The 55,856-nt window shown below is 46.9% G+C and overlaps 2 protein-coding genes and 1 long non-coding RNA gene across 3 annotated transcripts; 2 read left to right on the plus strand and 1 right to left on the minus strand.

Moving 5' to 3' along the window:
- Positions 1 to 5,475: 5,475 nt before the first annotated feature.
- Positions 5,476 to 17,648, plus strand: LOC139830448 (squamosa promoter-binding-like protein 6). Its single transcript, XM_071818492.1, has 10 exons — positions 5,476 to 5,671; positions 13,578 to 13,880; positions 13,968 to 14,155; positions 14,951 to 15,025; positions 15,097 to 15,204; positions 15,470 to 15,587; positions 15,692 to 15,833; positions 15,949 to 16,072; positions 16,170 to 16,757; positions 17,026 to 17,648. Exons 1-10 carry the CDS (start codon positions 5,482 to 5,484, stop codon positions 17,470 to 17,472), a joined length of 2,283 nt encoding a protein of 760 aa, XP_071674593.1. The 5' UTR covers positions 5,476 to 5,481; the 3' UTR covers positions 17,473 to 17,648.
- Positions 17,649 to 19,500: 1,852 nt separating this feature from the next.
- LOC127291938 (indole-3-acetic acid-amido synthetase GH3.8-like) lies at positions 19,501 to 21,429 on the minus strand. Its single transcript, XM_051321259.2, has one exon. It carries the CDS (start codon positions 21,427 to 21,429, stop codon positions 19,501 to 19,503), a length of 1,929 nt encoding a protein of 642 aa, XP_051177219.1.
- Positions 21,430 to 22,573: 1,144 nt separating this feature from the next.
- LOC127346626 (uncharacterized) lies at positions 22,574 to 23,443 on the plus strand. The gene is made up of 2 exons (XR_011744299.1): positions 22,574 to 23,021; positions 23,145 to 23,443. It is a non-coding gene; the product is annotated as an uncharacterized lncRNA (long non-coding RNA).
- Positions 23,444 to 55,856: the final 32,413 nt, after the last annotated feature.

Raw genomic sequence — 55,856 nt, forward strand, 5'->3', positions numbered from 1 at the left:
ATTTTTGGTTTATTCATATCATATATATTAGGGCATGTACAATATAACAATGGTGGAGAAGGCGTGCCTTCTCTTAGCTATCCACCTCATTTAGAGAAGGAAAACACTCGTGATCCGGCGACCGATCGGACGGAAAAATCGGTTGCTCCGTCACGCGTTTGTTCCCTGCGCAGGCCCACCTATGTGCAGTGCCTTCTCCATTTAATTCTGGGTTCGATCTTTTGCATGAGAACCAATCTGCATGCTGTGACTTTTCATGTTGGATAGCTGCGGCGTTGCTCCCTTGCATGCATACGCTGGTCAGCTGCTGCCCTGCTGCTAGTTAGCTTCTGCACGTATTACAGAACTCCAATTGCTATTTTGTCACGTATAGGCTACACGTTGTAATTATTTGAGTCTTCTGTAAAAACAGTTTAGAATTATTGTTGTAATTTAATCGGTAGCAATTTAATTGTTGCTTTATCACTTTTGCATTGCATTGCATTGTTCGTAAACATATTTTTGTTGTAATTGTTTGTGACTTTTGTAAAAAATAGTGTTTTTTAATTCAATATGTAGAAAATTATATTTGCAAACATATTACGTTCTGAGTTACAAGTTACACCAATTTGTCTTGGTTTGTCTAGCTCGATCGCTAGCTTCGCCAGAGATGTTGTATACGTCTGTTAATTTTGTAACAATTGCGTTTAAAGTTTATAGGAAAAGCAAGTCAATGATGTGCAATCTTTACCTGGCCGTTTGCCACAACTTTGTGGTTTTTGCTGTAATTATATATATTTTCTGGTAAGATAGTTGATGATTTTTATTGTAACTAAATATAGTTTCCAAGGCGGCAAGGGATCAAAAGAAAAAGGAAGTAGCCAGAAATCAGGGTGTCAAAAAAAATCCAAGAATAGAAAGAATTTTGGTTCATAGAGGATGACATGCGGGACCCATGATCCTGCATCGTAAACGGCTCGATCGGAGAGCGTTGAACGAGATGGCGCGATCGAGAAAAAAACAATGCCAGAGAGGCTGCCATCTGGGCCCTACATCCCTCGGCGGTGCGGATTTGCGTTGACTTGGCCGACGAACCCGAGAATTCGAGATGCACCACGTCCCGGGCCACCATACGCAACGTTTTGGCCGGTTTCGTCGGATTAGGTGGCCTCAAAAATGAGAAAAAAAACATTTTGACATGCACAACGGACAGACCCAAAATCGTTGGCCATGGTACACCAGCAACCACGGCGCGACTTCAACTTCGTCGGCCATGGCAACTTTTCTTGTAGTGCTTGGAGGAATGAAGCCCCCTCCCTCCTGTCGCCCTTTCGATGCACGTAGCATGTTTGTCGGAATGTCGGACGAGACGCTAATGTAGCAGATGATCGCATCCGGCACCACGTCGATGGTCCCCGGCTCTAGCTTCTTCACCCAAGAACACACCTAGTCGTCGCCGAGTCTGGCTTGGATTCACAAAGATCTGGAGGCCGACCCGGAAGAGGAAGACGGAGAGGAGGAAGAGGAAGCCGAAGACGAGGAAGAGGAGGAGGAAGCCGAAGAGGAGGTAGAGAAGGGAAAAGTCCGCAACTCCTGCCGAACCTCGAATCAAGTGGATAGACAAGGAAGACGAGTGCCTCGACAAATCATGGAAGGTCGTGAGCATGGACCCGATCACCGGCAAACCAGAACACCGAGAACTACTGGGCAAGGGTGAAGGCGGCATTCGACCAGGAGGAGGAGGAGGAAGTATATGTTGTCGTTGGTTGGAGGCTCGTCACATGGTATAGGGAACTGACTTGGAACAGGTGGCGCAAGGGGAGCCTGGTTCACTCCGATGACCTTGGTACTGTGTCCTTGCCGCAGCCAGGAGGTGGTGCTGCTCTAAATGTGCCATTCAATAACCTGAAAACAGCTTCCCCCACTCTCCGTGCCGATGCCGATGTTGTTTACCTCGTGTCCATGCTGGGCGAGAATGACCAAACAACATGGATTGTCACAATTGACACTAGGACGAAGTCACCTGGAGAGGTTGTGCCGTTTTCTGCACAGCAGAACTAGAAGAGCAGCAACCAGTACTACGCCTCCTGCAACACTAAACAGCTGGTATTCTGGTAATAGATAGTAGCATTCAATAAGTTTTAGATGTAGTACTTGAAATAGCTATGTATAAACAGTTCTCTTAGGCATGGTACTTGATCGAATGCTCCCTGCATTATTGCAATCTAAGGCAGGCCTATTAGCTTGTGCATAATTCAGTCTTCTGATTTTACTTCGTCATGTAATCTAAGGCCGTGACGCAAGATGACATGGCTAGTTCTGACGTCATCTGAGCTCAACAACGTATTTAGTAGGGTCTATGATGCTCGTCTCCGATCATAGTCTACGAGTTCTAAGTTTTTGACTTTGGTTCCTCCTCTTCTATCCCATAAGCTATATCGTAATCTATTCATTTGATGCCTCCTAACAGATCTAGTTCTACATGGTAGACCTCCTGTCCTTCGGGTTCGTCGGTAATTTCTTCATCATTTTTTATCGTACTCTAAGTAAGGATTGAAAAGTAGTGAGTGGTCATGAATCTAATGGATTTCTGCTCTATGTGCAATAGATGGAGCTCGGGGAGGCAAGCGAAATGTGTCTCATGTCACACCTTCACAAAACTTCAGCAAGGCGAAGAAGCAGCAGCAGGCAGAACTAGAAGAGCAGCAACCAGTACCGCGCCTCCTGCAGCACTCATCAGATAATACAACCAGTACGGCGAATCCTGCTCTGGCATGGCGTCGATTCATGACCAAAGGTATCGGCTTGAAGGAGATGGTTGGATGGATTACCTGGTGCTAGTTCCGGCCGGCCGGCCGGTGACCTCCTCTCCGCCCAAGCGACCATATAGCAGCATGCCCTCTCCACTCCTCTCCTCGACAAAGATCAAAGTCTAAGTCACAAGTCACGCGCAAGCCGACACGCGGTGAGTGACGGTAGTCTTGTACTTATAGAGAGACTAGGCTAAGAGAGCTAACACAATCAAAGAAGAGCGAACAGAATGCACAGCCGGATGCCTGCTGGTGCCACGGATTGGTAGCCTGGACTAGACACCGGTGGCGTAGATGGCAATTCGTTGTGTGATGCTATTAATCATTCCTAGTAACTTGGGATGACGCCTCGATTTTGAAGTCACTAATCATGGACTGATTGAATGGTTGGTTTAGTAATTTACGTCCTTCTTGCACTCGTTTGGCTGATTTTCTGGTCACTAATCATGGAGATTATTTTTTTCACAGCGGCTTCAAGTACGTGTTTTCTCCTGATACGATTACATATTAGTAGCCAGAAAGACCAACGCATAGACCGCCTGGCATACACCCGCTTTCTAAACAACCCGGATAGCAGTGGGTCTAACAAATGAAATATCTAACAAATTAAAAGAATTCCCAAAACAAAATTTTACTTATCAGCACAAAAAAATTACCACCTATATATAATCAGTTGTTTATTTGATCCATTCCCCTTCTTGCTGTTTCATATAGACTTAGACGAGAGAGACAAAACTAATACTATGCAATATGGTTTAATCAATTGATTTACATTTGCCAATATGACTGGAAGAATTACATCTCTTCACAATGCAAACCACGAATTTCTTTTCACAATTTAGTACAATAATGTCTCTAGTTATTGCCAAACGACCTCATCCCTCCTTTCTTCTTCTCTTTCAACACACGGGGTACACGTACAGAATGACACAATCATCGTCTAGCTAACTAACTATTGCCACAGTTTCTATAACGTCTTATAATTAGGAAAGGAGGTAGTATCATTCAAACCATAGTTTTAAAATTTAAATAGCCTGCTATAGCTGTTTTGTCATGTTGCCGTTAAATGAAATCGCGTACAATTATCCGCTATAGCCTCATTTAGCTCCTATAGCTGCTTTGGAGAGCTGCGGCTATTTGACATAGAACACTGTTTACAACATTGATATATACATGAGAAGTTACAGTTGTTTCCAAATCATCAATCTGCTTCCAGACAGCATAGTTACACCCGAGGGAGGGAAAGGCAGCTTCATAGCTCCAACACAAATAATATCACAAGCAATGAAAATCATGATGGAACAAGGTGCGAAAAAGTTGCTAGTCCAGGGGGTCCTACGGACGAGGTCCCGGTACGAGTCGGACACACTTGCTGCCTCAGCAAAGGCATCACCGAATACGCCGCGAGGTTGGCGTTTGCCCTGAGGACTAGGCTCTGGCTCACAGATGAAGGTCCTTCTTGGCGACCTGCTTTGGAGCGCACTCAGCTTCCACTTCTCTCCAAGGATCAGACTCCTCTTCTGTGTTGTCTGCACATCAGAACACACACAAGGATAATGAGTACGAGCTAAGACTTATATTATTTCTTAGGATCTGAGTTTGCAAAGTTTCTCACATTTATATCTAAGATTGTAAAGTTTCTCACATTTATACTGTTTTCTAAACAGAGTATAAGCTACAGCCAACCCTACAAATGGAAATATATGGGACCTTTTTTTTTTTTGAGGGAAACGCGTGCTCTTTATTGATCAATAAACATAATGTCATTACACAGAGCCTCTCGGATACAATCTGGAGTAACACCACGCCACACAGCGCTAACTAAAGAAAAACACTCTCTAGCTAACCGATGAGCAGCAACGTTGAGCACGCGAAGCACATGACGAAAACCACATGAAGTAAACCGTCTTGAGATAGCCTTAATATCTTCGGTGCGTATAAAAGATTTAATTATGGTGTTGTCACTAGGTGTAAGTGGTCATATAGTTTCATGCAGTGCTAAGGAAGGTTAGCTTTGACCTGATTCTCTCCTGTGGCTAGTGTTAATAATTTACTATTCACAAAAGGAGGGGCAGTGTAAATATACTTGATTCATGGGAATATACTATGAAGTAACACATATTGGTTATTCATCTATATCAGCATTCATGAATTTGGTTAACAAGTTTGCATGAGTTATTAATTATAATCAATTGGCTAATTACATATGCATTGTTGTACTCATTACATCAGTTTCCTCTTTTCAGTTCAAAAGAATCAATATAGTTTCATTACTCCCCAATGTATGTGGATAAACTTGGAAACCTATGTGCTACTCAGATATTGAAAAATGAAGAATTTTCTAAAAAAAATTATACGCTGTTCCAGCAACCAAGCCGTCCATCGAACTATAGTAAGGACTAAGGTTCATATATTTTTTTCGTAAAATGTAATTATATCATCAGAACCTAAATATACACATATTTCGGACAGCACATGGCCAATAATGGCATTCTATAGTTCATCATTTCCTGTTCTTGTACAACTTATATGTCTGAAAACTCCATGCACTTTTACTGAATTCATCCTGACCTGGGTGTATCGAGAACTGCTTTTGACAGCCTTTGATTTACATAATGTTTTTTCTGGTATAATTATAAATCACACTGCTTGTGTCTTTTAAAATACTGGCAAATTGTCTTGACTACTGTACATGCTGTGCAGATTTCACCTTCTTCAAGAATTTGATGAAGGAAAGCGAAGTTGTCGTCGGCGTCTAGCAGGCCATAATAAACGGAGGAGGAAAACCCGCCCTGAAATTGTTGTTGGCGGGAGTCCTATTGAAGACAAAGTTAGCAGTTATTTGTTGCTGAGTCTTCTTGGAATATGTGCCAATTTGAATGGTAAGTTATGTTTTGAAAGTTTTAAACTTGCTAGTGTAAAATATTTAGTTAACTATTCTCCATACTAAGGTATTGGTACCTGCATAGTTTATGTTCCCTTAAATCACGAAAAAAGTGCTGACTCATAGCTTTGACTGAATTTTGCTTGGCATTGATTTAAAATAGGACTTGTGACAGTGTTCTTAATTGTTCTCTTGTAGATGTAGTTGCAAGTTGCAATATGGAATTTAATGTTATTGTTGATTTATCGGACATTTGGATTGAAATACTAGAATTTCTAGGACCTTGTTATCACCAGATTTTGGCCAAATCAGGAGGTGGGCCGTAAGGGAGATGGGCTTGGAAAATTACACGTGGAAGATCTCTGAAGCGGCCCCGCACGAAGAGTTTGGGCTAGATTGCCCGTGTATCTTTAATTATAGTAGATTGCATCTTAGATTAGAAGATAGAATTTTACCCGTGCACGGTTAGGTGCACGCCTAAATTAGAAAGTCCCCTGGACTATAAATATGTATCTAGGGTTTATGGAATAAACAACAACCAACGTTCAACCAACAAATCAATCTCGGCGCATCGCCAACTCCTTCGTCTCGAGGGTTTCTACCGGTAAGCAACATGCTGCCTAGATCGCATCTTGCGATCTAGGCAGCACAAGCTCCACGTTGTTCATGCGTTGCTCGTACTGAAGCCTTGTTGATGGCGAGCAGCGTAGTTATCATAGATGTGTTAGGGTTAGCATAGTTCTTCGCGTAACATGCTATCGTAGTGCAACCCTTGCATGTCTAGCCGCCCTCACACCTATCTTAGGTGTGGGGGCAGCACCCCGCTTGATCATTATTTAGTAGATCTGATCCGTTACGATTGCTCCTTGTTCTACAAGGATTAGTTTAATATCTGCAATAGTTAGGCCTTACAAAGGGGTGGAGGATCCAGCGGCACGTAGGGTGTCGTTCGCTGGCCCTAAACAGGATGTTCCGGGGATCAACCTTGTGTTGGTTTTTAGGCCTTGTTTAGGATCGGCTTACGATCACCGTGCGTGGCCGCGAGGCCCAACCGTGAGTAGGATGATCCGATTATGCGGTGAAAACCCTAAATCGTCGTAGATCTCATTAGCTTTATCTTGATCAAGCAGGACCACCATATATTCGTGCACCTCGTACGAATCATGGGTGGATCGGCTCCCTGAGCCGATTCACATGATAACCTGAGAGCCGATAGAGGCTCGTATTTAATTTTTAAGTGTATGCCATGCAGAAACTAAGCGAGGCATCTCCATCACCTTCCCGACCAGGTATAGGTCAGGTGGCACGCCCTTGCATCAAGATCGGACGTGTGACCAGAACGCTTTGCGGGCCGTCGCTCGGAGGGACCTCAGCCAGCCGCAGCTCTAGGTTGTTCCCGGCTCTACGGTGTTGCCCGTCGCTGCCCGCCGGTGGGTTTCTGACGACAACACATTCTGGCACGCCCGGTGGGACCAGCTTCTACATCAACCACATCGCCATCTACATCTGAGATGGCGGACGGCACGCCAGTCACGTACGAGGATCTGACGGACGAGCTCAAGAAGAAGTATGACGAGATCAAAGTCATCCTCGAAGCCGACCTCATCGGCTCTTTCCACAGAACCCGTTCACATGGCATCGTGGAAGGGGTTCTCGCCTAATGGTGCACTAGATGGGATAGACCTCTCGCCCCGTCGGAAGAACGCACCAGGTCCCTGCGGCAGAGATCAACTACTTGGTGGCCCACTCGCTACACCGCCACTCTGAGAACCTGGTCAACACGTTGGAGCGTGTCGCTCTTCGCGTGATCCAGGAGATCATGAGGCACCAGTACTCGCCGTCAGGACCAGCTCTCGGGACGCATCAAGGAGAGTTGCCACTCCAGGCCCGTCCACCGCTGCCATATGCGTGGGCAGCACCCGAAGTGCCGCCTACAGCGGCATTCGTCGTCTACAAGATCGGTGGTGACCCTAGTGACTACCAGTTCTTGCCCGAGGCGCCTAAGGAGGTCCCTCACGGGTACACGTGCACGTATGTGCGCATCGTGGCAACCGGGCACCCACAAACCAGGCCACAACATCGGGGACTTACGGGAAAACAGGAGGGACGTCGGCGACAGAGCTTGAGAAGCGTACGTGGCTAACTAAGTACGCCACCCCCACGAACCTCCAGCGCTCAGCTCCTGCAGCTTGGCTCGTAGCCGGAAAAGCAAACATGGCTGGCTAAGTACGCCACCCCGGCGAATCTTCAGAATTCAACTCCTGCCGCCGGCCACGACGGATCGATCAGTACCATACCGAGAGACCAGTTCGGCATGGTGCCGAAAGAAGGGCCATCGGCTATTCCAAGCCGTACCCCGACGACTACGAGATGATCCCGCTACCACCTAAATATTGGCTCCCGACTTCTCCAAATTCAGTGGATCAGATGGTTCCAGCTCCATCGAGCACGTGGGCCGATATTTGGCGCAACTAGGACCGGCTTCAGTGTCGGATCAACTACGCGTGAGGCTCTTCTCACAGTCCCTCACGGGATCGGCTTTCGGATGGTACACCTCTTTGCCACCAGACTCCATCCGGACTTGGAAGCAGAGGGAAGAGCAGTTCCATATGCGCACCATTCGTGAGGCTTCCGAGTCCGGCATTGCCGATCTAGCACAACTACGTCGAAGCGCGGAGAAACTGTGACAGAATACATCCAGCGCTTCAGGAATCTTAGGAACCGATGTTATTCGGTTCGTATAACTGAAAAAGAAGCGATCGAGTTGGCGTAGCAGGCCTTGCAACACAGCTCAAGGACATGGCCTCCCAAGCGATTATCCTCACCGGCGCACATGGTTCGAAACTATCGGCATATGAACAGCGCCACCCGGACCTGTACCAAGACAAGTTCAAGCGTGCGTAGTCCCTGGTCGATGCGTGCAGGAAGACGGTTCTGCGGGAGACCAAGAGGTAGCAGTGGCTGAATGGACTCGGGAGGAACCCCGTATCCCGCAAATGGGTAAAGCCACCAGGCCCGCCCAGGGATTTGATTTTGACGTGACCAAGACCGAGCAAATCTTCGACCTCCTGCTCAAGGAGAAACAGTTGACGATTCTGAAGGTCTCAAATTCCCCACGGTGCAAGAGCTGAACGGAAAGCCATACCGCAAATGGCATAACTCGCTCTCCCATGCCACCAACGACCGCAGTGGTATGGCGTCAAGACATCCAAGCGGCGATAGAAAAAGGCGTCTAATTTTCAACCAATACGCCATGAAGGTCGACACCCAGCCCTTCCCCGCCGTTAACATGGTAGAGTGCACTTACCCGAAGGTTGCCACCAGATCCTCGTTCAGCATCAACATGGTAGGACACAGGAACCACTCGGCAAAGATAGAGACGAGGGCAGCTGCTCTCATAGCAAGGACACGTAAGAGGCCGATCCAGGCGCTCGGCTCCGTCATGATGGCAAGCGCTACGTCACAGAGGGAGAAGTGAAGAACATGAGATATCAAAGACCCCTCTCTGATCACCTCCTCAACAAGTATGTGAGTCAGTATGACCAACGCCGATGATCCAGCGATGATGATGAGAGAGATCGTCTGGCTAGAGAAGCCAGAAGACATCGTCGGCACGATCGCGATGAGGAGGAGCACGAGCGCCGTGCCACGGAAAAATCAAGGGAGCAAGACGACAACGACAGGCACTGGGACTGCCCCTTCTTCAGACACTGCTGGGATTCAGGAATGAGCCGATTGCCCACAATCGGCAATTGCCCAGAATGCAACCAGAAGAAGAAGGAGGCAGCCAACGTGTATGTGTTCAAGCGCTTAGGGCCTCTCCCGCCACAAAGCAAACGCGCTGAGTCCCCTCGCTGGGCAGATCTCGAGGATTCAGAAGACGAGGGACAAGAAGAGGAAGAAGACAGGTACCACCGTCCAAGGTGGTGCCCTGATGGACTCAGCCGTTCACAAAAGCGCAGGGTTCAGCGATTGCGCGGCCTGGAGGAAGCCGAAAGGTTATACTTGCATACGTTAAGGAAGGCACGACCTGATCTGGCTGCGAAAGTTCAGCGAACCCTGGACGAAGAGGGTCGTCCACGGAAAATGGAGTGGCGCCCCAAACAAAGGAAAGCCGATGATGAAACATCGGCTGGCACAAACATGGTGTTCATCCTTCCAGCGGAGTTTGGTGTTCCAGGATCAGACAAAGCATTCTCGAGCATCGTACCGGTGGAGAAGAAGGACGGCCGATGGCGTGTGGCTATAGATTTTCGAGACCTCAACAGAGCTACCGGCCTGATCGAGTAGCAAGAACCAACTTATACTCGAACATGGCGAGGCTGATCCTTTGGATCGGCCCCAAAAATCTACGAAGGAACATTACAGAACCTTCATTGAATTGCTTCAATCAATATGGAGGCCGATTCCAGCAATCGGCCAAAATTATCCTAATCATATGTTTTGCCTGTATGCAACGTCAATCTACTGGACAGCGGTTTACGTCGGCTGATGAGTCAGGAGGAGTCAACGATGGTCCTACCAGAGCCGACGTTCAAATACAATGCCTTGGCTACATTACAAAGCCGATATCTGCAGTCACCTGACAGATTCGGCTCGGGGGGCACATTAAGCGGATGAACATGTGAGCATAGGAGAACATGGTGCAGTAAAATATTGGGGCCGATGGGGAAAAATCGGCCAGTAAAAATTTTTTTACAGCCGATGCAAAGCCATCGACTTTAGTACCGTTATACAAGACCAGTGGAACATCGGCGCCCAGTGGAAGGAAACTGATCGATGGGGGCAAGTCTGGCTGATTCTTCATGGTGGCTATCTCGGATTACCAGATTACCTAAGGTCAGAGCCTATTCTCGCCGTGATCGAGGCTCGGGGGGCAGCTCGCCCTGAAAGTTCTCTGCTCTGGGGAGCCGATTTCTTTGGAGTCGGCTGGCTCTGCATCATGACTCGGAAAGCAGATGGTGGCACGTTTGGCCGATTCACTGCTGTCCTCGCCTTAATGAAGGCTCGGGGGGCAACTGACTGCGCAGAAATTTTGAGGACCTGGTGCGTGGCAATCGGCTCTTTAGCCAGTGACCGAATTGATAATCGGCTAAATTAGCATAAAAGGGATCAGCAAAGTCAAGACTGGAGGAATTCTTCATTGATAATCAAGATTCCTTACAAAGAATGAGTCGATTGCTCAAAGGGAGAGGTACAAAAAGAAGGGTCTGCTGACCAAATTGCTGCTACTAGACCTACACTAGTGGATCCTATCTATGGACCGTCGCTGCCCTCGTCGTCGTCCTCGGAGCTCTCATCGGCACTGCTGCCGATGGGCTCTTCGTCGCTGCTCCCATAGCCCTCTATGGGAGCTTCATCCTCCTCGTCATCATCGCTGTCGTCATCGTCCCACCACATGCGGAGACGTTTCGCCGGTGGGTAGCCCTCGAGGGAGTCGTCTTCATCTTCTTCCTTCTCTTCTTCGGAAGAGGGACAGCCGTCCCAGGGGAGCGAGTCATCCCCGCTTTCCGATTCCAGTTCCCTATCGGCTAGGAACTGGAGATCTTCATCCCCGCTGGTCAGGGACTTGTCATCTTCGGACCAGACGGAGAAGTCATGGTCCTCCTGGTCCCATTCTTCTGGTGCGCGTACGTCCGGAGGTGTCTCGCGGGAGGAGGAAGACCCATAGGAAAGACCGGAAGAAGAAGAGGAGGAAGAAGACATGGTAGCGTAAGAGGATTTTTTGGGGCCGATGGCTGGAACAGAGGAAGGGGATGAAGAGAGCTAATCGATCGGCACAGTTAAATAATGAGAAGCCTGGTGGTAATTTAATGCCATTGCAGTTTCCGAGGAAGCGATACCAAAGCTATCGAATTTTGCAGAGAAGATGGAAAGACAGGTCATCATGATGAAGAATACTGCGCCAGGACTGCTCTGCCACGACATGACCCTTCGAAGAAGAAAAAAACAGAGTGGTTTTGAAATTATCATTGCCAAAACCAGGGGGGCATGTGTTATCACCAGATTTTGGCCAAATCAGGAGGTGGGCCGTAAGGGAGATGGGCTTGGAAAATTACACGTGGAAGATCTCTGAAGCGGCCCCGCACGAAGAGTTTGGGCTAGATTGCCCGTGTATCTTTAATTATAGTAGATTGCATCTTAGATTAGAAGATAGAATTTTACCCGTGCACGGTTAGGTGCACGCCTAAATTAGAAAGTCCCCTGGACTATAAATATGTATCTAGGGTTTATGGAATAAACAACAACCAACGTTCAACCAACAAATCAATCTCGGCGCATCGCCAACTCCTTCGTCTCGAGGGTTTCTACCGGTAAGCAACATGCTGCCTAGATCGCATCTTGCGATCTAGGCAGCACAAGCTCCACGTTGTTCATGCGTTGCTCGTACTGAAGCCTTGTTGATGGCGAGCAGCGTAGTTATCATAGATGTGTTAGGGTTAGCATAGTTCTTCGCGTAACATGCTATCGTAGTGCAACCCTTGCATGTCTAGCCGCCCTCACACCTATCTTAGGTGTGGGGGCGGCACCCCGCTTGATCATTATTTAGTAGATCTGATCCGTTACGATTGCTCCTTGTTCTACAAGGATTAGTTTAATATCTGCAATAGTTAGGCCTTACAAAGGGGTGGAGGATCCAGCGGCACGTAGGGTGTCGTTCGCTGGCCCTAAACAGGATGTTCCGGGGATCAACCTTGTGTTGGTTTTTAGGCCTTGTTTAGGATCGGCTTACGATCACCGTGCGTGGCCGCGAGGCCCAACCGTGAGTAGGATGATCCGATTATGCGGTGAAAACCCTAAATCGTCGTAGATCTCATTAGCTTTATCTTGATCAAGCAGGACCACCATATATTCGTGCACCTCGTACGAATCATGGGTGGATCGGCTCCCTGAGCCGATTCACAGGATAACCTGAGAGCCGATCGAGGCTCGTATTTAATGTTTACGTGTATGCCATGCAGGAAACTAAGCGAGGCATCTCCATCACCTTCCCGACTGTGTATAGGTCAGGTGGCACGCCCTTGCATCAGCATCGGACGTGTGACCAGAACGCTTTGCGGGCCGTCGCTCGGAGGGACCTCAGCCAGCCGCAGCTCTAGGTTGTTCCCGGCTCTACGGTGTTGCCCGTCGCTGCCCGCCGGTGGGTTTCTGACGACAACAGACCTTAAAGGCTATATAATAAGGTGCTGGTGTACTTTAAGCGGAGGTGGCAATTTGGCTCATAGGAGCAAATGCTCTCATTATATAAAATAATTAAAAAACAATTTTAAAAATGTTAAAAAATTCTGATATAAATTTGTTGGTGTACATCTTGACATTCTATGTTAGTGCACAAATTTTCGTGGAGAAACAACATTTTATATGGCGTGTACAAAAAAGACAAAAAAATATCCTGTACGTAGTCGTGTTATAGCATCAAAACTTGTCTTTTTTACAGGAGCCACAATTATTTTTAGTTTTTTTTGAAAACTTGTGTACCAATATAAAATGTCTAGATGTACATGTAAAAATTTAGTTTAGAATTTTTGACACTTTGAAATGTGGATTCACATAATGGGAGCATATGCTCCTATGAGCTAAAGTGCATTTCCCACTTTAAGCTTACTATATTGCTTGATGCCCAATTTCTGAAATTCTTACTGGAGGCTCTGCCACCAGCGGTGTAGTATGGCTATGATGTCCATTAAATTTGCAGTGGTATAATGTTACAATTTCAGGAGAGTTTAGAATCTTTGTACTTTAGTGGCTACCATTTGTTGTATATGATAACTTGTCTCTTAAATATAGTTTAGGAACACTATCTATGCCTAAACTGAATTATTAGCAGCATACTTAATGCCCTTCAAAACAACTCTGATGGTAATACTCAGGAAAAGACATGACACTTAACATTCTATTTGCAGCTGAGAATGCTGAGCATTTACAAGGTCAGGAGTTGCTATCCAACCTTTTGAGAAACCTGGGGACCGTTGCCAAATCATTGGATCCAAAAGAACTTTGTAAACTTCTGGAGGCATGTCAGAGCATGCAAAACGGATCAAATACTGGGACCTCTGGAGCAGCTAATGCGTTGGTGAATACTGCTGCAGCAGAGGCCGCAGGACCATCTAACTCCAAGGTGCCTTTCGCGAATGGTGGTCAATGTGGGCAGACTCCATCTGCGGTTGTACCAGTACAGTCAAAGGCTACCATGGTGGCAAGTCCTGGTAAGGCATATAAGCAATTTTAACCCCCAGAAAATGTTTGCTCATGAAATGTTTTGGCTTACATATGTATTTTGTGTGTGTTCACAGAGACTCCAGCTTGCAAGTTGAAGAATTTTGATTTGAATGACACTTGCAATGATGTGGAAGGCTTTGAGGATGGGTTGAATTGCCCATCATGGATACGGCAAGATTCTACCCAAAGCCCACCACAGACTAGCGGTAATTCAGATTCAACGTCAGCTCAGTCACTATCAAGCTCAAATGGAGATGCTCAGGTTTACCATTTTTCTCCTTTCAGCGTGCTCATAAACGAAATCTGAAGGGTTAATTTCCAATTATTGTATGACAGTCTATATAGCAGCAACCTTATCTATTTATAACAGTATTCATCAACCTGCATAATGATTTTTAATGGGGTAGCAACTCATTACCTGCCAATTTGCTATTATATCTATATACCTAATAATAAAAGCAAAAGTGTTTCCGTGGTTTGGTTTGGTTACCTCCGTTCCATAAAAGAAGACGCATATTTTTTTTCCTGAAGCCAGACCAAGCTTATTGAAAATTATATTGAGAAATATGAAACTTCCTCCGTTCCATAAGGGAGTACTATATAGATATAATATGAAAATGCATGTCATGATGCATCTAATGACATTGATTTGGCATGATAGAGGATGATAGTTTTTTCTAAAAACTTGGTCAAAGTTTACTTCGTTTGACTTTTGAAAAAAATTACTTGAAAAAATTTGTATTAGAAGAAATTACCAAAGAAGGTGTCTGGGTACAGAACCACTCTTGGTGGCAGCAAAATAAAAAGCAACTCATGGTGGCCACAACCCAGCAAAACAAATATTATGCCACATGAATACTCCAAATCCTCAAAGCTAACTGAGCAGCCGTTAAACTTGTATATAAGGTATGTTGACAACAATAGTCTTATTGGTGTATACTTGCAGCCATCAGAAATTTCAGTGACATCTTATATGCCCAAACGTTGTTTTTTTTTCTTTCTCACAGAACATCTGTCTACCTCTCTCTGACATACATTGTTACTGTTTTGCTTGCAGTGTCGGACTGATAAAATTGTATTCAAGCTTTTTGAGAAAGTTCCTAGCGATTTACCTCCAATTTTGCGATCACAGGTAAATATGTATTCTCTCAGCAAATGACAAGGGAGCATATCTTGAATCTAACACTTAAACCTGAATTTCAGATTCTTGGTTGGTTGTCCACTAGCCCTACTGATATAGAGAGCTATATTAGACCTGGCTGTATTATCCTGACAGTATATGTTCGGTTAGTTGAGTCTACATGGAGAGAGGTACCTTTCTTTCATATAATCATTTTGTGTCATGATAGTGATCATCTCGTGTCTTGATATTTCTTTTCTACAGCTCTCTGAGAATATGAGCTTATACTACCTTTCTTTCATATAATCATTTTGTGTCATGATAGTGATCATCTCGTGTCTTGATATTTCTTTTCTACAGCTCTCTGAGAATATGAGCTTATACTACCTTTCTTTCATATAATCATTTTGTGTCATGATAGTGATCATCTCGTGTCTTGATATTTCTTTTCTACAGCTCTCTGAGAATATGAGCTTATACCTGGATAAGCTTTTGAGTAGTTCCACTGATAACTTTTGGGCATCTGGTTTGGTATTTGTGATGGTACGGCATCAACTTGCTTTTATGCACAATGGTGAGTCCAATCTCTTCTATATATTCTTGCATAGCTTATCACGTTTTGTTTAGGCTTTACGTCTGATTTTGTTAATTCCACACCTTATGGTCATATTACTGCAGGTCAAGTTATGTTGGACAGACCACTGGCACCTAATTCTCATCATTACTGCAAGGTTTTATGTGTTAGTCCAGTTGCTGCTCCTTATTCAGCGACAGTTAATTTCAGGGTAGAAGGCTATAACTTAGTCAGTACTTCCTCGAGGTACTTTTATCATATTCAATTTAGATATGCTCATTATTGCAGAAGACGAATACCTCTTGATGTTTAATTCAGCTGATATGCTATTATGTAAAAATACACCATGCCATGTTTGCAGGCTAATATGCTCAGTTGTTGTGGAAGACACAGCTGTTGTGGCTGATGACACTGATCATGAAGATAATGAATATCTCAGCTTCTCTTGTTCTCTCCCTGGTTCAAGAGGAAGAGGATTCATAGAGGTACAAATATGACTTGTCAGCTTTTGTTTTGATGTAGTTTTTGTTTTCAATCATAACAACTTATTTTAAATTCATTGAATATCATTGGCGTTTTCAGGTTGAAGATAGTGGATTTAGTAATGGTTTCTTCCCTTTCATAATTGCCGAGCAGGATGTATGCTCTGAGGTTTGTGGGCTGGGGAGCATATTTAAATCATCTAGTCATGAACAGGCAGATGATGACAATGCCAGGAGCCAAGCTTTTGAGTTTGTAAATGAGCTGGGCTGGCTTCTTCATAGAGTAAACATGATTTCTAAGCATGACAAAGCAGAGCTTCCTGCAGCGACCTTTAACCTGTTGAGATTCAGGAATCTTAGTATATTTGCCATGGAGCAGGAGTGGTGTGCTGTGACCAAAATGCTGTTAGATTTATTATTTGATGGATTTGTTGATACTAGGTTGCAATCTCCAAAAGAGGTGGTATTATCAGAAAATTTGCTGCACAGTGCTGTGCGAGGGAAATCTGCCCGAATGGTTAGATTTTTGCTGAGATACAAGCCAAACAAAAATCTGCAGGAAACTGCTGAGACATGCCTATTCAGACCTGATGCTCGGGGCCCTTCTACATTTACACCCCTGCATATAGCAGCGGGTACTAGTGATGCAGATGATGTATTGGATGCACTGACTGATGACCCTGGACTGGTATTCCTTCATCTACTTTGTGGAATACGATTAAACTACTTGCTCGTGTTTATTTTGCTTATTTTCTCAACCTCAAAATTTCATTGACTAGATGTTTAAGCTATAGCCCTACAGGCATAAACCAATGGTAGCTTATTATTGAAGACATTCTTTTTGATCTTTTATATCAAATTAATGATGCTGTACCACATGCATTACTTATCTAGGTCTAGTATGTTTAGTTAATTATGAAGATCATATCTAATCTCCCTACTGTTGCTTTTTGTAGGTTGGACTCAACGCCTGGAGAAATGCGCGAGATGAGACAGGTTTCACCCCTGAAGACTATGCTCGCCAGAGAGGCAACGATGCTTACATGAATCTGGTCCAGAATAAGATTGATAAGCATCTTGGCAAAGGTCATGTTGTCCTTGGCGTTCCCAGCAGCATGTGCCCTGTAATAACTGATGTGGGGAAGCCCGGTGATATTAGCCTCGAGATCTACCAAAGCAGGACAATGTCGCCATCATCCGCCCCAAGGTGCAACATCTGCAGTCGACAGGCTCGGATGTACCCCAGTTCGTTTGCAAGGACCTTCCTGTACAGACCAGCAATGTTCACGGTGATGGGTGTCGCTGTGATCTGTGTTTGTGTCAGCATACTCCTTCATACCCTACCCAAGGTTTACGCGGCACCAAATTTCAGATGGGAGCTGTTAGAGCGAGGGGCAATGTGAGGATTTTGGGTCAAAATAAGTATAGATGTATTGTTGTTAAGTTAAGAGTCTTAGTGTGGTGGCTAGATCAAACAAATGTAATTGTGTGGGGGAGGAAGATCTTTTGTATTTAAAGGATTATTTTGGCTGATATAAGCTAAAATTACCGTTAATAATAATTGATTGTACTTAATACAGCCTCCTAAGTCCTAACACATGAGAACAGAACATATGCTGGATTTCATTTCATTTCATTTTGGTTGAAACTAGGCTGTAATTTTTTTTCTTCATTTTGAGAGCAGTGGGTTCAGAAGTCAGAACAGAGCATATATTCGATGATTGTTCATAATCAATATGTAAGTGGAATTGCTAGTCCGCACGGGTCTTTGAACCTGAACCCAATGGATTTACCCAATGGTTATTTGCTAAATTTGGTCCAACACTTAGTTTAAGAAAAAAAATTTAACTATAAATTTGGTCAACAAAATATGAATTTTTGTCACAAACATTATACCATTGGAAACGTCTATGAACATGAATCCAATGGATTTTTGCTAAATTTTACTGACTATATTTTGTAAGTAGTAGTGCATGGAAAGTAATTGGCCAACCCTTCTCTAGCATGGCAAGCTTGCCTAATCAGCTAGCTAAACCAGCATGGACTCCTATGTACGACTCGGACCGATAATTATCCAACAAGAGTTGGTGTGCAGGTGCTCTAGGCACGTCCGAATCGGATCAAGTGTCGTCCTCCGCCTATATATATGAACGCTGCTACACGGTGCTATAGCACCGGATAGTCTACCGGAGTGCCCACCCAAATTAGGAAATAAAAGTAGTCTGACATCCCCTCGCTCTGAAAATAGAAACGTTTCGATCCCACACGTTTTCTCCTGCCGGGCGTGAAATGCAAGAAGTTCCGATCCCACATGTTTCCTCCTGCCGTGCGCGAAATGCAGGAAACGCTTTCCCATTATGCCTCCGTCGCAAAATTCATGACCTGAAAAAAGCCATCTCTTCTTCGTGCGCAAATTCACACATAGTAAATGCATTTGCCTTCAGAACAAACATGTAAAAAAATTAAGGTTTAATCACATAAAGTTAAATCCAAGAAAATATACTAGTGTTTGTGATTCTAATTGAGGATGTACAAAAGGGCAACGTGAAAGTAGAAAAAAGAAAGAAACTACATCTAAAATCTGGGGAAACCTGCTATTTTCAAGATCTGGATGTAAAAAAAAGAAAGAAACTACATCTAAAATCTGGGGAAACCTGCTATTTTCAAGATCTGGATGTAGAAAATGGAAGAAGAAAAATTACATCAAAAATATGGGGAAACCTACTATTTTCAAGATCTGCATGTAGAAAATTGAAAAAAATTACATCCACCGCTGCCATCATTCTGGATGTAAAAAATAAAATCAAATCAAAAAGAATATCCCAGCTCCAAAATTGTTACATCCTTGGAGCCAGGGAGAAGCGGGAGTTGAGGGGAAGACGAGTCGATCCGTTGGCAGGGCCCGACGGCGTGCTGGATCCAATGACGCGCGGTAAGGCGAGGCCCTTCCCGGCGGCGCGCAATGGATATGAGGGGCGGGAGGTCTGCAGCGCGTGGTGGAGGTGGGCATCCTCCCGGCGGCGCGCCATGGAGACGGGGCCAGCAGGGAGCGGTACCTTCGCCTCGGCGCGCCATGGAGATGGCCCCAGCAGCTTCGTGTGGTGGCGCCGCCCCTCCCGTCTCCCGTTGAGCTCCTCCCCACCATATCCAGAGAAGAGAAGGGGATTTGGACGGGATTGACAACGAGATTAATATTTAAAAAAAAGCACGGACATCTGGTGATGTGGTGCTCCCGTGGGTGCGAAACATCCCACGTGCACACCAAAGATGCTATGACAACTTGCGAACCGTCGGATCTTAATCGAACGCACACCCGAGGTGGGCACTCTGTAAGACGCCAGAGTGCTCTGGCACGTATTAGAAATTGGGATCCCCAAATGTTCAATCTGGCAACGTTTGGACGCGCGAGTGGAGATGTTCTTATCTGCCGTTTAGTCGGACGGTTTGGTTGGTGTCCAGTGCGGCAGGCTCGGGCTAAAGTGGCTGGACAGGACGCGCGAGTCGAGCAGTTGGATGACATGCGGGAGCGTCACGCAGCGCGGCACCTTGTACTGGTTCACCGACGCGCCGCGGGAGACGGCGTACTCCATGACTTCCTCGAAGGTGCCTGGCTGCACCACACGGATCTCCAGCGGCCCGATCGAGCGAAACGCCACCCTGCTCTGCCTGTACATCGCGTTCAGGGCTTCCTCCATCTCCAGACAGCACCTGCCCATCACAGTCGCCTCATTCTCCACCGCCCCGGCGCACTTGGTGGTGGTGGTGACCGGCAGCAGCTCCCAGTAGACCACGTAGTGACCGGGGACGCGCTCGGTGCACGTGCGGCTGGTGTACTCCGCCACGGACGCGCCGTGCGGGCGGAGCAGCGCCGACGCGACCTCCACGGCGCGCTGGAGCTCGGCCTCGTCGGTCTTGTCGAAGTCCACGGACAGCACCACGTTCCGGCGGCGCACGAACCGGAACTGCGGCGCCGCGTTGTGGAACCCGGTCACGCGGAGGACGTCGCCGACGCGGAACCGGTTCAGCCCCGCGTAGGTGGTGACCACCAGCTCGTACTCGCGCCTGGCCTCCACGCGGGCCAGGTCCACGAGCCGCCGGCTCCTCGCGTCGTCGTCTCCGGCGGCCACGTCGTCCACGGGGAGGAACTCGAAGTAGGCCATGTTGGGCATGATGGTGTAGGACACCTCCGACGGGTCGCACGCCGGGCGGAGGTTGATGCCGAAGAAGCACTCGGAGGACCCGTACCTGGTGCACACCAGCGGCAGGCCGCCGCCGTAGTGCCGGAGGGCCGGGATGTACTGCGCCATGGCGCCCGTGATTATGACGTCCAGGTAGCGCGTGTTCGGCCAAATGCGTGTCAGGACGCCGGCCCAGTCATCCTTGCCGCACTCGGTCCGCACGAACTGCGCGAGGTCGGGATCTGGCCTTCGGAGGATGCCGGCGACAGCGTCCCGCACACATATGTCAGTGACGCGCGAGGTGAGCTTGCCCGCCTCGATGTCGTCGGCGAGCTGCTTGAAGTTGAGCTGGAGGAAGCTGATGGCGCGCAGGAGGCCGGAGGCGAAGGAGCCGCCGATGCGCAGGACGTCGTGCCGCTGGCACAGACCGCACAGCATCTGCGCGTACATGCTCTGGAACGCGTCCTCGCAGAGAATGGCCTCCAGCGGGCTCGTGTTGTGATAGTAGGGGCCATCCGACCCATTCTTGAACTGCTCGCTCTTGTAGTAGCTTGTGAGGACCGGCTGCGCCACCAGGCCGCCCGGCGTCTTCGTCTCCGACATGATGAAGAGGAAGAAGAGCCCCTTTCCGCCTTTAGCCATCCCAGGAAAACATCTGTTGATGACGGGCATAACGAGGCCGTTGAGAAGTTGGCGGCGATCGAGCTCGTCCTTGACGTTGGGGAACAGCTTGCGCTCGCCGGCGGACGTGCCGGAGCTGCTGAGGAACTCGGAGACGGGGCGCGTCGACAGGACAGGCGAGCGGTCGCCGTTGGCGATGCGTTGGATGTAAGGCTGCAGATCCTCGTACGACATAACGGGGACCTTGGACCGGAAGGTTGCGCGGTCGGCGGTGGCGGCGTCGAGGCCGCAGGTACTGAGGTACTCTGCGCCGGCGTTGCGCCCGAGGATCTCGGCGAGGACGCGCTCCTGCTGCGAGTCTACGTTGCGGGTCAGCTCCTCGATGAATCGGAGCTTCTCGGCGTCCGCGGCTGCCGGTGCCGGCAGGCTCTTGAGAGCCGCGCCTATGGATGTTGGCATCGCGCGCCGCCGATACGTACGTGCTGCTCCAATCCAACCCACTACGCTACCCTGCCGTAGGTAGAGAGCTAGTATCCATTGAACTTGTCCGAGGAAGACCATATAGGCGGAGGACGACGCTTGATCCGACTCGGACGTATGTAGAGGATCTGGACACGAACTCGTGTTGGAATGTATCTAAATATATGTGGGTCCGAGTCGTTTACCGGCCGGTAATAGTAGGAGTCGATGCAGGTTTAGCTAGCTGATTAGGCAAGCTTGTCATGCTAGGAGTACACGGCAGTACGACATCAAGTGGAATTCAAGAAGCAACCACCGCCCCCGGCCTACGCGGATATATATGAAGAAGAGAAGGAACCCAAAATCCCCAACTCTTGACGGAACCATGTCCAACATCCACAGCTTCGCAACTCCTCCACCAGCTCCGGCCACCAGCAACTCCCGCTATCCCGGGTGGGTCCTCCTCAGCTCGACGGTCTTAGTCAGCGATGTCCAGAACGAAACCACGGCGGGAACCTTGACTAGGGCGGGCCTCCCCATCCAGGCATCCTTCGTGTTCGCCGATCCGCCGCGCCTCTCCCACTTCTGCGTCTACTGCCTCAACAGCTACGCGATCTCGTTCGTCAACGCGCCCAGTGTCGTTTGCTCCGTGGAGGACACGGCCCTCATCAAAGTCACGATCACCGCCCAAGACTCGCCGCACTACTTCCTCTACCGGACCAGAGGGCCCAGCGGCGGGCCGTCGCTCGACCTGCTCCCGGACATCCGTTGGTACTCTCGAACAGAGCGTCTGTTCCCACCCCTCGGTTTCGTCACCCATGGCAAGCAATTCGTCATGGTGGCTCTCAGTTACGGGCCAAAGCATGGGCAGTACAACCTCCACACCATCGTCGCCTCCCAGCCGCATGCTACATGGTCCAAGAAGCTGTTGAAGGTGGAGATTCCAAACGGCCATACCGCGAAATCGGTAACGGTTCAACCCACCAAGCTGATCGCTCTTGGAGGCGGGCTGCTTGGCTGGGTTGATCTCTGGAAGGGCATTGTGATCTGCGACGTGCTCGATCCTGGAGGGGCGACGGCGGCTTTCGCCCCTATGCCCAAGCTGCTGCCCAGCAACAGCGAACTCTTCGGCAACCAGTATTCGGCACGGTCGATTCGCGACGTCGCCTTCAGTTGTGGTTTCATCAGGTGCGTCGAGTTTGAGGAACTGGTAAAACTCAGACCCACACCTGAACCAGTTGTTGTTGATCCCTGGGACATGGATGAACTCCTGGACTCGGAACTAGCCGTCAGTCCACCCCAGGAGGAGGAGGAGGAGGAGGAAGTATATGATGTCGTTGGTTGGAGGCTCGTCACATGGTATAGGGAACTGACTTGGAACAGGTGGCGCAAGGGGAGCCTGGTTCACTCCGATGACCTTGGTATTGTGTCCTCGCCGCAACTAGGAGGTGGTGCTGCTCTAAATGTGCCATTCAAGAACCTGAAAACAGCTTCTCCCACTCTGCATGCCGATGCCGATGTTGTTTACCTCGTGTCCCTGCTGGACGAGAATGACCAAACATTATGGATTGTCACAGTTGACACTAGGACCAAGTCACTTGGAGAGGTTATGCCGTTTTCTGCACATCCCTCAAGAATTTACGATCCATCATTCATTCCATGTGTGCTGACCAAATATCTGGATACTAAATCAGGTAATTATACTGTGACTTGTTTATCATATGACACTGACTGACAGACATGAATGTTTTTTCTTTTCTTGTTTTAGTATGATGAGTGGTCATGAATCTAATGGATTTCTGCTCTATGTGCATTAGATGGAGCTCGGGGAGGCAAGCGAAATGCTTCCCATGTCCCACTTTCACCAAACTTCAGCGAGTCGAAGAAACAGCAGCAGGCAGAACTAGAAGAGCAGCAACCAGTACCGCGCCTTCTGCGGAACTCATCAGATAATAGTTAGTAGCATTCGCCAAGTTTTAGATGTAGAACTTGAAATAGTTGTCGTATAAATAGTTTCTTAGGCATGATACTTGATTGAATGATCCCTGCATTGTTGCAATCTAAGGCGGACCTATTAGTCGTATGTATAATTCAGTCTTCTAATTTTAGTTTGTCATGTAATTTTCAGGCTGATAGTTTTCCTTTTAACTTGTGCAGCGGCAGTGATGATGCCAGTTAACTCTGCACGGTATGTCTGAAGCTTAAAGTGTTGATGGTATATGGCGTATATGTGGTTATGTTGGTCGTCGAGCATGGTTATGGTCTAAAATGACATTGTACTTACCCTACGGTTTTATGCAAGTCATATGGGGGGAATGCTTGGAGTGTAGGACAGTGTCGTATATTAGTTGGTTATATGCTCCTTAGCGCGCCATGTTTTTTTATATATAAATCGCAAGGTTTGTTAACAAGCGGTATATCATTAAATGATTCTATCTTTGTATGTGGTTTGTCCATTGCACTGCTTGGTACACACGTATTTTACAACATTGGAGATCCTCGGCTTACCTAATTAAATTAATGGTTTTAGGCTTCCCATTTACATTAGTGATAATTCCGTGTCGGTGTTGTGAGGTGTTTTTTAGACATGGAGTAACTAGAGGGCACGCTGATGGCCTGCGTGTCGGGCATAGAGGAATCACCACTCTTGGTTAAAAGCAAAGAATGCCATGTGTAAAAACTTGGGGAAACAATGTTGCACAAGCTATTTGCAACTTAAAACGGGTGCATTTTGTTGTCCATACCATGGGACTGTCTTTTACATGAGAAGATATCCCAAAATATACATTCATATCAGCTACTTAACCTTCAGAAATTATATAGTACATAACCTTGCTACCCAAGAGGCACACATAAATTTATCGATTAATCAGATGCTTCAGTTAACTATATTATGAAAAACATTGTGCTATAAGTTTTTCTTCAACTACTCAAAGTAAGTTAATAAAACAAAAATATAAGGACAAGATACAATCTAAACTTTGCACAAGGACATGTATCTCTACTAATCAATATTATAATTGTATCTAATAAAATATGTATCCTAATTATATTGGAGTGTGACTGTATTGTATTGAAAGATGTGCTAGTTGAACATAGAACTCAAAATAGTATCAAATGACATATGAGAACAAAATGACATGCACTTAGTAATAGGATGAGTATTTTGTGAAGTAAACATGTTCATTATAAATAAGAGAATACATTTTAATTTTCAATTACATTGGGAGTATCAAGTAGTCGCGTTGAGCCTAACATAGATGGCTTTGAAATCTAGATTATCTCGAAAACTCAAGTTGGGTTACATGGAATGAGACAACTTGTTTGCTCGACTTTGAGGTGAGTTCATGGTTTCCCCATGTCCAATCTCCACCCTATGTTCAAAGTTCATGATTTTGACATTAATTGATGTCAGTTAACTAGGTGTTGCTGCTACTAGAGTCTGGCTGGCACACTGTCTTGATAGATATCAAGTTATAGCTGCTTGGTGTCCCAAGTAGTAGTAGATGTGAAGGTTGCAACAGCAGTGTTAACCACATACTATGTTTTAGTGGTCATCAAGTTTAGAAGTGTTGCTTCGTTCTTGATGGTTGTTTTTGAATCTGAATGTAGGCTGTGTGTGTGCGGTGTGTTCGTCAGGATTCGCTGACGTCGTGTTGGCTGAATTTGATTTCCACAAATTTAGCCAATCCACGCCCGTGGTGTGTGTGCAGTAGTAGTAATGGTCAGCCAGTCGTGTTTGATTTTCGCAATGGTCTGAATGCATTATCTTTTTTTGTGTATTTATGAACAGGCTATGGGATTGTCGTGACGCCGCTTGGATTAGGACGTCGGGGCCTCGCGGACAGGGTGGTTGGTTGCGTTTCTGACTGGATCTGCTCTCGTAGCGTTGCTGCTGCTGTTTTTTTTTCCGAATTCTGGTGTTATCTTCTGCACGGTAGGGTAATGTCTAGCAATATTAGTATAAATGTTTGACTTAAAATATATGCTGCTACTCTTTCCCTCGTGGATACATGTAGTACTTTTGTTCTAGGGAGCTGGTCAAAGTTATAAAGTTCGACTTAGAATATGTAATAATCACTCCATCCATAAAAGGAAGTTGAAGATTTGTTTAAATTTGGATGTGTCTACACACTCTTGATTGATCGTGGCTACATTTTTTTACTTATATAAACGATTACAAAAACCCGGGAATATGCATATGTGTCATGTACGTTGTCGTTATATGTTTTCAGTCTCGATTGATTGGCCGATCTGAGAGCATCTCCAGTCGCGTCCCCCAAACCGTCCCCCAAAGGGATTTGGGGCGCGCCGGACAAAAAAACCGTTCCAGCCGCGTCCCCCAAAGCCCATTTTTGTCCGGCGCGTCCCCATACGGTGTCCGGCGCCCCGAGCCCGTCCCCGTCCCACAGGGGACGCACCGGGGACGCCGGACACAACGAAAAGCGCGCGGGGAGTGGCGGGGCCGACTCGTCAGCGGCACAATAAATTTTTAACCTAACCGTCGCCTACCTCGCGACGGAAGTTATTGGCGGTGCAGTTCCCGCAGCGACGCAGCGACGGTGCAGTTCCCGCAGCGACGCGTCCCGTCGCGCCTAGCTCTGCGTGCCGGCGTTAATGCGCGCCACCGCTCCCCCGCCTCCCTCCGGCCTATAAAAGGGCCGCCTCTCATCGTCCCTCTCACACACAAACCCTAGCGCCTCTCTCCCAAACCCTAGCCGCCACCATCTCAACAAGACTCGACGCTATGTCCGGTAGAGGCGGAGGCCGACCTCGCGGCCGTGGTCGTGGTCGTGGCCGCGGCAGAGCTGAACGCTCGCCGTCGCCTTCCACGCCGCCGGCTTCATCATCGTCGGAGATGGACGTGGAGCCGGACGTGCGGTTCGAGTTCGTCCTCGTCCTCAAGGGCGACCCGCGCGGCATCCAGAGGCTGCCGGACTCCTTCGCCGACTACGTCGCCGGCGACGATCGCCCGCGCACGATGCATCTGCGGGAGGCTGCGTGCAGCTACTACCGGTGGATCGTCGACGTGATCTACGACGCGCGCGGCAAGATGTACCTCAACATCGGCTGGGAGAAGTTCGCGCGGCACCACAGCCTCCAAGCCGGCTTCATCCTCCTGTTCTCCTACTTCGGCGACAGGGACATGAGCGTCAAGGTCTTCGACGAGACGCGGTGCCGCCGGGACTACCAGGGCGACAGCACCGACGAGGAGGACGACTGAGTGTTCTTTCTTCGCAGCGAACACGTGCACGGAGGTTTCTGGATGTTCGCCTCATCGGTAGAACCAACAAGGGCACCATCCTCCCGCTGGATTTTCCAGTTTAGGTGACTGGGTGTGCCCTCGAGTGTTCTTTCTTAGCAGCGAACACAGGAAACCTCCGATGCACGGCCTAGTTAGGTTTAGTTTATTTGCAATATTTTATATTTGTGTCCACCACGGTTCCAACTATGTATTAGTTTGTGGAAACCACGTTCCCAATTATGTATTAGTTTGTGGAAATTGAAATAAAAATGCTAAAAAAAAGTATTTTAAATGTTTGGGGGCGGCGTTTGGGGGACGCGGCTGGGGAGCGACGTCCCCCAAAGGCGGCACGAACAAAACACGTCCCTCAAACGCTCAATCCGGCGCGGTTTGGGGGACGGTTTGGGGGACGCGACTGGAGATGCTCTGAAGTATATATGCAGGCAGGTTGGCAGGTGGCGCGCGGCATTATTTAGCATGATTTGGTAGACACCGTCACGAGACAATAATAAGGAGTTAACAATTTTGTTGCGTTACTAGCTATTTCCGGGTAGCGAGGAGGCTCCTAGTGAGCTCATTTTCCCCACCTCGGGCTCTCCTTCCTCCACGGTAGCCTTGCTCCTCCTCCCTCCTTGACCGGGCCGCCGACTGCCACTCCGCTAGATTAGCTGGCTGGAGTCGGTCTAGGTTTGGTGACGGGGCTGTTTGTGGCTGTATGCACCGTCTGGGCGTATGCCCCTTAGTGGAGACGGTGGTCCGGATCTCCGCCGCTAGATCCTGACCAGCCTAGGGCTGCTGGTCAAATCGGAGCTACAAGGTATGCCTCTTCTTCTCTCCTGGCCGGCCTCGGTGGCGAGGAGCAGCAGAAGAGGGGCTTGCCGTTTTTGGATCTGGGGGAGGGATCCTATCCTCTCCGTCGGTGTGGCTTCTGCTCTGCTTCTGTTCTTCTGCATTCTTCTCCGCCTTGCCGTGGTGGCAAGAGGAGGAGCGGCGGAAGGGCAGATTTGACCCAAGCCCGTCGACGCTCGCCTGCGGGGTGCTATGGAGCTTCTTGTTCAGAGCTCCTTCGTGCGGAACACGCGGTGCTCCTCAACGGCGTCGCAATCCTTGACCGGCAAGGCGGCCCGTCTTCAACCTCCATGATGGAGGCCTTTCAGCGCCTGCTTCACCGGAGCTCAACATTTCTTCACCAACAAGTGGTTCGTCCCCGGATGTGGAGGAGTGGCTGGCGGATGCATGGCTTCACCGGAAGCGTTGGCGTTTTTCGTGCATTGGAAAAAAAAAATTAAGGAAAATGCTTGCGGCCGGCCGACCGATGCGGGGCAAAAATCGGTCGTGCACGCGCGCGCACCCACTTGCTAGGTTCTCTCTCCGTATGTGTACGTAGATGGCTTAGCTTCCTTCATACGCACATGCATGCCTATGCAGGCGCGCGCCGTTGTGCATACACATGCGCGTCCAGCTAGGTATAGCTAGCTAGCTTCTGCTACGTTGCTGCATGCATTCGCTTGCAGTGTGGCTTAATTATTCCGATGTTGTGTGCGTTCAATTGTGACAAGGAAAATGCTTACGATAAGTCGATCCATTGCTGGCGAGCGATCATATTCGTACCGAGCGAGCGATCTGCGAGCCTCTCTCCTTCATGGCCCTGCTAGGTTTTAAGGCTCGCTAGGCTATAACTCAAGGTTTTTTTTCTCCTCACGGCCTAGATTGGACGTCTGACATTTTTCTATCATGGTAGTTGATCCAAAGACCAGTTAATGACTCGATTATTTGTGCACCATTTTTTTTTGTTGTAATCGTTTCTGACTTTTGTAAAAATTAGTTGCCGACTTTTATTGTAATTTAATCTGTAGCAAATTAATTGTTGCTTGACCACTTTTTATTGTTTTGCAAACATATGAATTTTTGTTGTAATTGTTTCTAACTTTTGTAAAAATAGACGATGATTTTTGTTGTAATTCAAGTTGTAGAAAATTAAATTAGTTCTTAACATTTTTTTGAATTATTTGCAAACGTATAGATTTTTGTTGTAAATAGTCTGTGGTTTTTGTGGATAATGTTTGCGACTTTTGTTGTAAATAGATCTACATAAAAAATTGTTGGTTTAACCATTTTATTGTAACATTATATTTTTTACAAATGTTAGGTCATTTTGTGTGATAGTATATATTTTTTGTATACATGGGTAACTTTTTTTTGTTGTAATACCATTTGCCAGTACGTTGACACATTTGTTGTAAATATGGAGAAAGACAGAGACTAAGTTGTATAGCCGTACAGTTTACGTGGAGAAACTTAGGACTGCGGGCTGATTTTCCAAGATAAGGGGGTCAAACTGCAAAAATATGTTGCGCCTGGTTCAGAGAAACCTTGGAGTGCGGGTTGATATTGCAAGAACTGAGGAGGTCAAATTGCAAAAGTGCATTGTATCTGGTTCTCAACGTTGGATGTCCATCGGACGGACGGAAGGACAACCGATTTTGGGCAAATTATCTGCCCACCGACGCCTAGCGTCCGCCATGCCCGATAGAGAAAGTGGACGAGGTGCTGTCGATCGGAGGAGAGGATTGGATCAAGCAAGGAAGGTTTGTACCGCGCGACGCGCGTTGGAACCCAATCAACTCTTTTCTGCTTTTGCCCCCAAATGCTTCTGGATCACGTCACGTACAGCCCGTGCCCGATCAGGTGAGGCGTAAATCAATGCAGGCTAGGCGTGCATGTGAACAAGACCCTCGCGCTGCAGACGAGAAGCCAGCAAAGACCGCACGTGGAGGACGCGTTGGGTCGAGCGGAACAGTGGGTCACGACCTCCGGCCGTTTCGGCATCGCCAGGCTGGCTTCCTCGTACAACCTCTGCGCCTACAGCTACGACAGCCACGACACTGAGTCGGAATCGATCAAGTGAAATTCAAGACGCCACCACCGCCCCCTGCGGATATATGCACAAGAGAAGTAACCCAAATTCCCCAACCCATACGGCAACCATGTCCAACATCCACAGCTTCGCAAAACCACCTCCACCGGCTCCGGCCGCCAGCAACTCCCGCTTTCCCGGCTGGGTGCTCCTCGACTCGACGGTCCTCATCAGCGATCACCTGAACGAAACCACCGCAGGAACCTTGACACGAGCGGGCCTCCCCATCCACGTATCCTTCGTCTCCGCTGATCCGCCGCGCCTCTCCTACTTCTGCGTATACTGCCGCAACAGCTACGAGACTCCGTTTGCAAAAGCGCCGAAGGTCGTTTGCTCCGTGGAGGACACGGCCCTCATCCAAGTCATGCTCACCGCAGAAGACTCGCCGCACTACTTCCTCTACCGGGCCAGCGGGCCCAGCAGCGGGCCGTCACTCAACCTGCTCCCGGACATACGTCGGTATTCTTACACAGAGCTTCTGATTTTACCCCTTGCTTTCGTCTCCCACGACAACGGCAAACAATTCGTCATGGCGGCTCTTAGCTACGGCCCAGGGGATGGGGAGTACATTCTCCACACCATCGGTTCTTCCAACCCGCTTTCTAGTACATGGTCCAAGAAGCTGCTTCAGGTGGAGATACCTAACGGCCTTACCGCGGAATCAGCATTGATCGAACCGACCAAGGTGATTGCCCTTGGAGACGGACTGCTTGGCTGGGTTGATCTCTGGAAGGGCATGGTGATCTGCGACGTGCTCGAGCCCGCAGCCAAGGCGTATTTTGTGCCAATGCCGAAGCTGATGCCAAACAACAATGAACTCTATGGCAACCAGCATTCTGCACGGCCACTTCGTGATGTCGCAGTCAGTCGTGGTTACATCAGGTGTGTCGAGCTTGAGCAAGTGCTAAAACTCAGACCCACGACTGTACCAGCTGTTGTTGATCCCTGGGACATGGATGAACTCCAAGACTCGGAACTAGCCATCGTTTCACCCCAGGAGGAGGAGGAAGTATATGATGTCGTTGGGTGGAGGCTCATCACATGGTATAGGGAACTGACTTGGAACTGTTGGCGCAAGGGGAGCATGGTTCACTCCGATGACCTTGCTGGTACTGTGTCCTTGCCTCAGCTAGGAGGTGGTCCATGTGCTCTAAATGTGCCATTCAAGAGCCTGAAAACAGCTTCTCCCACTCTGAGTAGTGGCGATGACAATGTCGTTTACCTCGTGTCCATGCTGCAAGAGGACGACCAAGCTGCGTGGATTGTCACCGTTGACACTAGGAGCAAGTCAGTGGGAGAGGTTGTGCCGTTTTCTGCAGAGGGGTCTGTAATTTACGATCCAACCTTCATTCCCTGTGTACTGAGCAAATATCTGGATGATAAATCAGGTAATCATATGTCACTGTTTATCAATTAGTACTCCCACGGATGTTTTTCTTCTAGTTTTTAATAATACGGATGTGTCTCAGTAGTTCGTACATGTGGTTAGGTCACATTTCAAATCATTTAAATCCGGATGGTTCTCATTCCATTATCTACATGGTACCCGGCCTGTGTTAAACTGGCCGATGACTATGGACGTTGTTACCTGAATAGAGTGTGCTCTGGCCTGGCATCGATAGTCTGAACAGACTGGCCCACTTTCATCACTTGTGTTGTCGGATAGTAATAGTTAAGAGTTGAATAAAAATATTTTTTATGCGTCTTTTTTTGAATTTGCATCAGAAAACATTGGGTATGATTAAGTGTGTATTAGTTTAGCCCCTCTGTTTTTAAATCACTATGAACAATCAGCTGTTAGATAGCTCTACTAATATGCGCTCAAATTCAGACGGGTATTTGGTATGGCATTATTATAGTTATAGCTATTTAGTAATGAGTTGTCATTAATCTAATGGATTTCTGCTCTATGTGCATTAGATGGAGCTCAGGGAGGCAAGCGAAATGCTTCGCATGTCCCACCTTCACGAAACTTCAGCAAGTGGAAGAAGCAGCGGCATCACCTTCCACAGCAGAACTAGAAGAGCAGAAACCAGTACCGCGCCTCCTGCAGCACTAAACAGCTGGTAATAGATAGTAGCATTCAGCAAGTTTTAGATGTAGTACTTGAAATAGCTATGTATAAACAGTTCTCTTAGGCATGGTACTTGATCGAATGCTCCCTGCATTATTGCAATCTAAGGCAGGCCTATTAGCTTGTGCATAATTCAGTCTTCTGATTTTACTTTGTCATGTAATTTTCAGGCTGATAGTTTTTTTGTTAACTTGTGCAGCGGCAGTGATGATGCCAGTCAACTCTGCACGGTATGTATGAAGCCTAAAGTGTTGATGTTATGTGGTGTATATGTGGTTATGTTGGTCGTCGAACATGGTTATGGTCTAAAATGAAATTTCACTTACCCTATGGTTTTTATGCAAGTCATGTGGGAGGAAATGTTTGGAGTGTAGGATTGTGTCGTATATAAGTTGTAAATAGAAGGTTAGGTGCTCCTTAGCGTGCCATATATATTTTTATTTAAATCGCAACATTTGTTAACAAGCGGTATTTCATTAAATGATTCTATATTTTTATGTGGTCTGTCCATTGCACTGCTTGGTACACACTTATTTTACGAGATCCTCGGCTTGCCTAAATTAATGGTTTTAGGCTTTCCATTTACTTGAATGATAATTCGCTGCCGGTGTTCTGAGGTGTTTTTTAGACATGGAGTAACTAGTGACATGCTGATGGACTGAGTGTGGGGCATAAGGAAATCACCATTCTTGGTTAGAAGCAAAGAAAGCCATGTGTAAAAACTTGGGGAAACAACGTTGCACAAGCTATTTGCAACTTGAAGCGGGTACATTTTGTTGTCCATACCACGAGACTGTCTTTTACATGAGAAGATATCCCAAAATATACATTCATATTAGCTACTTTTTTTGTTTGTTTGGGAGTAGCTTATCACGTGTACTAGCTACTTAACCTTCACAAAAAAAAAATATATACAACCTTGCTACCAGGAGGCACACATAAATTTACTGATTAATGAGATACTTTAATTAACTATATTATGAAAAACATTGCACTGTAATATAAGTTTTTCCTAAACTATTCAAAGTAAATTAATAAAATGAAAAACTAACGACAATATACAATCTAAACTTAGCACAAGGACATGTATATGTACTAGTAAATATTATAATTGTATCTAAAATATGTATCCTGCTTATATCGGAGTGTGACTATATTGCCAAATGTGCTAGTTGAACATAGAACTTAAGATAGTATCAAATGAGATATAAGAACAAAATGGCATGCACTTAGTGACAATATGAGTTTTTGTGAAGTAAATAAGTTCATTATAAATAAGTGAAGGCATTTTAATTTTCAATTATATTTGGAGTAGCAAATATAGCAAATAGTCGTAGTGAGCTTGACCTACATGGATTTGAAGTCTAGATCATCGAAAACCCATAGATGTCAAGTTGGGCTACGCGGAAACATATGACTTGTGTGTAGGGGCGGAGGCAGCGGGGGGCGAGTAGGGGCAAGGCACCCACCCCTCAATCAATAGCCGTTGGTAGTATATGTGCGATAATGGCCGAAGATTAATGTATGATGAATTAGCCCATGTTTTAATTATTCAGATGTAGACCAACGAAGTAAAGACAGAAGCTCATCTCTAAATCATAGCCTTCTTTCCTAAATTAAAAGAGGCAATCAATGAGAAGTAGAGAATCAATCTATCATGTACTCTCTTAACTGCGTCTAGTTGCCGACTGCTAGGGCGCCTCTGATGCTCTCGTTGCCTACATACGCTCCTGGTTTTTGTGTAGCGCGTCTGCTAACCATGACCGCGTGCAGTCTGCTATTAGTGACTCGATCTGACCTATGTTAAAGATGGATAATTTCTATATTGAAAGATTTTGTATTAATGTTACAGTTCAATCCATATATGCCATTAGTTTTTCTTTTGTTAGATCAATAGAATTTAAATATCCATATGTACACTGGCATAGAGTTGAAAGTCAAAAGCAACTGGAGAATTGGAAGTGCAATTTATTATTCCAATGGATTATTTATACAAAAAATAAAGAGATAGATATAAAAATAAGTTGTCACATTTTTCATATTTTGATATTGATTTACAATATCATATATCGTGTTATAGTATACATATACCCCCCCCCCCCCCCCCCCCCGCCTATGGTCAAATCTTGGCTCCGCGCGTGCTTGGGTGAGGTGGAACAAGATGGCTTGGATGATCGATGGGCCGGCCGGAAGCAGTGGCTTTTTAGTGCTAGATCATCGGCAGAGGAGGATGCAATATATAGTTCTTATAATTGTGCCGGTCGTCGGACATAGTTACTTAGCTAGCGATTTTTGTTGTTGCCTTGTGGATGGCGATGCCAAATATATTTGTGGCTACATAACTATTTGTAATCTCATGGAGTTTGTTAGAACTGGTGAAACCAGTGATAGTTACTAATTAGAAACTATCGTTAGCCTGGAAAGGAGCAAAGTTGTTCACATTCTTGCTAGTAGGGCAGATGGATCTGTTTGGCTTGAGCATCTGTCCAATTTTATTATTGAGTTACTTGCGGACAATGTAACAGTTCTTGATGATCTATAAAATGGCCATGCTGTTCTTTTTCCTCGACAAAAAAATATAGCAAGTTGTCCATTCATTGACTCGTTCTAGAGGGGCTCCCAAGCACTCATCTCTTCTTTCAGAATTGTTCACCATGTATATGTACCCAAGTCCCCAAGTCATTAACAAAGATAACACATGTTGATTAATTTATTTGTCATCATTTTGATACACTTTCCATTAATTTTTTTGTTCAAGCTCTTAAGAGTGATCCTCAGCAAGCAGATCAAGCTACATGTTGAACTTTATACATTATAAAGAACCATTACAACTACGCTATTTGTGTAAGCCACATATTCTCTTACTAGGACGCTTAGAGAATCCAAATATATGACCAGTGCTACACATAAAAAACTTGGTGAATGTCATTATTTCTTAGCTGATGAGGGCTGCAGGCTGTGATACATGTTCCTCTTCTGGTTCTGTCTGTGAAAACCGCTGCCGCTTCTTCTTAGGCATGTTGAAGTTTCGCCGGGCGGCGTGACAAGTATTCGACATACCTACCTGAGAACAATCTAATGCACAAAGAGTGAAAAACCATTAGATTCATGATCACTTGTACTTAATAGATATGATAACCAATGAAGTCATAGGAGACTAAGAGTCTATGCTTAATTTAACATGGGTACACTGCAGATAACAATAACAGAGACTGAAATGAGTTGAAATATACCAGAACCACATATACAGAGATTTGAGACACATAGATCAATAATTAAAAACAGAAGAATAAACATGTGGGAGTGTCATATGATAAACAAGTGACAGTGTAATTACCTGATTTAGCATCCAGATATTTGGTCAGCACACATGGAATGAATGATGGATTGTAAATTGAGGAGTGCTCTGCAGAAAACGGCATAACCTCTCCAAGTGACTTCCTCTTAGTGTCAACGGGCACAATCCATGCTGTTTGATCATTCTCGTCCAGCATTGACACGAGGTAAACAACATCGTCATGGCCACACAGAGTGGGAGAAGCTGTTTTCAGGTTCTTGAATGGCACGTTTAGAGCACATGCACCACCTCCTAGCCGAGGCAAGGAGACAGTACCGAGGTCATCGGAATGAACCATGCTCCCCTTGCGCCAACCGTTCGAAGTCAGTTCCCTGTACCATGTGACGAGCCTCCAACCAACAACATCATACACTTCCTCCTCCTCCTGCTGGGGTGGACTGACGGCCAGTTCCGAGTCGTGGAGATAATCTATGTCCCAAGGATCAACAACAACAGCTGGTATAGTTGTGCGTCTGAGTTTTACCAGTTCCTCAAACTCGACACACTTGATGTAACCACAACTGAAGGTGACGTCGCGAATCGACCGTGCCGAAAACTGGCTTTCGCTGTTGCTGGGCAGCAGCTTGGGCATAGGGACGAAAGACGCCGTGGCCTCTTGGGGATCGAGCACGTCGAAGATCACAATGCCCTTCCAGAGATCGACCCAGCCGAGCAGTCCATCTCCAAGGGCAATCAGCTTGGTAGGCTCAATCACTGCCGACTTCATGGTAAGGCCATGAGGAATGTTCACCTGCAGCAGCCTCTTGGACCATATGGAAATTGGGTCGGAACCCATGGTGTAGAGATTGTACTGCCCATGCCCTGCTCCGTAACTCAGAGCCGCCATGACGGATCGGTTTTCATGGGAGACGAAGCCGATGGGTGGGAACAGACGCTCTCTCCGAGAGTAAAAACGAATGTCCGGGAGCAGGTCGAGCGACGGCCCTATGGCTCGGTAGAGGAAGAACAGCGGCCTGTCGCCGGCGGTGAGGTCGACTCGGATGAGGGCGGTGTCCTCCATGGAGGAAACGACCCTGGGCGCGCACGCGAACGGGGTCTCGTCGCGGCTGGGGCAGCAGACGCAGCATGAGGAACGGCGCGGCGGCTCGGCGATCGCGAAGGATACATGCACGGTGAGGCCCGTTTCCGTCAAGGCTGCCGCGGTGGTCTCGTTCCGGAGATCGCTGATGGAGGCCGTCGTGTCAAGGAGGAAAAAGTCGGGAAAGCGGGAGCTGCCGGCCGCCGGTGGAAGGGCTCGCGTGGAGCCGTGGCTGGCGGGCATCGCCGCCGGACGGAGGTGGGTTCGTTCTCCGTCGGTCGGTCGGGGTTGAGGGTTTCGGTATTCCGCAGACTGGTAAGAGCATCTCCAACATGCTCTCTATATAGGCCGCGCTGTTAATAAACTGCCGATGTGCAGCGCGTCTTAGGAAAAACAGGCGCTCCAGCAGGCGTGGTAAACGGCGGCGCTGCAAATTTTTTTAGGCGTCCGACGTTTTGAACAATCCGGAGCACTATATGTGACGTGTCGGCTACAGCGCGCGGCAACGCTCTGCGCACGGGCGAAAAGCCAACGGCATGAAATTTCCCCTCCCCCGCGCCCGCGCCCTCATTTCTCCACCGCCCGCCGCCGCAAAATCCAGCCGCCTCCAGTCGATTCCGCCGCCGGCCCCGCTGCTGCGCGCCGCCGCAGCGTATATCCGTCTCGCCCACGCCTCCTCCCGGCAGCGGCGGCCGCTCCGCCGCGCTGTGCCGCCCGCGTCGCCGTCAGCGACGCGCTTCTCCTCCGCCTCCTCCTTCCCGGCGCCGTCGCGTTCTCCTCCGTGCCGTCGTCACCATGTCGTCGTCTTTGTCTTCGATCTTGCTAACAACATGGCGCGACCATGGTGCTCGCCGATTTGCTCGCAAGGTATGCACCTCCGCCGGCTAGCCTCTATTAGCATATGATTTTACTCGCCGGTTAGCTACTATAGTTAGTTGTAGTTAAGTAATTTCATATGTATGTTTGTAGAGTTCATCATACGATTCATCAGATGACAAGTACGACTAAGATAAAGAGAAGAACATATCGCTACTATTAGCATAACGCGCCGTTAAGAAACCAAAATTTGGTGGATCGGTGTTTGGTAGACAGAAGTTGTGGAGAGAAAGGATTGAAGGGCATGAGAAGTTGATGCGGTCATATTTCAATGAGAATCCGATTTTCCCCGAAAGCTATTTTCGGCGGCGTTTCCGGTTGAGTCTCAACTTGTTCAATCACATCGCAACGGAGGTGACCAAGTATGATCGCTTCTTTGAGAAAAGGAGGAATGCCGCCGGAGAAATTGGTCATAGCACATATCAAAAGGTGACCGCCGCCTTGCGTATGTTGGCATATGGTATACCGGCGGATCTTATTGATGATCATTTGGCCATGGGAGAGAGCACTTCTATCTTCTGTGTGAAGCGCTTTGTCGTTGCAATTGTCAATGTCTTTGGCTCCACATACTTGAGAGCCCCCAATGCTCAAGACACGGCAAGGCTTTTGGAGATCAACGCCAACCGGGGGTTCCCGGTATGTTTGGTTCCATTGATTGTATGCATTGGAGTTGAAAGAATTGTCCAGCGGCATGGCATGGACAATTCAAAGGGTACAAGAAGGATGCCACCATAGTCCTTGAAGCGGTGGCCGACCAAGAGACTTGGATATGGCATGTTTTTTTTTGGAATGCCCGGGTCTTGCAATGACATCAATGTTCTTCAACGGTCACCACTAATGACAAGACTTGCAATGCGGGAAGGTCCATTGGTGGAGTTTGAAGCAAATGGCCACAAATACAACTATGACTACTTCCTCGCCGACGACATATATCCAAGGTGGCAAACATTTGTGAAGCCGATTATTCAACCAAGAGGTAAGAAGCTGTTGCGGTCAGAAACCCACCGGCGAGCAGCGACGGGCAACACAGGAGAGCCGGGAGCAACTTAGGGCTGCGGCTGGCCCTGGTCCCTCCGAGCGACGGCCCGCACAGACTCCGGCACGCACGTCCGATGCTGGTGCAAGGGCGTGCCACCTGACCTATACCTGGTCAGGAAGGTGATGGATGTGCCTCGCTTAGTTTCCTGCATGGCATACACGTAAACATTAAATACGAGCCTCGATCGGCTCTCAGGTTATCCTGTGAATCGGCTCAAAGAGCCGATCCACCCATGATTCGCACAAGGTGTACGAATATATGGTGGTCCTGCTTGATCAAAACAAAGCTAAAACGATCTACTACGATTTAGGGTTTTCACCGCATAATCGGAACATCCTACTCGTGATTGAGCCTCGCGGCCACGCACGGTGATCGTAAGCCGATCCTAGACAAGGCCTAAAAACCAACACGAGGTTGATCCCCGGAACATCCTGTCTAGGGCTAGCAAACTACACCCTACGTGCCGCTGGATCCTTCAACCCTTTGTAAGGCCTAACTATGCAGATATTAAACTAATCCTTGCAGAACAAGGAGCAACCATAACGAATCGGATCTACTAAATAATGATCAAGCGGGGTGCCGCCCCTACACCTAAGATAGGTGTAAGGGCGGCTAGATGTCTAAGGGTTGCACGACGACAGCATATGATACGAAGAACAATGCTAACCCTAACACATCTAAGATAACTACGTTGATCGCCATCAAAAAGGCTTCAGTACGAGCAACGCATGAACAGCGAATAAGCTTGTACTGCCTAGATCGCAAGATGCGATCTAGGCAGCATGATGCTTACCCGGAAGAAACCCTCGAGACAAGGGAGTTGGCGATGCGCCTAGATTTGTTTGTGGTGAACGTGATTGTTGTTTATTTCATAAACCTTAGATACATATTTATAGTCCGTAGACTTTCTAACGTGGGAATAATCCCAACCGTGCACGAGTCAAACTCTAACTAATCGACACATATCCTACTATATTACAGATACACGGGCAAACTAGCCCAAACTTTGCATATAAGTCGATTCACGCATATCTTCCATGTATATTCTTCAAGTCCATCTTGATCGCGGCCCACCTCTGATTCGGTCAAATTCTGGTGATAACACATGCCCCCCTGGTTTTGGAATTTATAATTCCAAAATCACTCTGTTTTTCTTCGTCGGGTCATGTCGTGGCAGAACCGTCGCAGTATCCTTCATCATGATGCTTTGCCTCTTCCACTTCCGCGTGTCCTGGCAATTTTTTTTTTGTTGGGCACCACTTCCTCGGAAACTACTATGGCATTGAATTTCCACTATATTCCCTTTTATTTAACCGCTCCAAACAGTTTGCTTTCTCATCCCCTTCGCATTAGCACTCCAAAAGCCCTCCTGCGCAACCATGTCTTCTTCCTCCTCTGCCTCATCGGATCTTTCGACCCAATCCTCCTCCTCCCGCGAGCCGACGCCGGAGTGGAACCCGGAGGAGGCCCATGCGGCCAACATCCGCCGCGCCATCGAGGCCGGGGAGGAATCCAGCCATGATTTCTCCGTCTGGTCTGAGGACGACAAGTCCTCGACCGACGGGGAAAGTGACCTCCGCTTCCTCGCCGACGGGGAAACGGAGGGGGAGAGCGATGACGATCGCTTCTCCTGCGATGACTTCACCTCCCCCGAGGAGGAGGAGGAGGAGAAGGAGGAGGAGGAGGATGACACCTCCTCCGACGAGCCGCCGGCCAAGCGCTTCTGTCCCTGGCCGGGGAACCTCAGCGACTTCGACAGCGACGACGACGACGCTGACGAGGAGGATGAGGACAACGAAGGCCCGGCCGGCGGCCGCTGGAGCAGCGACGATGAGCCCGCCGGGAGTAGCGCCGACAGCGGCGACGACGGCGACGACGAGGGCAGCGACGGCCCGTAGATAGGACCATTAGCATAGGATCAGTAGTAGTAGACGGGGCAATGTATCCCCTAGTACTTCCTTTTGAGAGCAATCAGCTCTTTATGTAAGAAATCTTGCTTATCAATGAAGAATTTCCCCAATTTGATTTTGCCGATTTCCCTTGAGCTACTTTAGCCGATTTCCCCTCATACTGATTTTGCCGATTTGTCCACTTAGCCAATGCTTAATGAGCCGATAGCAACGCATCGGTCCTTCATAATTCATCCTTCAATTCTTCAACTCATGACTTTGAGATCTGGTGGATAATGTGGAGTCTTCAAGAAAGCCCTTAAACTCCTCCCACCAGGTCCGGTGATCCTCTTCTGCAAGAATTCACCATTTTTGAAGAAGGTTACGACGAAGGATCAGCCGATGACACCCCAATCGGCTTCTAAAACAGAGCATCTACCAGACCAGCTGCCCCCCGAGCCTCAGTCAAGGCGAGAATATTGGTGAGGATGCACAGATCAGACAAAGGACTTTGAACTCAGGTAATTCTGAGACAGCCACCATGCCGAACGTAGCTGAGAAAGTGGCCAACTTAGCCAGGCCGACGGTAGATGCACCAGAGCCGATCACCTTTCTTCCTTTGAAAGCCGATATTGTAGATGAAGTACCAACGGCTTAACGAGCAAAGGGCTGCCTTGTATGCCAAAACTGACGTTTCTGCCAGTACTGCTGAACTGGCGCAAAGGGTTGGAAGTCACCGACCTGGTCGAAATCCGTGTCTTGAACACGCAGCCGGTAGATCTTGTGTAAATGTACTAGAGTCGATGGCTGTGCATCGGCTTTGTTTCTTAGCTCTAAAGTCGATGTCCGTGCATCGGCTGTATACTATGTAAAAAAAATTTACTGGCCGATTTTCTATCAGCCCCCAATATTTCACCGCACATGTATCGCACATGTTCATCTGATTAGGTGCCCCCCGAGCCGAATCTGCCAGGTAACTGCGGATATCGGCTCTGTAGTCAGCCAAGGCACTGTATTTGAACGTCGGCCCCGTTAGGACTAATGTTGACTCTCATCAGCCGACGTAAAACCGCTGCCCATTAGATCGACGTTGAACACAGGCAGAATGTGTGGTGAGGATAATTTTGGCCGATTGCTGGAATCGGCCTCCACGTTGATCGAATCGCCCAATGAAGGTTTTGCAATGTTCCTCCATAGATTTTTGGGGATCGGCCTCGCCACGTTTTCCATAGGTTTGTTCTTGCTACACGGTCAGGCCGGTGGATAAGACCAGCCTAACCCCATCCTTCGTCACGTCGATGCGCTCGCAGTCGTCCAAATTGATGCCTGAGAGTGGCTCTTGGCCTGCTGTTTCCCAAGCGTTCATGCCAGCCGTTGAAATCTCGGCTGAGTCATCTGCATGGACGACCTCTACCTCATCTCCATCCCACTGTATTACGCATTGGTGCATCGTGGATGGAATGCAACAGTTGGCGTGGATCCAATCTCTTCCTAGCAGAACAGCATAGGTGCTCTTGCTATCGACGATGAAGAACGTCGTAGGGATGGTTTTCCTTCCTACGGTCAGATCCACGTTCAGAACACCTTGCGCGTCAGACGCTTGGCCGTTGAAATCGCTCAATGTCACGTTGGTCTAGATCAGATCCGAGCTAGAGCGTCCCAACCGACGTAGCATAGAGTATGGCATAATGTTGACTGCCGCTCCGGTGTCCACCAGCATCTTGTTGACAGGCTACCCATTGATATAACCTCGCAAGTACAGGGCCTTCAGATGTTTGTAGCTTCTTTCTCGTGGCTTCTCAAAGATCACTGGCTGTGGGCCGCAGTCAAGTTGTGCCTGAAGGAGATATGCCCTAGAGGCAATAATAAAGTGGTTATTATTTATATCTTTATGTTTATGATAAATGTTTATATATCATGCTATAATTGTATTAACCGAAACATTAGTACATGTGTGATATGTAGACAACAAAGAAGTCCCTAGTATGCCTCTTAACTAGCTTGTTGATTAATAGATGATTAGTTTCATAATCATGAACATTGGATGTTATTAATAACAAGGTTATATCATTATATGAATGATGTAATGGACACACCCAATTAAGCGTAGCATAAGATCTCGTCATTAAGTTATTTGCTATAAGCTTTCGATACATAGTTACCTAGTCCTTATAACCATGAGATCATGTAAATCACTTATACTGGAAAGGTACTTTGATTACACCAAACGCCACTGCGTAAATGGGTGGTTATAAAGGTGGGATTAAGTATCCGGAAAGTATGAGTTGAGGCATATGGATCAACAGTGGGATTTGTCCATCCCGATGACGGATAGATATACTCTGGGCCCTCTCGGTGGAATGTCGTCTAATGTCTTGCAAGCATATGAATAAGTTCATAAGAGACCACATACCACGGTACGAGTAAAGAGTACTTGTCAGGAGACGAGGTTGAACAAGGTATAGAGTGATACCGAAGATCAAACCTCGGACAAGTAAAATATCGCGTGACAAAGGGAATTGGTATCGTATGTGAATGGTTCATTCGATCACTAAAGTCATCGTTGAATATGTGGGAGCCATTATGGATCTCCAGATCCCGCTATTGGTTATTGGTCGGAGTGAGTACTCAACCATGTCCACATAGTTCACGAACCGTAGGGTGACACACTTAAAGTTGGATGTTGAAATGGTAGTACTTGAATATGGAATGGAGTTCGAATATTTGTTCGGAGTCCCGGATAAGATCCCGGACATCACGAGGAGTTCCGGAATGGTCCGGAGAATAAGATTCATATATAGGAAGTCATATTCCAAGTTTGGAAATGATCCGGTGCATTTATGGCAGGTTCTAGAAGGTTCTAGAAAAGTCCGGAAGAATGGCACTTTGGAAAGTGGAGTCCGGAAGAGACTCCACTTGCATGACCAGCCAACCCTAAAGGGGAGGAGTCCAAGGTGGACTCCCCTAGGGTGGCCGGCCAACCCACCTCAAGGAAAGGTGGGAGTCCCACCTTGAGTGGGACTCCCTCCTTGAGTAGGTTTCCCACATATGGGAGGTTTTAGTGTTGGGGTTTTATTCGAAGACTTGGACTAGAACTCTTGGGGCTTCCACCTATATAATGAGGAGGAGAGGGAGGGGGGCAGCCACTCTTTGGCTCAGCCTTGGCCGCACCCCTTAGAGGGCCGGCGCCCAACCCCCTCTCTCCCCAAACCCTAGCTTCTTCTCCTCCTCCACTTCTCCCGCATATGCTTAGCGAAGCTCCGCCGGAGATCTCCACCGCCACCGCCACCACGCCGTCGTGCTGCCGGATTCAAGGAGGAGCTACTACTTCCGCTGCCCGCTGGAACGGGGAGGTCGTCTTCATCAACAACCGAACGTGTGACCGAGTACGGAGGTGCTGCCCATTCGTGGTGCCGGAAGCGATCGTGATCAAGATCTTCTACGCGCTTTTGCAAGCGGCAAGTGAACGTCTACCGCAGCAACAAGAGCCTCATCTTGTAGGCTTTGGAATATCTTCAAGGGTGAGACTCAATACCCTCTCGTTGCTACCGTCTTCTAGATTGCATCTTGGCTTGGATTGCGTGTTCGCGGTAGGAAATTTTTTGTTTTCTATGCAACGTTATCCTACAGTGGTATCAGAGCCAGGTTTATGCATAGATGGTTGCACGAGTAGAACACAATGGTTTGTGGGCGTTGATGCTTATGTTATCTTTAGTTTGAGTACTTTGCATCTTTGTGGCATAGTGGGATGAAGCGGCTCGGGCTAACTTTACATGACCGCGTTCATGAGATTTGCTCCACGCTCGACATGCAACTTGTATTGCATAAGTGGCTTTGCGGGTGTCTGTCTCTCCTACTATAGTGAAGATTCAATTTACTCTTCTATTGACAACACTAGTATCACCGTTGTGGTTCATGTTCGTAGGTAGATTAGATCTTACTCGAAAACCCTAAACCACGTAAAATATGCAAACCAAATTAGAGACGTCTAACTTGTTTTTGCAGGGTTTGGTGATGTGATATGGCCATAATGTGATGATGAATATGTATGAGATGATCATTATTGTATTGTGGCAACCGGCAGGAGCCTTATGGTTGTCTTTAAATTTCATGTTGAGTAGTATTTCAAAGTAGTTGTAATAGTTGCTACATGAGGTGAACAATCATGAAGACGGCGCCATGGACCTTGACGCTACGCCGACGATGATGGAGATCATGCCCGTTGATGATGGAGATCATGTCCGTGCTTTGGAGATGAAGATCGAAAGCGCAAAGACTAAAGGGCCATATCATATCACATATGAATTGCATGTGATGTTAATCCTTTATGCATCTTATTTTGCTTAGATCGCGACGGTAGCATTATAAGATGATCCCTCACATTAATATCAAGATAATAAAGTGTTCTCCCCTCGTATGCACCGTTACCAAAGTTCGTCGTTTCAAAGCATCTCGTGATGATCGGATGTGATAGATTCAACGTTCATATACAACGGGTGTAAGCCATGTTGCACACGTGGAATACTTGGGTTTGCTTGACGAGCCTAGCATGTACAGACATGGCCTCGGGACAACGGAAACCGAAAGGTTGAACACGAGTCATATGGATGATATGATCAACATGTTGATGTTCACCATTGAAGCTACATCATCTCACGTGATGATCGGTTTTGGTGTAGTGGATTTGGATCGTGTACCACTTAACAACAATGAGGGAGGTTGTATTAAGTGGGAGTTCATTAGTAATTAGATTAAAACATGAACTAATTATCATAAACATAGTCTGAGTAGTATTTTGTATTAATTTTGTAGTATTGGCATCCGTTTACTACTATGCGCTAGTCTTGTTATTGAGATAGAAATACTGTTAAATCTGATAAGAAACTTTACGGATTAGTACCGTATTGTTAAAGAATCAAGAATTGATTAAGTCCTATTGCAAACTTTTAGTAAACCTCACATTGTTGATTCAAAGAGCTATGGTTTCAATTAGTACCCAAAGTTATCTTGTCTCCGTGAAACTTGAAGTTCAAATCTGTTTGAAAAGTAAGGAGCTGAAAATTTAGTTTTCAGAAATAATCAAGGTATGAGATATATGTGATATCTAAGACCTTATTGCAAGATGATAGAATATAAATTTGGTGAGACTACATAAACTCATAAGTTTTATGGGAATGTATGAAGATTGAAGACGCCAGGCGTCACAATCCTCCAACTATTGGGGCACTAATAATATTTGCATATCCATGAAGTTATCATCCTTAGTATGCACCGTTGCTAAGACTCGTCGTTTCGAAGCATCACGTGATGATCGGGTGTGATAGATTCTACGTGTGCATACAACGGGTGCAAGCCAGATTTGCACATGCGAATACCAAGGTTAAAACTTTATGAGCCTAGCATGTACAGACATGGTCTCAGAAAGTCATCATGATACAATGGATAAAATTATGAGTGAAATTGTTCATCATATTACAAGGTTACTAATAGTGAAATCCGGAACACTTGTCATATGATGATCAACTTCAAAGTAAGTACCTCAAGGTTATTGGTATTTGACCAACAAACCTAGAAGTTATTGATGTTGAAGTGTTTTTCTGAATAATGAGGAAAGCTAAAAGAGAAACTGCAAAAGATATTCTGGCAGAAAGAAAAGAAAAGACTAGAAAGTCTAGCTCAGGTGTATATAAATGATATACATGTTATGAATGTATTCCTCATTTGGTCACACAATGAAATTCTTGGGTATTTGTACCATATTGGTTGGTATGAAGTGTCATACAAAACAACGCAATACAAGAATACAATGGCCTAAGTGACTGATAAGGAATATGGTAATAATGCACGTCTGGAACATAATAAAGTGTTATTATGTTTGTCGTTGGCATTCTACCTAGCCCTTAGAATTTATAATAAAGAACTTAATAATTGTTATTTTGCTCTGGTCAAATGAAAACAATGAGTTGTTCAAGTTATGACATTACTCCATGTACGATGGATAAGTTATTATGAATCTTAATGGTGAAAACACACATACATAACACTGACGCTAAAATGCCATAAGGCAAATGATTTGAATTCCACTTATTTGTGGAACCGCCATTTAGGTCATGTTAGAAAGGAACGCATGAAGGAACTCCATGCAAATGGATTTTTGGAGTCATTTGATTTTTGAATCGTTTGGCGCTTGCAAATATTTTCTAAAAAGAATGACTAAAATACCGTTCATAGGCCAAGAGTTGAACGGGCAACTAAATTAGTGGAAAAATACATGATGATGTATGTGGTTCACTGGACATAGTTGTGTGCGGGAGATTCTTCTACTTCATGAAAACTTTCAACAATGAATTGAGTATATATGTGGATATATTCAATAAGGAAGAAGTTTGAAACATTTGAATGGATTCAAATAAATTTCAGCATGAAGTGGAAATCATCGTAATAGAAAAGTCAAATATCTATGATTGGATCATGGTAGAAATATTTGAATTACGAGTTTTAGCGAACATCTAAGAGAGTTATGAAATTGTTCTACAACTCACATTTCTTGGAGTATCATAATGATGATATAGTATCCGAGATATGTATCCAAACTTTGTTGGATTAATGATGAGATAAAAATATTATGACGCCATTATATTTTTGTGGATTATGCTTTAGTGACTACCGCTTTTACACTAAATAGAGCATCATCATGATTCATTGAAATGACACCATACGAGTTATGGCATAGGTAAGAAACCTGATAGTCTTTTCTTAAATTTTGGTATGCATAGCATAAGTAAATAAGTTTACAACCAAAATCGGATGAATGTCTTTGTTGGTTATCCCAGAGATTTGATTGGGAATTCTTCCCATGAGACAAAGACAAAAGTGTTTGTCAATGTTTCTTATTTCCGAGAAATTGTTTCTAGTGAAGTATTTGAGTGGGAGGACAATATAATTTGATAAGGTTTATGAACCTGAGCATAATGATCAGAGTAGCGCAGCATCGGAATTGGTTTCGGAAGCGGCCACAACGATCATGGCTCCCATGACTACAAAGTGTTTTAGTCATGGAGATCGAAGTACATATTGAACCTTGTAGGTATGGTTTACTTTGTGATCAAATAAATGATTTGTGGACAAAGGATTGATTTTGAACAATGATAAACCAACTACAAACAAAGAAGTTATGATGGGCCCTGACTCCGTTAAAATGGCCATGCGCCATGAAATCCATAATAGATGAATACTTTTTGAAAGTAAATGGATCTATAGACTTGGATGAAATATCCTTGAAGAAGCTCGACTTGTTGAAAAATTGTTTACAACAAAGTTCAAAGAGTTGACTACGATAAGATTAGATTTTCCGTAGCAATGCTTATAGTCTATGTGGATTATTCTAGTAATCACTACATATTTCTTTTATGAGATATGCTAGTAGGATGGCAAAATACATTACTTATCAGAAATATGTATTAAAAGGTGTATACAAGATACAACCAAGAGTTTTGCTGGTCCGTGGAATACTAGATAGGTATACAAACTTCAATTTGATGAAGTAAGTATAGCGGAGTTTGAATCTTCACTGGATGAAATTGTCAAAGAGTTTTTGATTTCATCAGAGACGATGAAGAGGCTTGCATTTGCAAGAAATTAAGTGGGAGCACTGAGACATATTTATAATACTTTATGTAGATGACATATAGTTGGTTATAAATAATGTAATTATATACTTGATTAAAAGGATTCATTGAGAAATTAACTTCAATGAAAGGATATGGATTGAAACAAATTTAGTGTCAAGATCTATGAAGATAGATTGAAACACATAAATAAGTTTAAGTCAAAGTACATAGAATAGATATTGAAATGGTTCAATATAGAAATATTAAGAAAATATTCTTGTCATGTTAAAGTTTTAACAAGACTTGAGTGTATATGACACTCAATGAGTAAAAACACATGAGTGATTATAGATCACGAATAATATGTACACAATCAGATATCATGTGCTATAAAGTGTTATGAGCATATACCAGAATGATTCATATGATGATCATTGGACGACAGTAAGAATATCCTTGAGTACTTTAGAAGAACTAAGGATATATATATATTTTTGTATGAAGAAATGACAAACAAATCGTTGTAAGGTGTTACACCGATATTGGTTTTGTCACATATAAAATATAATTTCAATCTCAAATTAGACTAAGTGTTGTTTAAAAGGTAGCACAATGAGCTAGAAGTTGTCTATGCTAGATTTAGAAGAGTTCTAAATATTGTGACGGATTCTACAAAAGAAGGCAGAGTATGTTATTGTTTTGACAGTGACAAAGGATGTTAAGTCAAGAGGTTCTTTGAGAACTTGGTGTAGTTCTGACAGAGTCAGAACTTTGAAGCTATATTGTGTGTGACAATATTAGTGACATATTTCAGACCGCGGAATTAAGGTTCCACCAGAAGACCAAACATATTTAATGCTGACTCATTTGGAAAGTGAGTGATGCGTGAAGACGCAAATGAATTGCAAAATACATACGTTTCTGAGTGTGTCAGAACCGTTGACTAAAGCTCTCCCTAGGGCAAAGTATGACCAACACCAGAATGCCATGGGTGTTAGGTACATTACAATGTAATCTAGATTATTGACTCTAGTGCAAGTGGGAGACTGAAGGAGATATGCCCTAGAGGCAATAATAAAGTGGTTATTATTTATATCTTTATGTTTATGATAAATGTTTATATATCATGCTATAATTGTATTAACCGAAACATTAGTACATGTGTGATATGTAGACAACAAAGAAGTCCCTAGTATGCCTCTTAACTAGCTTGTTGATTAATAGATGATTAGTTTCATAATCATGAACATTGGATGTTATTAATAACAAGGTTATATCATTATATGAATGATGTAATGGACACATCCAATTAAGCGTAGCATAAGATCTCGTCATTAAGTTATTTGCTATAAGCTTTCGATACATAGTTACCTAGTCCTTATAACCATGAGATCATGTAAATCACTTATACTGGAAAGGTACTTTGATTACACCAAACGCCACTGCGTAAATGGGTGGTTATAAAGGTGGGATTAAGTATCCGGAAAGTATGAGTTGAGGCATATGGATCAACAGTGGGATTTGTCCATCCCGATGACGGATAGATATACTCTGGGCCCTCTCGGTGGAATATCGTCTAATGTCTTGCAAGCATATGAATAAGTTCATAAGAGACCACATACCACGGTACGAGTAAAGAGTACTTGTCAGGAGACGAGGTTGAACAAGGTATAGAGTGATACCGAAGATCAAACCTCGGACAAGTAAAATATCGCGTGACAAAGGGAATTGGTATCGTATGTGAATGGTTCATTCGATCACTAAAGTCATCGTTGAATATGTGGGAGCCATTATGGATCTCCAGATCCCGCTATTGGTTATTGGTCGGAGTGAGTACTCAACCATGTCCACATAGTTCACGAACCGTAGGGTGACACACTTAAAGTTGGATGTTGAAATGGTAGTACTTGAATATGGAATGGAGTTCGAATATTTGTTCGGAGTCCCGGATAAGATCCCGGACATCACGAGGAGTTCCGGAATGGTCCGGAGAATAAGATTCATATATAGGAAGTCATATTCCAAGTTTGGAAATGATCCGGTGCATTTATGGCAGGTTCTAGAAGGTTCTAGAAAAGTCCGGAAGAATGACACTTTGGAAAGTGGAGTCCGGAAGAGACTCCACTTGCATGACCAGCCAACCCTAAAGGGGAGGAGTCCAAGGTGGACTCCCCTAGGGTGGCCGGCCAACCCACCTCAAGGAAAGGTGGGAGTCCCACCTTGAGTGGGACTCCCTCCTTGAGTAGGTTTCCCACATATGGGAGGTTTTAGTGTTGGGGTCTTATTCGAAGACTTGGACTAGAACTCTTAGGGCTTCCACCTATATAATGAGGAGGAGAGGGAGGGGGGCAGCCACTCTTTGGCTCAGCCTTGGCCGCACCCCTTAGAGGGCCGGCGCCCAACCCCCCTCTCTCCCCAAACCCTAGCTTCTTCTCCTCCTCCACTTCTCCCGCATATGCTTAGCGAAGCTCCGCCGGAGATCTCCACCGCCACCGCCACCACGCCGTCGTGCTGCCGGATTCAAGGAGGAGCTACTACTTCCGCTGCCCGCTGGAACGGGGAGGTGGACGTCGTCTTCATCAACAACCGAACGTGTGACCGAGTACGGAGGTGCTGCCCATTCGTGGCGCCGGAAGCAATCGTGATCAAGATCTTCTACGCGCTTTTGCAAGCGGCAAGTGAACGTCTACCGCAGCAACAAGAGCCTCATCTTGTAGGCTTTGGAATCTCTTCAAGGGTGAGACTCAATACCCTCTCGTTGCTACCGTCTTCTAGATTGCATCTTGGCTTGGATTGCGTGTTCGCGGTAGGAAATTTTTTGTTTTCTATGCAACGTTATCCTACAGTACCACGGGTGCCTCGTCCAATCCTGGAGCACTAAACTCCGTCGGAAGGATGAACACCATGTTTGTGCCAGCCGATGTTTCATCATCGGCTTTCCTTTGCTTGGGGCGCCACTCCATTTTTTGTGGTCGACCCTCTTCATCCAGGGTTCGCTGAATTTTCGCGGCCAGATCAGGTCGCTCCTTCCTTAGCGTGTGCAGGTATAACCTTTCGGCTTCCTCCAAGCCGCGCAGTCGCTGAACCCTACGCTTTTGGGAACGGCTGAGTCCATCAGGGCACCACCTTGGCCGGTGGTACATGTCTTCTTCTTCTTCATCATCGTCTTCCAAATCCTCGAGATCTTCCACCCGAGGGGACTCAGCGTGCTTGTTCCGAGGTGGGAGAGGCCCTAGACGTTTGAACACGGACACGTTAGCTGCGTCCTTCCTCTTTTGTCTACATTCTGGGCAGTTGCCGATTGTAGGCAATCAGCTCATTCCTAAATCCCAGCAGTGTCTGAAGAAGGGGCAGTCCCAGTGCCTATCCTCATCGCCTTGCTCCCTCGATTTTTCCTTGGCACGGCGCTCGTACTCCTCCTCATCGCGATCATGCCGACGATGTCTCCTGGCGTCCCTAGCCAGACGATCTCTTTCATCATCGTCGTTGGGTCGTCGGCGTTGGTCATATTGACTCACATACTTGTTGAGGAGGTGATCAGAGAGAGGTCGCTGATATCTTACATTCTTCACTTCTCCCTCTGTGATGTAGCGCTTGCCATCGTGACGGAGCCGATCGCGTGGAGCGGCCTCCTCTGTGTCCTTGCTACGAGAGCAGCTGCCCTCGTCTCCGTCCTTACCAGAGTGGTGTCCAAGTCCTACCATATTGATGTTGAACGAGAAGCTTGGCTGGCACCCTCCAGGGTAAGTGCACTCCACCATGTTCACGGCGGGGAAGGGGTGGGTGTCGACCTTCATGGCGTACTGGTTGAAAATTAGACGTCCTTGTTCTATCGCCATTTGGATCTGCTGACGCCACACCCTGCAGTCGTTGGTGGTATGGGAGAACGAGTTATGCCATTTGCAGTATGGCTTTCCGTTCAGCTCCTGTACCGTGGGGATTTTGAGGCCTTCGGGTAACTTCAACTGCTTCTCCTTGAGTAAGAGGTCGAAGATTTGCTCGCTTTAGTCACGTCAAAATCAAACCCTCCGGGCGGACCTGGTGGCTTAACCCATTTGCAGGACACGGGGTTGCCCCCGAGTCCATTCAGCCACCGCTACTTCTTGATCTCCCGCGTAGCCTTCGTCTTCATCCGCCTCAACCAGGACTACCGCACGCTTGAATTTGTCCTGCACAGTCCGGGTGGTGCTGTTCATATAACGACAGTTTCTGAACCATGTGCGCCAGTGAAGGGTAGTCTGCTTGGGAGGCCATATCCTTGATTGGTGATGCAAGGCCCACCACTGCCAACTCGACTGCTTCCTTTTCAGTCACACGAGCCGAATAACATCGGTTCCTAAGATTTCTGAAGCGCTGCACGTATTTTGCCACAGTTTCTCCGCGCTTCTGACGTACTTGAGCTAGATCGGCAATGCCGGCCTCGGAAGCCTCTGAGTGATACTGCATGTGGAACTGTTCTTCCAACTGCTTCCAAGTCCGGATCGAGTCTGGTGGCAACGAAGTGTACCACCCGAAAGCCGATCCTGTGAGGGACTGTGCGAAGAACCTCACGCGTAGTGGATCCGATGCTGAGACCGTTCCTAGCTGTGCCAAATATCGGCTCACATGCTCGATGGAGCTGGAACCATCTGATCCATTAAATTTGGAGAAATCAGGGAGCCGATACTTGGGTGGTAGCGGGATCAACTCGTACTCGTTGGGGTACGGCTTGGAATAGCCGATTGTCCTCCTTTTCGGCACCATGCCGAACTGGTCTCTCGGGATGGTACTGATCTGATCCGCGGTGCTGGCTGCAGGAGCCGAACTCTGAAGATTCGCCGGGGTGGCATACTTAGCCAGCCATGCTTGCTTTTCCAGCTCTGAGCCAACTGCAGGAGCTAAGCTCTGGAGGTTTGTCGGAGTGGCATATTTAGCTAGCCACGTCTGCTTCTCAAGATCCGTTCCCGAAGTTCCTCCTGTTGTTCCAGAAGTCCCTGCTGTCGCGGCCTGGTTTGTGAGCGCCCAGTTACCGCAGTCTGGCACGTATGTGCACGTGTACCCATGAGGGATCTCCTTAGGCGCCTCGTGCAAGAACTGGTAGTCACTAGGGTCACCACCGATCTTGTAGACGACGTATGCCGGTGAATTCGGCACTTCTGGTGCTGCCAACGCGAATGGCAGCGGTGGACGGGACTGGAGTGGCATCTCTCCTTGGTATGTCCTGAGAGCTGGTCCTGACGGAGAGTACTGGTGCCTCATGATTTCCTGGATCACCCGAAGAGCAACACGCTCCAAAGTGTTCACCAGGTTCTCAGAGTGGCGGTGTAGCGAATGAGCTACCATGAAGTTAATCTCCTGACGCAGGGACCTGGTGCGTTCTTCGGACGGGGCGGACAGGTCCACTCCATCGAGCGCGCCTTCAGGTGAGAACCCTTTCCACCTGATGCCATGTGAGCGGGTTCTGTGAAAAGAGCCGATGAGGTCGGCTTCGAGGATTGCTTTGACCTCGTCATACTTCTTCTTGAGTTCCTCGGTCAGATCCTCGTACGTGACTGGGGTGCCGTCCGCCATCTCAGATGTAGATGGCGATGTGGTTGATGTCGAAGATTGTCCCATCGGGCGTGCCAGAATGTGTTGCGGTCAGAAACCCACCGGCGAGCAGCGACGGGCAACACAGGAGAGCCGGGAGCAACTTAGGGCTGCGGCTGGCCCTGGTCCCTCCGAGCGACGGCCCGCACAGACTCCGGCACGCACGTCCGATGCTGGTGCAAGGGCGTGCCACCTGACCTATACCTGGTCAGGAAGGTGATGGAGATGCCTCGCTTAGTTTCCTGCATGGCATACACGTAAACATTAAATACGAGCCTCGATCGGCTCTCAGGTTGTCCTGTGAATCGGCTCAAAGAGCCGATCCACCCATGATTCGCACGAGGTGTACGAATATATGGTGGTCCTGCTTGATCAAGATAAAGCTAAAACGATCTACGATGATTTAGGGTTTTCACCGCATAATCGGAACATCCTACTCGTGATTGAGCCTCGCGGCCGCGCACGGTGATCGTAAGCCGATCCTAGATAAGGCCTAAAAACCAACACGAAGTTGATCCCCGGAACATCCTGTCTAGGGCTAGCAAACTACACCCTGCGCGCCGCTGGATCCTTCAACCCTTTGTAAGGCCTAACTATGCAGATATTAAACTAATCCTTGAAGAACAAGGAGCAACCATAACGGATCGGATCTACTAAATAATGATCAAGCGGGGTGCCGCCCCTACGCCTAAGATAGGCGTAAGGGCGGCTAGATGTCTAAGGGTTGCACGACGATAGCATATGATACGAAGAACAATGCTAACCCTAACACATCTAAGATAACTACGTTGCTCGCCATCAAAAAGCTTCGATTAGCAACGCATGAACAACGAATAAACTTGTACTGCCTAGATCGCAAGATGCGATCTAGGCAGCATGATGCTTACCCGGAAGAAACCCTCGAGACAAGGGAGTTGGCGATGCGCCTAGATTGGTTTGTGGTGAACGTGATTGTTGTTTATTTCATAAACCCTAGATACATATTTATAGTCCGTAGACTTTCTAACGTGGGAATAATCCCAACCGTGCGCGAGTCAAACTCTAACTAACCAACACGTATCCTACTAAATTACAGATACACGGGCAAACTAGCCCAAACTTTGCATAACAGGCCGATTCACGTATTTCTTTCATGTATATTCTTCAAGTCCATCTTGATCGCGACCCACCTCTGATCCGGTCAAATTCTAGTGATAACAGAAGCAAACCCAATTCCAGAATGCACAAGCGGCGGCTAGGAAAGATGTAGAGAGAGCATTTGAGATTTTGCAAGCCCAATTTACCATTGTTAGAGGACCGGCTAGATTTTGGGATAAAGAATGACTTTGGTATATCATGACCGCGTGTGTCATCATGCATAACATGATTATAGAGGATGATCGCGAGAAATATGTGGATCATACCCACTACAACTTGATGGGGGTTCCCGTGCAAGTGAGGAGGTCCGCACATAGGATTGCCCGGTTCATTGCCTCATACCATGCCATTCGGTAAAACGACACACATGATGAGCTTCAAAAAGATCTCAGGAAGAATGGTGGATTGGAATGGACAACAGTAGTTGCATACTTGTTGTATTTGTTTGAAAACTATGTGTTGTATTGTCTCAAACTATGTGTTGTATTGTCTCAAAACTATGTTGTATTGTTGTATGTTGGACGTGTTGTATTTGGTGTGAACAATGTATTGTATTTGGATGGTACATTTTATTTTTGAATTTTATATGGTTGTTTGATCTTGTTCGATGCATAGTTGTGTTTGTTTGTTGTTTGCGCCGCGCCCACACGGAGGTGCTTTTTTTGCGCGCCAACGCGCGCTGCAAAATGGAGCATCCGGCGGGTGGTGGGGGGGGGGGGGGGGGGGAATCGCTTCGGCGCGCCGTCGGTTTACAGCGCGACGCAAACGTGGTATAGCGCTCCGATTTATAGCTCGCCTTTTGGAGGTGCTCTAACAGCGGTGGTTTTCTTTTTTGACGATCCTCTCAGAAATCCCTGGCAGAACTCGTGATCGGTTCGGGCTCCTATATCCCGGACAGGCTGTCTGCTTGGACGCGCGCGTGCAGGACTCAAAGAACATGTTAGGACACGACACGGACCATGAATAAAAAGGAGGAATCGTGCTTCTCTGCTTCCGCGCGCGCGCTCCATGAATCAACCTCAGAGATAGGAGGCGATGAGCGACCACTACCAAACGCTAGGGCTGCAGCCCAACGCCAGCAAGAGCGACATCAAAAACGCCTACTTCCGCCTTGCCCACCGCTATCATCCGGACCACCACTCCCAGGCCGATGCTGCCGGCCGCGATGCCGCGGCAGCCGCGTTCCGTAGGGCCAAGGACGCATACGATGTTCTCTACGACGCCGGTCGTCGTGCCGCGTACGACCGCACTATCCGCTACGAGATGCAGGAGGCGCAAAAGAAGAAGCGGGAGGCCGAGCGAGTGAAGAGGGAAGAGTGGGATGCCAAGAGGAAGGCGGAGAACGAGAAGCGGGAGGCCGAGAGGGTGGAGCGGGAGGAAAACGAGAAGCGGGAGGCCGAGAGGGTGAAGCGGGCAGAAAACGAGAAACGGGAGGCCGAGAGGGTGAAGCGCGTGGAAAACGAGAAGCGGGAGGCCGAGAGGCTGAAGCAGGCGGAAAACGAGAAGCGAGAGGCCGAGAGGCTAAAGCGGGCGGAAAACAAGAAGCGGGTTGACGCCATATTGAAGAAGTGGGATGAGCAACAAGCGAAGGAGAAGGCCAAGTGGGAGGCGCAAAAGGCAAAGTGGAACTCGCATAACAAGAAGCGGGAGGCGGATATGTTAGCGGAGTTTGAGGTGCAGAAGGCAAAGTGGAAGGCGAAGAACGAGAAGCAGCAGGCCGAGAAGGAAAAGCAGGAGGCTGAGTGGGAGGCACAGAGGTCAAAGCGTAAGGCCGAGATGGAGAAGAGGGCGGCGGAGT

Source organism: Lolium perenne, chromosome 4 (assembly GCF_019359855.2).
Source record: "Lolium perenne isolate Kyuss_39 chromosome 4, Kyuss_2.0, whole genome shotgun sequence".
In the NCBI taxonomy this organism is placed as follows: Eukaryota; Viridiplantae; Streptophyta; class Magnoliopsida; order Poales; family Poaceae; genus Lolium; species Lolium perenne.

Excerpts from the sequence above, each read along its gene's own strand:
- LOC127291938 (XM_051321259.2), bottom strand. The coding sequence starts at position 21,429 with ATGGTCTTCCTCGGACAAGTTCAATGGATACTAGCTCTCTACCTACGG.
- LOC139830448 (XM_071818492.1), top strand. The coding sequence starts at position 5,482 with ATGCTGTGCAGATTTCACCTTCTTCAAGAATTTGATGAAGGAAAGCGA. Across the intron at positions 5,672-13,577 it reads AATATGTGCCAATTTGAATG|CTGAGAATGCTGAGCATTTA; the intron begins GTAAGTTATGTT and ends TTCTATTTGCAG. Across the intron at positions 15,026-15,096 it reads CTCCAATTTTGCGATCACAG|ATTCTTGGTTGGTTGTCCAC; the intron begins GTAAATATGTAT and ends CCTGAATTTCAG.